Raw genomic sequence first — 70,285 nt, forward strand, 5'->3', positions numbered from 1 at the left:
ATTATCGTTTCAGGAAGCTGTACAAGAAGATTGTTGGAAATCAGCAATGGAAGAAGAAATCCATGCAATTCAGAAGAATGACACATGGAAACTAACAAATTTGCCACCACAACAGAAGGCTATTGGTGTCAAATGGGTGTACAAAATCAAGCGCACTGCAGATGGTAGTGTTAATCGGTACAAGGCAAGGCTTGTAGCTAAAGGCTACAAACAAAAATATGGAATAGACTATGAAGAAGTCTTTGCACCTGTTGCTCGACTTGATACCGTGAGGTTGTTAATCTCACTTGCAGCACATCACAATTGGAAGATTTACCAACTTGATGTCAAGTCAGCTTTTCTCAATGGTGTTCTTGATGAGGAAGTTTATGTTGAACAACCTGAAGGATTCAAAATAAAAGGTGAAGAACAGAAGGTGTATCGTTTGAAGAAGGCCTTGTACGGTCTAAAGCAAGCCCCAAGAGCTTGGAATTCACGTATCGACAGTTATCTTCAAGAAAATGGATTTGTTCAATGTCCATATGAACATTCTGTTTACATGAAGAATGGTGGTGAAGGTGAATTTCTTATCCTTTGTCTTTATGTGGATGATCTAATTTTTACTGGTGGTAGTGAAAGTATGTTTGCTGAGTTCAAACAGTCCATGTTCAAGGAGTTCGAGATGACAGACAATGGATTAATGTCCTTTTTTCTTGGGATAGAAGTCAAGCAAGAAAATGGTGGAATATTCATCTCTCAGAAAAAATACATGAGAGAGATCTTGGAGAAATTCCAGATGAACAGTTGTAATTCTGTCAACACTCCAGTTGCTACAAGTCTCAAGTTAACAAAAGAGGGAGAAGGGAAAATTGTTAACTCAACTTTATACAAAAGTCTAGTTGGAAGCTTGAGGTACTTAACAATGACGAGACCTGACATTGTTTATGGAGTTGGACTTATAAGTCGTTACATGGAGACACCAAGAGAATCTCACTGGTTAGTGTTCGGTTCATTTTTACACATGATTTTTCATGTTATTCACCTATTATTTTGAGTTAGTTCTTGACATTTTATAGCTTTTTACTTCCTTTTTGTGTTTTCTTAGATTTTACCTTGGTTAGAATGAAAATGAGCTAAAAGTGCATTATTGGTTATAAATTCTGATTTTGTTCATTTTCGTAGGTCAACTTCTTGGCCTGGGATCAACATGCTCTGGTGCTCGGATGGGGTGAAGATCTTCATGAAACTTGTTCCAATGGATGTTAACTACAACATATCCAAATTTGAGCTTCATTGGACAAGTATTGCCTATCCAACCAATCCAGCATGTTACCACAGCTCTGGAAATCCGAAGTGCTCCAGCTTTTACCTCCATATTGTTATCTTGATTCTTCTTGTTACCATAACACTTGGTAACAAGAAATTACCTTGGTTAAGAGATATTTTCAGAGGCAAAGAGCATATTTTCAATGACAAAGCTTCATCATGGCAAGGGGACAAAGTTTGAAGCTTTAGCAAAAGGTGGAGTTTTATATATTAAAAGTGAGCTGGAAATCATGGGCTAAAGGAAGATGAATGTGCAATCTGCAAAGCTGATGACAATTCCTTCATTCTACAATATAGAACGTGGGGGATTAATTTCATTGGACTATTCTACACATTGAGAGCAGATTTTGGAGAGCTTGGAGCTAGGAGAAAGCCAAGGTGCAGCCAAGCAAAGTGGAGAAGAAAGCTTCCACCATTGATGACCTTGAAGCTTTCATCATTTTCTCAAAATCTGTAAACTCTTTCTAATTTTATTTTGAGCTTGTATTTGGAATAAGTATGAGCAACTAAACTCCATAGCTAGGGCTTAGGTTGAAGCCCTAAACATGATTACCTTATTGTTTTGATGCTTGAGTGTATGAATTTCTAGATATTGTTGATGAATTCCAATTCACCAAATTAATCTATCCTTGATGTATGTTCTTCTTTGATTGATCACCTTTGAAAGCATGCTTCTTGAGATTGTTGGGATTATGTGTATCTTCATGTTATCCTAAGCAATAAATGGATGAAGTAAGAATCATCCATGTGAATTGGTTTCTTGAATACCTAATGTAAACACCATGCTATTAGGGTTCTTGTGATGTTCATATTCTCTTTGAACTTAATGGGTTTTTCTTGTAATTGAATCAAAGTACTAAGCACACCTAGATTCGATTATAGGGAAGGCACAAGTATTGTAGCACTCGTACTGCACTTTACGTACATTAGAGAGAATCAATGCGTCTTGAGCCACTCGTACTGGTCTTGATTGCGAACATCTTCAACAACACGTTTAGAGTTCATCACTTGAGTATCCATGAACATTGGTAGAATTGTTTAGGGTGGATTCCGAAACCCTAGTGTTTGTTACATCTTGATTCCACTCTTTGATATTTCATCTCTGCCTTTCTTATTCAATTTTAAAGTCCATTTACTTTCATGCAATAGAAATAGGTCACTTCAAACAAATCAAAACCCCCCCCCCAAATGTGTGTGTGAGTTGCGTGTTTGACACGTTACGTGTCTTTGTTACTGAATTTTATTTCTTTCTGTAATTGTTTTGGACTTTTGGTCCGTGATGTGTTCTTGTATTTTCTGTGCTGAATCCAACCGTATAAAGAACGTGAATTTTGGACAAACAGTTGGAAAGTTATAGGCAAAACACTGGACAGAGGTCGAAACTGAAAAGCAGAGAATTTCGACTCTGTGAAAAACGACCGGTCTCTTTCACCTAACGACCGGTCGCTCATCACGTCCAAATTTGAGTTTCGACTCTGCCAAAAACGACCGGTCATCACTGTTCATGCGACCGGTCGTCACTGTTCATTTTTCACTGTTCACGATACTATTCACAGCACTGTTCACAGGTGATAAATAGGTGATAAAATGGTGATAGAAAATGCTGTTTGTGTTTTTCTTTAGTTTTCTTGTGTTGTTTCATTTCTTTTACATTTCTTTACTTATTTTTAGTTTCCATTTTGCATTTGTGCATTTGTGGTGTGTCAATTAAGTGTTCTTTACGTACTCAAACTAGAACTTATAGGAAACTGACAAGTTCTTCGTGGGATCGACCCCGTACTTACATAATCTATACTTCGTTAAATTCGTGCACTTGCGGGTATTTTTAATTGGTTGTTTGCACATTAATTTGTGTCCTCTTAGGAATGCAACAGTTAGCTGCTAAAAGAATACTAAGGTATATTAAAGGTTCTCTTAATTTTGGCCTTTTTTATGCTTATGGAGAAGATGCAAATCTAGTTGGCTACTCAGATAGTGACTGGGGAGGTGATCGAGATGGAGGAAAAAGCACTACAGGGTATGTGTTCTATCTTGGTTCAACAGCTTTCTCTTGGACATCCAAGAAGCAGGCAATTGTAGTTTTGTCATCATGTGAAGCCGAGTACGTGGCACTTTCTTCAACTGTATGCGAGGGCATTTGGTTGAGAAATTTGTTGAAGTCTTTGAATCACTCACAAGAAGAATCTACTGTGATTCATGTGGACAACAAGTCTGCAATCAAGCTTGCAAAGAATCCAATACAGCATGGAAGGAGCAAGCATATTAATATAAGGTTCCATTTTCTAAGAGAGCACGTGAAGAAGAAGACAATTGAACTTGAATATTGTCACACCATGGAACAGGTGGCAGATATCTTCACGAAACCACTTCCATTTGATTCCTTCAGAGAGCTACGTGGAATGCTTGGGATGAAGGACTCTTGATTTGAGGAGGTGAATGTTGGAATAAACAAATCAAGTGCCTCATGCACTGTGATAGTGTCAGAGTAAATAAACCAAAGTGCTTATGGCACAATGATAGTGAGCAGCCCTTTCGTATTTTATTTTGGTTGCCTTCTATAGTGGTTTTAATTTAATAATAGTATGTGGTTCTTGCTGGACCACAATGTCTGTTTGTAAACTCTATAAAGAGAGTTGTCAGTGTGTTGTTTTCGACAGAGAAATGCTAAGGAATTATAAGAGAATAACAATCATTCTCAAAATACGCTTTCTTTATTCTTGTCTTTGAATGTGTGTGAGTGTGATATAGTTTGTAAACTAATCACCCAGTCAAAGAAGTTTGGTATCAAGTGTTTGTATACCAACATATCCAGCATTCCAGCTCTGCCTGCCTCATGTCCCCGGTGACGAGTTCTGTATCACTCTGCCCAGGAAATATTTTTGCATTAATTTATATTCATGTGGTACATTGTCTGTGTCAGAATCATTCATCACCTTCCATTTCCTACCAACTGGTTTTTTTAATATCATACACATGCATATGCTGCTAGTGTTCGAAAAATCGGCCTAGGCGGCCGCCTAGGCGCGGCCTGGGCGGGTCTGGGCGCCTGGGCGGATCCTTCATCTCCGAGAGCTTCGGCACCATGTGGTAAACTAAGCTAAGAAGATTTGGCTGGATCTGCTCCACGAGCTTGCGGCGGCAACACCGGGTGGTAAAGGCGAAGAAGATGACCTAATGGAATACGCTAAAAATAGAATTTTAAAAGTACAGCCGACCGGCTATACTCTTTAAATTGCACAATCTTGATTTCTATTTTTTAATTACTTTATTTAGTAGTTATGTTTGAATTATTATTTACTTAGTGAATAATTAGTATTTAAATATTTTATTAAATTAATTTTTTTTTAAAATAATTACCATTTATTAAGAAATATAATTTATGAAGTTAATTAAAATATTTATTTATTCACTAAAGAAATAATAATTAAAACATAATTACAGATGAAAGCAATTTACAATTTAGTACTTTCACGTTTAATAATGTATTATACACATACGTACGTATTTTTTTATTAATACATCTGTGTTCTGCACACGTACGTCTTAAAGACTCAGTAGAGTTCACTTTTTTTAGCAAACGTACAATACTCGTATTATACAAGTATGTACGTATTTTTCATGTTTAATACACATAATTTTGAAAATTTTCAATAAGATACACAAAATTCACGTATTATACACTCTCACATATTATTGAATAAAAATAATATAGTGGTCGAACATTTAAGTTGTAATTTGCAATAATTTTACCGAATGAAACACGTATGTATTTTATTAGTATTTTTTTATGTTTCATATTTTACTAACTATGAATGAATGTACAGCCACACGGCTATACCCCTTTTTTCAACTATACTTGGTTTTTTTCAAATAATACAGCCACGCGGCTATACCCGGTTTTTTATAATTAAAAAAAAAATAGTATAGCAGCGCGGCTATATTCGGGGTAGTCATTGCCCACTGATCACCCAACCTTGTTTTAAATCTAATATAAGATGAGCACCTTCAAAGGGGTAATTGTATCTGATAAACTACACAACAAACCATAGAATATATATAACAGTAAGGCAGTAACTCTTCTATCCAGCATTCAAGCTCTACTTGCCTGCCTCCATATGGAGACGAGTTCTCTATAACTCTGCCCCGAAAATATATAAATTCAATGGAAATGATCACCTAACACAATATTTTACATTAAGAAATCAATTAAAATCATGTGGTCACATATTGTCTGTGCTAGAGACTCACAACCTTGTTATGTGCATGCATTTGAATTTTCCTGTGCTCAAGGGCGGAACGAGTAATTTTTTAATGGTTGGGCTAGCTAAAGTTATTAGCTTAAAATTTAATGATTTTTTTTTTTTTGGTACTTACAATTTCTATAGTCTTTCTAGAAATAAAAGTAAACATTAAATCATATAAAACCAAGCTAGTTCATAGCTCCATAGACTAATTTTCAATAAGTTTTAACATAAATCAAATAGAGTTTAACACTATAGTGGATTGAACATCTAAGGCTTTTTACTTAGATTGACCTTAGGTTCCTTCATATCATACATGAAAAGTTGTTTTATGTAAAAATATTGACTAAGTATGAAAAATGGGTTTTCGGAATAATCATTTTCTCAAGATAATTTTTGGCGGCTTTTATTCCTCACACATCAAATATGAAAAACTTGATTTTTTAGGATTTTAGTATGAAGTATATATTGACTTAATGAGCCATCATTTTTAGCCTAAATCGTATTTTGCACTAAAACCGATTTTTCATATTTTGATTTGGTGGGAATTTGATTTTCTAGTATTTTTATTTGAACCCAAATGGGGGGTACTTCCTTATTTACATTGTAAACTTAAGTAAATGGAGTAATATAAAAATAAATAAAAGTAAAATGTAAATGCAGACACAGCAATTAATTCTATTGCTAATTCATTTATTTGTCAAATTGTGGTTGTTCACAGAGGAGGCAAGATCTGCATTTGCCACGTCTCTGTCTTTCTCAAGAAAATAATCGAGGCTAATAAGCAAAGAGGCTCATTATATGGGGCTGTTATTACCACAAAGAAAAGCAACTATGTGGAGATTCAAATCTGCAAAACTACCTTGTGAGTATTGATTATCTTTGATTTATTTGTGTTTAATCATCTCCTGGCTGTTGAGAGAATTGGAATCTTGCCAACTATAATGTCAATTAAATTGCACAAAATTCTTGAGACTGAATTTTTACACCCTCAAGTTGAAAAGCTATGTTGCTTGAGTAAAAATTGGTTCAAGTTATTCACCCTCAAGTTTTTCAACTTTTGCAAGAGATCATTCCATTAAATCACTGTATTGTTTATTTTGTTTGATGGGTTATTCATGCATGGGAAATTGAATTAACTTTTTGTTTAATCTGTCATCAGGAAATGTTGCACAATTGAAAAAGGACAAAGCAAGACATAGAACAGATATGTTTTGTGTCAAAGGAGTATATTTGTTTTGGATCTGATGAGAAAATACACATACGTCTCTTTCATATACAAGTATGTTTGTTCAATGTCTACAAAATTGGATGATTTTCATCCCTAATGGTTGAAATATAAGAGAGACTCTGGATTTGATCAAGCGCCTGAACAGGCACTCAAGTCCTTCTATATCTTGAATGTTTGTCTCCAAATCCTGGAGCCAAATTTGCACATTCTCAACTTGCATTGCCGTTGTGTATCACTCTGCCCAGGAAATATTTTTGCGTTAATTTATATTCATGTGGTACATTGCCTGTGTCAGAATCATTCATCACCTTCCATTTCCTACCAACTGGTTTTTTAATATCATACACATGCATATGCTGCTAGTGTTCGAAAAATCGGCCTAGGCGGCCGCCTAGGGGGGGTCCTTGGAGCGGCCTGGGCGGGTCTGGGAGGCTGGTCGCCAGGGCGGATCCTTCATCTCCAACAGCTTTAGGCGGCACCATGTGGTAAACTAAGCGAAGAAGATTTGGCTGGATCTGGTCGACGAGCTTGCGGTATCGGCCTAGGCGGCCGCCTAGGCGCTGCTTGGGTGGGTCTGGGCGCTTGGGCGGGTCTGGGCGCTTGGGCGGGTCTGAGCGCCTGGCCGGATCCTTCATCTCCGAGAGCTTTAGGCGGCACCATGTGGTAAACTAAGCAAAGAAGATTTGGCTGGATTTGGTCCATGAGATTGCGGTGGTAAACGCGAAGAAGATGACCTACGCTGTAAATAGAATTTTAAACGTATAGCCAACCGGCTATACTATTTAAATAGAATATTTAATAATTCTAGCCGCGCGGCTAGAATCATTAAATAGAATTTTTTTAGAGTATAGCCGCTTGGCTATCCCCTTTCTATTTCTCTTTTTTAATTACTTTATTTAGTAGTTATGTTTCAATTATTATTTACTTAGTGAATAATTAGTATTTTTTAAAAATTTTAAAATTTAAAATTTATTAAGTAATATAAATTTTAATTTATGAAGTTAACTAAAATATTTATTTATTCACTAAAGAAATAATACTTCAAACATAATTACAAATGAAAGTAATTAACAATTTAGCACTTTCATCTTTAATAATGTATTATACACATACGTACGTAATTTTCATTCATACATTCGTGTTCTGCACGTGTCTTAAAAACTTAGTAACGTTCACGTTTTTAAAAAAGCAAACGTACAGTAGTCGTATTATACATGTATGTACGTATTTGTCATGTTTAATACACGTATTTTTTGTACAAAAATTTCAATAAGACACACAAAATTCACGTATTATACACATAATTCTCACATATTATTGAATAAAAATAATATATATTAACAAAAATATAGGGGCCGAACATTTGAGTTGTAATTTACAAAAATTTTGCCAAATGAAACACGTACGTATTTTATTAGTATTTTTTACCGTTCCGTATTTTACTAACTATGAATGTATGTACAGCCAAATGGCTATACTCAATTTTTTTTAACCTGTATTTGGGTTTTTTAAATAGTACCGCCGCGCGGCTATACTCGTTATTCCCTAAATCTTTTTTAAAAATAGTACGGCCGAGCGGCTATACCTGGTTTTCTTTCTAATTAAAAAAATAGTATAGCCGCACACTGATACCAGGAGGTAGTCGTATCACACGCCGATCACCCAACCCTGTTTTAAATTTAATATAAGATGAGCATCTTCAAAGAGGTAACTGTATCTGATAAACTACACAACAAACCATAGAATGTATATAACAGTAGGGCAATAACTCTTCTATCCAGCATTCCATGGAATTTGATCACCAAACACAATATTTTACATTAAGAAATCAATTAAAATCATGTGGTCACATATTGTCTGTGACAGAGACTCACAACCTTGTTACGTGCATGCATTTGAATTTTCCCTGTGCTTTTCTTCATGAAATGCATTTATATATGCTATATTATGATATTGCAGGACCATCGCATAGCTCACATGTAAATGCAGACACAACAATTAATTATATCGCTAATTAATTTATTTATCAAATTGTGGGTGTTCACAGAGGAGGCAAGATCTGCATTTGCCACGTCTCTATCTTTCTCAAGAAAATAATCGAGGCTACTAAGCAAAGAGGCTCATTATATGGGGCTGTTACCACAAAGAAAAGCAACTATGTGGAGATTCAAATATGCAAACTACCATGTGAGTATTGATTATCTTTGATTTATTTGTGTTTAATCATCTCCTGGCTGTTGAGAGAACTGGAAGCCAACTATAATGTTTAATCACCCTCAAGTTTTTCAACTTTTGCAAGAGATCATTCCATTAAATCACTGTACTGTTTATTCTGTTTGATGGGTTATTCATGCATGGGAAATTGATTAACTTTTTGTTTAATCTGTCATCAGGATTGTGTTGGAAATCCCTCCTTAGTGGAGTCAAGGAGTGCAGCAACTCACGTGGGCATGTTGTTAAAGGGAGGAAACAAGGCATGTGAAGCAGCTGGAAAAGAGAAATTTGTGGGCTGCTGAAGGTGCATGGCTCGAGGCTTCTTTATGAGCCTTTGTGCATGTGGGCATGTGGCTGGTCCCTTTGTTGACATGTGTGTGTGGCTGATTTTGGAGAGAAAAATCAGCCTTACTTTATTGACTATTAAAAGAGCACCAAAGGAGAAAAGGTGCGGCTGCTTTCTTGGTGCTTGTCTGGGTGATTGAATAATGCTTTGTATTATTTGTCTTTGCTTTTCCTATTTAATAAGGAGGCTTGGCAAAGAGAAGTGTGAGTGTGCTTGTGTCGCACCAAAGAGCCAGAGAGAGAGAGCACGGCAGAGAGGAGAAATGGGAGGGAGTGGACTGCTTGTGAGATGCAAGCAAGCAGTCCCACGAACTCCAGGAGATGTTTCAGCTGGTATTTAGCTGGGTTCATCAAGGTTCAAGAGAGGATATATCTCTTTGAGAGAGAGTGTTTTTCATATTTATGAGAGAGGGTGTACAAGGGGTGTATCCTATTTGATACGGGACTCGGGTTGGGTATAGAACTCTTGAGTGGTTAATTCTTGTACTTGTATCTTTCGAAGGTGGTGACTCTCCGGGGATGTAGGCAGGTTTTTGCCGAACCCCGTAAATTCTTGGTGTGTTCTCTCATGTATTTACTCATTGTCATATTGAGCTTGTTGGTTAGTTTGTGTATTTCTTTCATCCGGTTATGCCGTGACGAGGGGGGAAACCAGTGTTTTCCCAACAGATTGCACAATTGAAAAAGGACAAAGCAAGACATAGAACAGATATGTTTTGTGTCAAAGGAGTATATTTGTTTTGGATCTGATGAGAAAATACACATACGTCTCTTTCATATACAAGTATGTTTGTTCAATGTCTACAAAATTGGATGATTTTCATCCCAAATGGTTGAAATAGAAGAGAGACTCTGGATTTGATCAAGCGCCTGAATAGGCACTCAAGTCCTTCTATATCTTGAATGTTTGTCTCCAAATCCTGGAGCCAAATTTGCACATTCTCAACATGCATTGCCGTTGTGTAACCAGATTTCATAGGCTCGTGAGTAATAAGGGCATTCAATGCAGCATCCACCTTTTCAAGTTCATTCATATCTACAGTTTCCTCACCCTCACAGGATACTCTTTTGGGCTGCACTAGCCTGGAAACTAATGACCAACTGCTTGACTTTGATTTTGAACCAGCTATATATGAAGGACAACAAGGATTCAAACACAGCAACAGTGACTGCATCTAACTCTTTCAACATGTTGATCACAGCTGGAGTTTCATGGTTTTTGTCGGTTCCCTAACTTTCCTTGACCTTGAAGGCCTTGTTCATTGCCTTCTTGACATCCTTCCTAGAGGCAAGGTTTTTTCTAACCTCACTCATGAAGCTCATGTCACCTCCTCGTCTTCTGAGCATAATGGATTTTAGTTCATGTGTGCACTCCTTTGTTTGCAAAAGGGAATCCTTAATGATGCCACACACATCCAGGAGCCTCAAAGATCCATAGTGGTTCATTGATCCATTTGTCTCCACACCCATGGGATAAGGTTTGCTGAGAGTGAGGCAATAGAAGAAACTTCTCAACACAATCATGCAAATCTTGGAAAAGAGAAAGGTCTTGTACTTTGCAGTTGAATGTTCAATTTGGTGTTTCAGTTTTCTTTCCTTCCCTTTGGCATCTACTCAATATATATCACACGGTTCAGGAGACAAGAGCAACTCATCCTCTTCACAGATGAATCAGTCACAATGTGATTCCGATCTGGATCCAAAAACTATATAAGCGATGTATATGTATTGTCTCCCCACCACCGGATCACAAACCCCATCAGCACCTATATTTTACTTATAATATATAGCATGAGTATCTTCAAATCGGTCACAATGTCATGGGATGCATTGCACAATCAACCATAAAATATGCAGAACACGAGTGGTATTGTACCGTCTCTCTCTCTCTCTCTCTCTCTCTCTCTCTCTCTCTCTCTCTCTCTCTCTCTCTATATATATATATATATATATATATATATATATATATTAATGAAAGGGAATAGCTAGCTCTTCTATATCCAGCATTCCAGCTCTGCCTGCCTCCCGTCCCCGGTGACGAGTTCTGTATCACTCTCCCCAGGAAATATTTTTGCATTAATTTATATTCATGTGGTACATTGTCTGTGTCAGAATCATTCATCACCTTCCATTTCCTACCAACTGGTTTTTTAATACCATACACATGCATATGCTGCTAGTGTTCGAAAAGTCGGCCTAGGCGGCCGCCTAGGCGGCGCCTAGGAGTGGCTTGGGCGGGTCTGGGCGCCTGGGCGGATCCTTCATCTCCAAGAGCTTTAGGCGGCACCATGTGGTAAACTAAGCTAAAATATTTGGCTGGATCTGCTCCACGAGCTTGCGGCGGCAGCACCAGGTGGTAAACGCGAAGAAGATGACCTAATGGAATACGCTAAAAATAGAATTTTAAAAGTACAGCCGTGCGGCTATACTTATTAAATAGAATACTTTCAAAGTATAGCCGCGCGGCTATCCTCTTTAAATAGCACAATCTTGATTTCTATTTTTTAATTACTTTATTTAGTAGTTATGTTTGAATTATTATTTACTTAGTGAATAATTAGTATTTAAATATTTTATTAAATAAATTTTTTTTTAAAATAATTACCATTTATTAAGTAATATAATTTATGAAGTTAATTAAAATATTTATTTATTCACTAAAGAAATAATAATTAAAACATAATTACAGATGAAAGCAATTAACAATTCAGCACTTTCACGTTTAATAATGTATTATACACGTACGTGCGTATTTTTTATTAATACATCTGTGTTCTGCACACGTACATCTTAAGACTCAGTAAAGTTCACGTTTTTTAACAAATGTACAATACTCGTATTATCTAGGTGTGTATGTATTTTTCATGTTTAATACACATAATTTTTACAAAAATTTTAATAAGATACACAAAATTCACGTATTATACACATAATTCTCACATATTATTGAATAAAAATAATATAGTGGCCGAACATTTAAGTTGTAATTTGCAATAATTTTACCGAATGAAACACGTACGTATTTTATTAGTATTTTTTTCCGTTTCATATTTTACTAACTATGAATGAATGTACAGCCATACGGCTATACCCCCTTTTTTCACCTTTTTAAATACTATAGCCGCGCGTCTATACACGGTTTTTTATAATTTTTTTTAAAAAAAAATAGTATAGCAATGCTGCTATACTCGGAGGTAGTCATTGCCCACTGATCACCCAACCTTGTTTTAAATCTAATATAAGATGAGCAACTTCAAAGGGGGTAACTGTATCTGATAAACTACACAACAAACCATAGAATATATATAACAGTAAGGCAGTAACTCTTCTATCCATCATTCAAGCTCTACTTGCCTGCCTCCATATGGAGACGAGTTCTCTATAACTCTATCCCGAAAATATATAAATTCAATGGAAATGATCACCTAACACAATATTTTAAGTTAAGAAATCAATTAAAATCATGTGGTCACATATTGTCTGTGCCAGAGATTCACAACCTTGTTTCATGCATGCATTTGAAGTTTCCTGTGCTTTTCTTCATGAAATGCATTTATATATGCTATATTATAATATTGCAGGTTCATTGCATAGCTCACATGTACATGCAGAGACAACAATTAATTATATTGCTAATTGATTTATTTATCAAATTGTGGGTGTTCACAGAGGAGTCAAGATCTGCATTTGCCACGTCTCTGTCTTTCTCAAGAAAGTAATCGAGGCTAATAAGTAAAGAGGCTCATTATATGGGGCTGTTACCACAAAGAAAAGCAACCATGTGGAGATTCAAATCTCCAAACTACCATGTGAGTATTGATTATCCTTGATTTATTTGTGTTTAATCATCTCCTGGCTGTTGAGAGAATTGGAATCTTGCCAACTATAATGTCAATTAAACTGCACGAAATTCTTAAGACTGAATTTTTACACCCTCAAGTTGAAAAGCTATGTTGCTTGAGTAAAAAATGGTTCAAGTTATTCACCCTCAAGTTTTTCAACTTTGGCAAGAGATCATTCCATTAAATCACTGTATTTTATATTCTGTTTGATGGGTTATTTATGCATGGGAAATTGAATTAACTTTTTGATTAATCTGTCATCAGGATTGCACAATTAAAAAAGAAGGACAAAGCAATACATAGAACAGATATGTTTTGTGTCAAAGGATATATTTGTTTTGGATCTGATGAGAAAATACACATACATCTCTTTCATATACAAGTATGTTTGTTTAATGTCTACAAAATTGGATGATTTTCATCCCAAATGGTTGAAATAGAAGAGAGACTCTGGATTTGATCAAGCGCCTGAACAGGCACTCAAGTCCTTCTATATCTTGAATGTTTGTCTCCAAATCCTGGAGCCAAATTTGCACATTCTCAACTTGCATCATTGCCGTTGTGTATCACTCTGCCCAGGAAATATTTTTGCGTTAATTTATATTCATGTGGTACATTGTCTGTGTCAGAATCATTCATCACCTTCCATTTCCTACCAACTAGTTTTTTAATATCATACACATGCATATGCTGCTAGTGTTCGAAAAATCGGCCTAGGCGGCGCCTAGGAGTGGCTTAGGCGGGTCTGGGCGCCTGGGCGTATCCTTCATTTCCGAGAGCTTTAGGTGGTACCATGTGGTAAACTAAGCGAAAAAGATTTGGCTAGATCTGCTCCACGAGCTTTCGGTGGCATCACCAGGTGGTAAACACGAAGAAGATGACCTAATGGAATACGCTGTACGCATCGTTTTGTTGGGTAGGAGTTATTAAGCTATACGTATCGTTTTGGTAGGTTGGAGTTATTAAGCTATGGGCCCAACAAACAAAATCCCTTTCGGTCTATACCCAAAAATTGCAATGTAATATTTTTAACTAATTAGAGTATTATTATATGCTTTATGCTCAACTTTTTCCCCATGTTTTATATCAATTATGGTACTTTTTAATTTAGGCCTCTAATTTATATATAATTTTATTTTGCATGCTTTTGGTATAAATTTATCATTTATAATAAAAAAAAATGATTATAAATAATAATAAAAAACGCCTAGGCCCCGATTGCTAAAATATGAAACCTAATATGAGAATATTTGTGTGTGGGAATTTTTTGTGTATTCTTCTCCTTGTATGAGGTCATATTTATAATACAACGAAACTTTAATGAGCAAGTAAATAATAAATTGATATTTCTATTTATAGTAGGAAATCATGAATTAAAGTAAATCAAATATAATTATAATGGGAATCCTTGGTGTGTAAGGAAAGAAAGTTAATGGTCCACAAGTGACGCCAACACTACCCCTCACGTTGGTGCATAGATGTCGCCAATGCCCAACTAGTCCAGTGAATTGTGGAACTGATGCACGGTAGCGGCTATAAGTTGTTGTCCAGCGACCCAAACGTACCCAAGATACAGAGAATAGAAGGATAAACCTGTAGAATCGAAGTGGAACGAAGAATTTTGAGTTCTAGGGCTAAATTCCCAAAGAAAACTCTTTAGACTAAGTCTGAAATTATATTGATTAAAAAACTGAATACAAAAGTCTCTTAATAGCCTATTTATACTAGAATACACCAGCCTAGAATTCCTAGTCCTAGTTTACTCAGAAAACCTAATTGATAAAGGAAATTAGAAACAAAACAAGAAACTTAAATCAAATCCTAATGAAGAGAGGAAAACATTTAATTTAATAATTTAAAATATCTAAAACTTAGGCCTTTTTGACTAGGATTGATGCTCCTGCATCAACTCCACCGGGTTGGAAAGAACTTGACTCTGGCGAGAAAGCTTTCACAACTTCAGCATATATCTCTGGATCAATCCTTTTTAATTCTTCTTTAGGAACCCATGCGCTCTTAGTAGCATTCTTACCCAACCATTTCACTAAGAACCGCCTATACTGGTTACCTCTCCTTGACTTTACCTCTTTGACATCCAACACATCTTCAACAATTTCAGGTTGAGCCTTTGGAAGTTGTTGGATTTGTGCCTCTATTGAAACTGGCTCGTCATCAAACCCTTCAAATGAATACAAGTCAGACACATTGAAAATTGGGCTAATTTGGAGATCAGATGGCAGCTCTAACATGTATGCGTTTGAACTAATTTTCTTCAACACCTTGCATGAACCAAACATTTTAGACTTCAATTTATGGTATGTGCCTTTCGGAAATCGGTCTCACCTCAGATGCACCAAAACCATATCACCTTCTTCAAAATCTTTGATTCTTCGGTGTTGATTTGCAGCGGCTGCATATGACTCATTAGTAGCCTTTATAGCTGCCTTTACTTCTTCATGTACTCTTTTCATGTGATCTGCAAAACCCTCTCCTTCATCACTCAACCTCATTTCTTGTGGAAGTGGAACTAGGTGCTATTGGCTGTTTTGTAATTCGGACATAAATAATGTGCATACATGTGCGGGTCAGATACGAGAATCACAGAGTAAGATGATGAGGTCTCGTGTGGTGTCCTATCTCTTTGTGCACAAAATTTCTTGCAAAACCAGAGCTGAAGCCAGTTGAGATTATACACGAGTTGAAAGACTATTATTGTATGGACATTTCATACTACCATGCATGGTTTGGCAAAGAGTTAGCTTCTTTTGCCTTTCATTGAGCTTGTCTTTAACGTCTATAATGATGCTGTTGAAAGCATTGGCGTTGCACCGAAACTGGACATAGTCCGGGTGCTTTGCTTTCCGATCATAAGTTGGCTTTGATTTTGTCTTTTGAGCCATCATTTTGATTCTTGTCTTTCGTTGGTTTTGAGCTTCCTTCTTTTGTGGTGTCATTTCTTGCGCCATTTGTGATTTTAAACAAGAAGGGATGAAAACACTATTAGGACAAGTAGAGATAAACTACAAGGAAGAAGTATAAATAGTTAAGGAGAAAATATAAAACAGAAATTGCAGTGCAGTTTGTGGTTCATGGAAACGGCAATGCAGTTTTTGTTAATGCAATGCAGTTTGTAGTTCATTGCATTGCATTAATGCAAACTGCATTGCATTAGTTTGCATTGCATTAATAGAAACTGCAATGCAATTTCCGTTAATGCAATGCAGTTTGTAGTTCATTGCATTGCATTAACGCAAATTGCACAGCATTGCAGTTCCCATCAATGCAATGCAGAAAACATAAATATTTGATGCTCTTCCTCTTTTAAAAGGAGCAATCCAAAAGGCAAAACATCAAACATAATAGACATATAATAGGAGCAATCTAAAACACAAAATATAACAGAATGCTTCCATCAACTTGACATGAAATGGAAATATCAGAATAGTCAAAACAAGAACTGCTAACTAAACCGGAAACTGCAGTGCAGTTTCAGTTTTCTTCAATGCAGAAAACAGATATATTCTCTTTTCTCTCACTACGAATGATGCCAAAAAGAGTTTCGCTCGCAAGCTCCGTCTCATTGCCAAATGGAAAAATCAGGAAAGTCTAAACCCTAAAGAACTACAAACTAAACCGTGCAGTTTCCATTTTCTGCGGTGCAGAAAAGAGTGCCGCTCGCAAACTCCGTCTCTTCCTCTTTCTATGGTGATGTTTTGGTTTTAGAGGTTTTGAAACCAAAACTAAACCCAAAACCTAAACTACATTGCAGAATGAAGAATGAACAGTAGGATAGAGCGTTGATTTTCTTACCATTTTTTGTTGAAAGAGAGAATGAAGAATCGTCTTCGATCGTTGGTTGTCTTCGTTAGTGGTGGTCGCCGTTGATGCGAACGATCGTCTAAGATTTTGGGAATTTTTGTGGAACTATTGAAGCAGTTTCTGGAGTTGAAGATGAAAGGTCGCGCTAAGGGGGTTAGGATTCAATTTGAGTGTCTATTGTTTCTGGTTAAGTTTTGGGTCTTTTGATGTCGTTTTGACAGCTGTAGGTTTTGGGTGAAAACCAAATATTGAAATTTGACAATAAAGGCATAATGGCATATGTTGTAATTTTGATTTTTTTAATGATATTTTTGTAAAATTAGGTACTACATTTTGGTCTTTGGCCTTATGCTAATTAGATGAAATTGTATTCCTATCTTCCAAATTAGTAAATTATATTGTGTTTTAAAACTAGAGCTCCCTTTCTATAATAACCTATGTGGTTATTTCTCGATTTTATTATAGAAAAGCAAAGGTGAGTAAACGGTACCCTGTCCTTCAAGGGATTAATCTAAAATGTTTCACTTACATGGAGCTAAAACAAGCTACCTATGGATTCAAGGAAGAACTAGGTCGTGGTGCTTTTGCAACTGTTTTCAAAGGAGTTTTAGCATCTGATAATGGGAGATGTGTTGCTGTTAAAAGATTGGACAGTCTGGTCAGAGAAAACGATTTGGAATTCAAAGCTGAAGTGAGCGCGATTGGCAGAACAAATCACAGGAATTTAGTCCAGCTACTAGGATTCTGCAACGAAGGGCAGCACCAAATTCTTGTATATGAGTTTATGACCAATGGCTCTCTAGCAAGCTTCCTCTTTGTGTATATATTTAGTTTAGATGATATTGTAAAATTGTTTGCGTATAACATTCCGTGTATGCCAAAATTTGAAAAAAAAAAAAAAAAAAAGATTTCAAATACATTCAATCTAATATAGTTCTTGTTTTTATAGCAAATTTAGCTTTGCGGTCAAATCCAAATCCTTCCATCGAAACGGATTAGATATATCTCCGCACCAAATTAGCCAAGAAAGCTTGATTTTCATTTCCTCGTACCATCTCCCAAGCAGAGGCGGATCGACGTTGGGACAAGAGGGGGCTGAAGCCCCCTTGGAATGCTGAAAAATTGGGAAGGGACTCCATGAAAGCCCCCTTGGACTGCTGCTGGAAGCCCCTGCACACCAACTGCTCGATGAAATTCCCAGCCGAACTCTTCCTCTGCTGCTGCGCATTGCGCACGCTGCGTGCTAATTTTTTTTCAAAACCTGCCTTGCCAAACGACGTCGTTTGGTCCAAGGCTCAGTCAATTTTGTTTTAATTGACCTGGCCTCAAAACGACGTCGTTTTGGGCCAGGTTTTAAAAAAAAAAAAAAAAAAACAGCATCACTTACACCCGATTCTGCACAGCAGCTTCAAACTCTTCATTCCCAATTTCACATCTTCATTCCCATATGTATGTGTTATTATTCTGGTCTAATTTGTGAAACAACCTGCAAATAAAATCAGGAAACGACTAAACTAAAGATAGAAACCTGGAACTTACCCTTGTATATAAGTCTGAAGTTGATTTGGAAATTTGACTTTTAGTGACGAAAAATCTAAAGAACACCATCGCAGAAAATTTTTAGCCACGAAAAATCTGATGAACATCTGTTGCTAAAAACTTTTGGTGACGAAAAAGCTTCAAATTTCTGGGCAAAACAGCAGCTGGGTTTTTATAGTTCAATTTGTTTATGTTATTCCCTTCCATTTTCAGTGCTCACCTTTATGTTATTCCCTTTCATTCATGCTTCCTCTTTTTCTAGCCTCCGCCATTCATGCTTCCTCTATTTAGAAAAATTTTGGAACTTTTACACTAAGCCCCCTTGGCCACATAATCCTGGATCCGCCACTGCTCCCAAGTAACCAAATAGATTTTCTTTTTTTCCTCATAGCCAAGAGGAACCTTTGTTCAGGCAATCCAAACTTTACAGACTGAAGAAGTTAAACTTGACCAATTGCCTAGAGCTGACTGGTTGAGTTACCTAGCTTAGAGATAGAGGCTTACTCATTGCCTTTTCGAAGAGGGAAGCCTCTGGTGGACTTTGCCAATCACCTTTTGGTAAGCTACGTACACTTTCTGCTTCATGTGTATCTATTGGTTGCACCACCAAATTTTATGGTGCGCTTTTATGCATTCTTGTTCTTACCAACATACTTGTATTTTTTCAAAATTTTAATTCCAACTATCTCCAATTATCTCGTAAATATTTCTCGAATTTAAAATTGAGAAAAATATTAGAGAATAAAGTGTATCATTGATAACTTCCCTAAAACTTTCCCCAAACCTAGTAGGAAGGATAGGACTCCCAAACACTTTCTTAAACCAAGCTTATTATTGGAGAGCTCCTCCCTAAACTTGACTACTTTCCCAAACTTCCCCTCAAATATAAGGAAATTATAGGGAAAGTGTTTGGACTAATAATGCGATAAGGTCACGAGAGAAATAGACTTATTGGTGTATCCCAAAAATCTAACCTTATTATGGTATATTATACAATCTTACATAGATCCGTAGCAAGGTATTAAATATCGATAATATCCCCGATATTATCCTGATAATATCTAATTTTTGGGGGTCCGATATTTTAACAACTAACCATAGTGTTATCATCAATATATCGATATTATCCTGATATTATCGGGAAGATATTTTCAACATTTTTATTAATGATTTGGGTAATATATCGAGATATTATCGGTAATATCCCGATAATATCCCGATACGAAACCCAAAAATATTTATATACATGGTATTTGTGAAAACCATTTTACTCCTTCAACACCTTAACCACCATATCACTTATGTTTTTGTGAAAATACTAAAATATTTATATATATACATGATTTTGTTTTGAATTCTTTTTGCAAGAAACAAATTTTCACATGAGATGAGTAGTAACTATGGTTATACTCATAACCAACCATTTCCCTACCCTTCATATCCCTTTCCTGTTGGGATGGAATCAAGCGACTCATGGAAAGAATCTGAGACTCAATCTTCAAATGATTTTGCTTATGGACAACGTCAACCAATCTCGGATCCATATGGGTGGCATGTTAACAATTACATGCAAAACTATTTTGGGGATTTATCATTTGATGACTACTCTTCAAAATATACTTACTCTACACATAGAGATGATGAAGATAGTGAAAATTTTGAACCTCATAGGAACTCTATGTGGTACTAAGTCACTCATGTATCTTACCATGCAATGTATAAAGTGTAAAATATTGTAGTAATTCATTATATATAAATGATTATGGTGTGTTTAATCTTCTTTCATTAATTACTACATATTTTCTACACTTACGGTGTTTGCCAACTCGCTATATAATCAACTTAAATCAGTTAAATCCATCATGCAATCATTTCCTTCCAATTTTTTGTGATAAACTAATAGATAATTGACTAAATATACATCCTGCAAAGTTTCAATAAAAATTTCCAAGTTTTTCTTACAATTTCCGTGGTTTTTATTCAATTTTTTCCGATATCAATATTTCCTGCGATATTTCCGTGTTTTTTGACTTCTGATATTTCCGATACCTCCAATATTTAAGACCTTGATCCGTAGTATGTTTATTAGTATTGAACTTTGGCGCCCATACAACAAAGAAGTTAAATGCCAAGCAAGTTTGTTTCCTTTTTGTGTTTTTTTCAAAAGGACGTTCTAACTGTTACCCAAAAAAGAAAAGGAAAAAAATAAATCTTTTCTTTTATTTATTTATTTTTATAAACCCTTTTTCATTTTTCAAACCCCAGCAAAACCGGGAGAGGCCAGTGGCAGTGACTATATACCGCCCAAAACCCACGAAGCTCAACAATGCCAAAACCAATAGAGAGATTGAAACAGTCTCTCTTGTTAATTCCGCTCTGTGTGAACTAACATATTCGAAGTTTCCCTCAGCACCTGGACCCGGACCCAAGCAACGACAAGCAGCATTGCTCCAGCCATGGAATCAAGAGACAAAGCCTCGCCTCCACCAAAGCCCGCCAAGTTCTCAGTGTACCAGAACCCATCCTTGTCCGCCGCCCTCACCGCCAATAGCCTCCGGCCTTCGATGCATGCACTCCTCTGCATCTTCTTTCTCTCCTCCGCCTCCGCCGTCGCCTTCATTGCCATGTTTTCCAGGTACCCAATTGCTCAATTTGAAAAGCTAGGGTTTTAAAAGGGTTTAAGCGAAGATTTTATTTATTGGGTTCTTTTGTGTGTGTTTAATATGAGAATTTCGCTCTGTTTGATTGTTGAGAAAAGGAAGAAAGAAAGAATGGGGATAGAAGATTGAGTTGAATTTATCAGTGTTTGGTTTCTGGGAAACAAAAACCCTTTATTACTTGCTATGAAAGTGTATAAAAGGAAGAAGGAAAAACAAAAACATAAAAAGACTTCAAATTTATAGTTTGGAGCTTATTTTTCGTTTGGTTTTTTTTTGGGTCCTTTTAAGACCTGAATGAACAAGCTAAATTTGCATAGCATGTTTGAGCTATTTATTGACCAACAGGAAATTCAAGGATTTAATTATTCATATTAAGTTTTTGTTATTTATTAAAGAACGAATTTAAATTAGAAGAATGTGTTTTTAGATCTTTGGTTATGGAAATTGGATTTGGCTATATATTATTACATGTGGCTAACGCAATAAACTGCCTTGAATTGTTGAAGGGAAAATGGGCTTGTTGACAATTTGAAGCTCAAAAATCTTTCCCAAGAGGCAGCCTGTAAGTTGTTAAATTCAATCCAGAAAACTTTGATTGGCTTGAACTTGATGCTTTGATTGATATAGTTTGTTTTGAACATCCTGTTTTGTCCTTCAGATTTGTTTTCCAAAGCGATACAGACCTTTGTGGGCTTAGTATTTTTGGGAACTCTATTTGCACTATTTAGAGCCATCTCACTGAGAAATGCCGCACCCTCAAAAGGAAATAGTGACAAACCACGCCTTACAAATCGTCAACTAGGACTTTTGGGAATTAAGCCAAAGGTTGAGCAAGTAGTATCTGAGTCTTCAAAGAAACCTCCCAAGTCTAAACCCCACATGTCTTCCCCTTCAGATGTACTTGTTCCACTTCATCAGCCAATCACCAGTTCAAATCGTTTGTCTCGAATCAGCGCGAATAAGTCAAACATCAGTGGAGGAACTAAGATGGGATCTATCAGTAGCCCTTCTAAATCACCCAGTTCTACATCTTCTTTGTATCTTGTGTCGGGAGGTGTTTCTCCACTGTCTTCTGTTCAGAATTCACCTGGAGTAGATTCAGTGGTCTCCACCCCTTGGTCAAGCAAGCGAGCATCTACAAGAGAGATAATGTCAGAAGAAAAGTTTGAAAGGTTCTTGGCAGAGGTTGATGAAAAAATCACAGAATCAGCGGGGAAACTGGCAACTCCACCACCCACCATTAGAGGCTTTAGTGCAGCCAGTCCAAGTTCAGCTAACACATCTGGAACTACTAGGAGTACACCATTGAGGCCTGTGAGGATGTCTCCAGGTTCTCAGAAGTTCACAACTCCCCCAAAGAAAGGAGAGGGCGAGCTTCCTCCACCTATGTCCATGGAAGAATCTATTCATGCATTTGAACGTTTGGGCATCTATCCTCAAATTGAGCAGTGGCGTGACAGCCTCAGGCAATGGTTTTCTTCGGTTTTGCTTAATCCTCTACTTGACAAGATTGAAACCAGTCATATTCAGGTTTGTCTGCACCACATCCACCTCCTAAGTCATCTTCTTTGTCTTCATATGTTTAACATGAGCTATGGCTGCTTTGTGGTTGGTAAAAGAGTGTTATGTTTCAACTGCAGAGCAAAAATCTGATGGCATGATATGTGTAGTAGTGCAAGTTTCTGTATATAGTGCATTCCATCAATACTAAGCCAGTATAAAATTATTAAATTTATAGGTAATCCAAGCAGCTGCCAAACTTGGGATGTCAATTTCAATTAGTCAAGTTGGAAGTGATTTACCAACTGCTAGAACTGCTACAGTGTCTTCAAATGATAGGACTAAGGAATGGCAGCCAACATTAACTCTTGATGAAGATGGACTTATGCATCAATTACGAGCTACTCTCGTCCAGGCTATTGATGCTTCGGCCTGTAAGTGCTCTTCACTTTTGAACATATTTCATTTAAAACTCTTTTTGGATTGTTTTAGCAAAAGATATGTGCTGATGTTTTAATGCAATGCTTCTCATCATATGCAGCCAAGCTGCCTCAAGCCAATCTGCAACAAACCCCACAGCAGAATCCATTGGTCCCTATTATGCAGGAGTGTGTGGATGCAATCACTGAACACCAGAGGCTTCAGGCATTGATGAAGGGAGAGTTAGTTAAAGGTCTTCTACCGCAAAGCAGCATTCGAGCAGAATATACAGTACAAAGGATTCAAGGTGCTTAAAATCTTGATTTTTCACTATGTATCACCTTATGCAGGCGTCTCATGTAGGATATCTAGGGGAATAGTTTTCAGATTGTGGGTATGTAGTGAGTTCTGAATAATGGGAGTTTTTGAAATTAGGATTTGACTATTTAAGAAAGATTGATTAACCTGAATTAACTCATCCCAGTAGATTTCTTGGATCACTCCTAAGATAGAAGACCACACTTTCTAGGGTTTGAGACAGCTCAAGTGGCTGCAAACCAAAATCAATCTTCATTTGGTGTACGCATTACAAAGCTTATATAGGTATCTGCCATGACTTGACCTTAATACAGTAATCTAAACCCCTGAAATAAAACAAATCTAATGGTTATATTTAATAAAACATAATCAAAAGACAATTTTTATTAAATGGGCCCACAATAAAATACCAAATTTTTGTTAAATGAACTATACATACTCAAATTAAAATACTATGAACAGTAGCTTGCAGTAAAAATAAAAAGTCCCATGTCAGGCCGATCAGAACTATCCACCAAATTTCAAGGGCTTATTTTTACCAGTCTATTCATGAGAGTAATTAGGTTATGTTAATGGGAAATATATATTATATGTATATCCTTTGCCTCTGTAATCTAAACTTGGTTTCTCCCTGGGGAGTTTAACAGAGCTTGCTGAAGGAACCTGTTTGAAGAATTATGAATATCTTGGAAGTGGAGAAGTATATGATAAAAAGCACAATAAGTGGACGCTTGAGCTGCCAACTGATTCTCACTTGCTCTTGTATTTGTTCTGTGCTTTCCTGGAGCATCCAAAGTGGATGTTGCATGTGGATCCTGCATCCTATGCTGAAGCTCGTTCTAGCAAAAATCCCCTATTCTTGGGAGTCCTACCTCCAAAAGAAAGGTTTCCTGAGAAGTACATAGCTGTCGTATCTGGTGTCCCTTCTGCTCTCCACCCTGGAGCGTCTGTACTTGTTGTTGGAAGGCAAAGCCCCCCAGTTTTTGCCTTGTATTGGGATAAGAAATTGCAGTTTTCTCTTCAGGTAAGTACTTACCACTTGCCACACTTATGCCAAATTAATTTTCTCTAGATTGCTGGTTGTCCAATCTTTATTGTGCCTGCAGTATTGTTTTTCACTCGCGTCTGTACATCTTAAAATATTGATTGTGGCAACAATTACAAAATCCCTGGAAATGGGATATGCTGTTGTATTGGTTAAATTGACAAAGAAGTTTCATCTTTAATTCAGGGAATGACGGCACTGTGGGATTCGATTTTGCTTCTGTGCCACAGGCTTAAGGTTGAATATGGGGGGATTGTTCGGGGAATGCATCTTAGTTCTTCAGCCCTGAGCATCCTCCCTGTTCTGGAATCAGAAGCTGAGGACTGACTGAACCAAAATATCCCCTTGCGATTGCCTTCTTATTGCATACATCATCAACAGGTCCCCTGAACCAGCATATCAACAGTTCATCAAGGAATTTGTTTCATTGCTGAACTTGCCAGATGGGGTAGGATCTTTTCTTCCTGATATGAGGACTGTTCAAAGGAAAGGTTCCATTTGACGGGTTAGGATTATTCTGGAGATGATTGACTTGGACTATCCTGAAGATTATTCTGCCTTTCTGCAGATCCAGTATCTCCCTAGTCTTAAGTTAAGGGTCCATTTGGATGGGATAATGTAGAAGAACGATTTGGATTTTGACAATATGAATAGGTTAGTTTTAAAAAAAGACACTGGAAACACTAATTTGTAACTTGAATTACTAGTACAACCTAATATTTTCGAGTTCGGACTAAACAAGTCATTTGTAATGCCATTTCTTCTTTTTCTTCGTATAAAATTGAATTGTTATTACCATTATATAGTTAAATTGCGTAATTGGACTATTACTGTCAATCCATATATTAACATGCAATTTCCTTCAACGGATATGCCAATAACAATTAGACGAAAAGAAAATAAAAAAAAGATATGCCGATAACAATCTTTCTTATAAAGAATGTCTTTAACAAGTTGCCCGCCTAGCTCAGTTGGTAGAGCGCGAGGCTCTTGACCTTGGTATTCAGAGTCCAAATCTAAAACCTCGACTCTAACTCGACAGTTTTTCCTTCATTTGAACATGGTGAGCAAGCCAAATACAACAGTCCATGGCGAGGCTGAGTTTCAAGGGACATCCCCTTCTCTACTTTGTAACTCAAATTCCAACTCAAGCCCTCTGCTTTTCTTCATCTTCTTCGTTGTCTTCAGCACCCACCCAGATCAAGCATCCAAGGCACTTGGCCTCTATCTTGCTCAAAAACCCAACAAGTCGCTCAGCCACCCAACAAATCCACGCTCACATTCTCACTTCTGGCTTTCTCCTCCATCACTCCATTTCCACTGCCCATCTTCTCCTCTTCAACACTTTGCTTCGTTGTTATTCCTTTGGCCCCTTCCCTCGTGAAGCTTTCACTTTCTATAAACACCAACATTTCTCCCTTTCCTTCGACTCCTTCACCTACTCCTTCCTTCTCCACGCCTCCATTGCCTTAAACTCCACCAACCCAGGTGCCCAAATCCATGCCCTCACTCACAAACTCGGTTTCCATTTCCATGTCTATGTTCAAACTGCCTTGCTTAATATGTATGCTGCATGTGGCTCTTTGCTCCTTGCTCTCCACGTGTTCTACGAAATGCCTGATAGGAATTATGTCACTTGGAATGTCATGATAACTGGTTTGGCGAAATGGGGTGAGCTTCAATTGGCTCGGTCTCTCTTTGATCAGATGCCAGCCCCTACTGTTGTGTCCTGTACTGCCATTATTGACGCGTACTCACGTAAAAATCAGCCCCGTGATGCTGTTGCTTTGTTTCGAAGAATGGTTGTTGAAGATCACGTTGAACCTACTGAGGTTACACTTTTGGCCATATTTCCAGCTGTTTCGGTTCTTGGAGCTCTTAAAATTTGTCAATCACTTCATGCTTACGGTGAGAAGAGAGGATTTAATGCATCTGACATACGTGTCACCAATTCCCTATTGGATTCTTATGCAAAATGTGGCTGCATAGATAGTGCATCGAGATTGTTTGAGGAGATACCTGTTGAGAGGAAGAATTTGGTGTCATGGACATCCATAATCTCTGGGTTTGCAATGCATGGAATGGGGAAAGAAGCAGTCGAGTATTTTAATAGTATGGAGAAAGTTGGTCTCAACCCGAATCGAGTGACATTCTTGAGTATTTTCAATGCTTGTAGTCATGGAGGATTAATTGATGAGGGGCTGAACTTCTTTGGGAATATGGTCGACGAGTATGAAATTGCACTGGATATCAAGCACTATGGATGCTTAATAGATATGCTAGGGAGGGCAGGGAGATTAGAAGAGGCAGAAAATATGGCTTTGGAGATTCCTTCCAATATCGTTAATGTTGTGATTTGGAGGACGCTGTTGGGTGCTTGTAGCTTTCATGGTAATGTGGAGATGGGTGAGAGGGTGACAAAGAAGATACTGGAGATGGAGAGAGGATATGGCGGTGACTACGTGCTTATGTCCAACATCTTTGCTGGGGTTGGAAGGTTTAGCGATGCCGAGAGAATGAGAAGCTTGCTGGATGAGAGGAATGCCTTCAAACTTCCAGGGCATAGTTTGGTCTAACTGGTGGTGAAGATGGGCAACTATGATGGTTGCCTGAGATTATGAATGCCTGATGATTTCTAGATAATCTTAAGTTTGAGAAAACAAGGCCAAGATCCTGTGAACAAGCCTCTGAGGTCAGCAGTAGCTATGTAATTAATGCTCATAGAACACATGGTGGTTAAAATTCAGTTTCTTCTTGAGCTCTGGCTGGTCCAGTAGGGAGTGAAAGACATTCCCATGGTGTTAGATGATATGATCTAGCATTTGAGATTGCAGAATTATGGGTTTGCAGTTGAAATGGACATTCAGAATACTCTTGACTGCAAGAATGCGGAAGATAGCTGGTGTCTGAGAGAGTGAATGAGTTAGTGTCTTTATACTGCACATGGAAAAATGTACAAGGAAAGATGACATTCATTTTTTCTTTCATCGATATTCTTCAGTGGAAATTAGAGCAAAATGAAACTTATATCCCAAGGCACTCATTGGTACATTCTCCTTTGAGTCTCTTGGTTATTCTAGTCTTTGATGCCTTGTTATCAGCCTGATCCTAACATTTCTGATGTCCTCAAATGGAGGCCTTCTTCTGCTGGTTCCAATTACCACTGCTTCCACTCGGAATAAAAAGTGCGTTGAATAAAAGCATGTTAATGGCTTCTGCAAGTGGATGCAGTTGAAGGGCCAATTTCCAAGTAGACCCTTCTCGCCTCATTTCAAGCTCAATCGCACAATCATCTTTTCTTCTTCTTCTTCACTCTTTCTCACATCAATTCAGAAACTTAAGAACTCGTTATAAGAAGCAACTACCGTTAGGAAATGTTAATAAAAAATGTAAAAGACCCCCTTTTCCCCAATTCTTGATCAGCCAAGGTACTGCTCTCTTAGGCTTAGGCTGTTTTCGGACTTTAGATGTAAACAATCTGTAACCAGAGTAGTAATAGGCACTAAGAAGAAGAAAAAAGTTTGAGAAAGGGTGTTAATGACAGCAGGTATGGAAAACATCAATGAAGAGAGAGAAAACATAAGGAGATTGTTAATTAAAATGTTATTTAATTATTTAATTATTTAATAAATGAGAATTAATCTCAACCATTCAATACATTCTAATCTAATGGTTAAAAAATTGTTTTAAAAATTGTGTAAAAAATGTAGTGCTACGGATCCGCCCCCTATATATATACACTGCACGCAGGCTCCTCTAATGCTTCACAAATTGTCGAATTTCATCTCTACCTTTTTGCATTCCATAAGGATTGCTCTCGCTGAATACATTTCGACTTCCTCCTACTTTGTGCATCTTCTTCTGGAACTTTGATGCACTGCTGTTTAAGTTCAAATTCACCTTGGGAAGACTTGAAAAGCAAAATGAAGCTGTGACCGCCTGTAGGTCCAAGTCCAACAGCACTTTGCAATTAATTGGCAGAATAAATGCTGATACATAACCATGCTACATTTCATATTTTGACATCCCAACAACAACAGCAGAGATTAAAAGAAATAATTTCCTTTACAATATCAAGAAAAAGTTTGGGTACCTGCAGATCGAGACAGTGAATGTTAAAGATATCCTTCATAGAGTTTGAATTATATGCTAATGGATAAGATTTATATGCTTCTTTTGCCGCTTGGCGCAGAAAGTAGTTGCCCTCAACCATCTTCTCCTGCATCAGTCACGGCAATACATAAGGTTCCTCGGAACCAGTTATTGTGTAGTAATAGGTAACAATTGAAGCCTGAAAACAGGAAATTACCAGTTGAGACTGCACATTTTTCAGCTTATTCTTATTAATTTGTTGCTCTTCACCGGGGACCTTTTCAGCCTGAAAACAGAATAAAATAAAGAATTGAAATGGAGAACAAGCACCGCATGTAGCAACCTAAAAAAAAGTGATTGGCACTTGCTCTAAATACAGACACCCTTCCGGAAAGCATGGCACTTTTGTTGTGTGTGTGTGGGGGTGCGGGTGCTGGGGTTTCGTTGCTCCTGTTTATTTTTTCTTCTTGACTAAATCATACCTTCAAATAGCGAATAAATTGCATCTCTTCGGGTATGAGGAAAAGAAATGCCTTTCCTTTTCCACCTTGCCCTCGAGCTGTTCGACCAACCCTGTGGATATATTCCTGCACGCAGATATCCCATTGTTGTGAAAGCGTTTAAGAATAGGAAAAAGAAACAGAACTCGGGAATGGATATATTCTTCATGCTACAAAATGGATATAGAAGAACTACTTGATACAAAAATTAGTTGAAATGTGTCAGTAAAGAGGGGAAATTAGACACCTTGGGATCATCTGGAGGATCAAACCGCTCAATCACGTCCTACAAGCTAAGAAAAAACAAGCATTAGATTTACCACGAGCATTCGCTTATTGTGATACTGCTATAATGTGACAAAGAAGTGTATTGGCATAACATGATGTTCAAAAAAAGGTTAGGGAAATTGCAAAATGAAAGAGGGAGCATACCACAGCAGGAATATCCAGGCCACGAGCAGCAACATCAGTACAGAGTAAGATTCCTTTCTCTGTTTTGCAGAAGTCAAAAAAAGTTTTTGTCCTCCTCTGCTGCTTTTGCTTTCCATGGATATCAAAGCAATCCACATTAACTTATCTAAGAAGGTCAGAGTGGAATTTGACTGAGTTACAAGAAGAGAAGAAGACCATCACTTTCTTAGACTGAGTCGCCAGCAGAAAAGAATATAGGAGAATAAATCTCTCCTCACTCGGCACAATAAAATAGCCTTGTTTCAGCCCTTCATTGGTGACCTGTATATATTGCACACAATGTCAGATTTTAGAGATTAGGGTTAAATCAAAACGAGAAGAAAAAACATATATTTATATAAGAATATGAAGTCGATTTAATTTCAAAATAGACATGATGAACACAAAATAAATGTAAAAGGAGGAATACATAAAACCAGATGGATTCCTACCTTAGTTCTCCCACCATCGACATCAATCAAGTGATGTTCTTTCAACAACAATCTAGCAAGATCTTGAACCTACAGGTTTAATGGGAAAAGTATTTTCAGAGCAAGGGAATCATGGGAACACACACAGACGCGTAGACTCAAGGCATTAAAAGTAAGTGAACTATTGAACTGTGCATAGCATATCAATTTATGCTAAAGAGATTTAAAAACAATGTAGAAAGCAAGAGACTGAGGCACAAACCTTCGTAGTTTGGGTTGCTGAAAATAAAGATGTTTGCCTTTTCTGCACATCCATCAGCAATTCAATCAGCCACAGGACATAACCGCATAAAATCCATATGAAATTGCAACTAAAACCTTAAAATTAATGCATCTAGGCCGAATGCCAAATATAATCACACAGTTAACAAAACTGCAAGCTGCTCCTATTAAAAGAAAATCACAAAGATATGTTGTGAGCTGGATGCTTCTACTGTCTGCAGCCTAGAGTCTTTGTAACACAACATAGATTATTAACTCAAATACTGTACCTTGGGTAGAAGCTTAATAATCTGTTTCATTTCTTCCTCAAAGTTTGCTTCCAAAATCCTATCAGCTTCATCAATTATGAGGCACTGCAAGTCCAAGAGAACAATCAAACTAAGGATCGTCAAATGATGTGATTGTTGTGATACAAGCTTTCATCTCAATCAAACATATGTAGCTCAACCACACAAACAAGATAAATTTCGTCTCTAACACAACAATCAAAATTGCAAAAGGACTCCAAACTACACTCCAGTATCTCAGCCAAAGGATTAATAACCACAAAGAATATTCAAAAGTCAGGGAAACATTACGGAGAATTTTCTTTCAATAAGAAAGCCATCTGAAGCAATATGCAACATTTCAGAAAATAACCAGTTGCAAATACTTTTGAAAAAACTACAACAAAATTGCCGAAGAATAGATGAGAATGACCTTCAAGTTCTTATATATGAATCCCTTGGTATTCTGGAGATGGTCAAGAAGTCGACCAGGGGTTGCAACCAATAGATTTACTCCTTTTACAAGACGTTCTGCTTCACCTCTCCTAGCTGCACCACTGATAACCAAGTCAACGGCATAGGTCTGAATTATTTGAAAGGAAAAGTAGTCAGGGTAGAAAGAAGGGAATCAACTGTAAATCTCAGAATAAAACAGCATAACAAGTAATAAAGCACAATTTCTTTCATCTTAAAAGGCATAAATTTTTACACACACATTTCCATTTTCGGCTTCATTATCTTTAGGCAAAAATTAAATCTTAACCTAGATACGTCAAATTTCTTGAGGCATCAAAAATATGTGTTCTTGAATTGGAGCGAGCTCAATATAAGAAGAATGTAACATTTCAAAACAAATAACGAGAATATGCCAGGGTTTCTCACCTGAATTGCAAGTTCCCGTGTTGGGCAAATGACAACAACAGCCGTTCCATTACGAGGAGTAAACTTTGTGTGATATATCAACTCCAAAGCTGGTATAAGAAAAGCTAGAGTCTTCCCGGATCCTGTCCTAGCAGCTCCGAGGACATCTTTTCCGATCAATAGTGATGGGATTGCTCTGGCTTGAATCAGCAGGTGTAAATCTTTTCCGAACAATACTATAAAAGGCCAAGGCCTTGATTATTAGAAACTTATAAACCCTGTAAATTAGGAGCTAATAAAATCAAGTTCAGCCAGAAAATGTACCTCAGTCATATACTGAAAGTTGAGTTCCTGAATGGCCTTTAAAGTGTTGGCAGACAAATTCACTGAACCAAAGGAGTCTGTGCTCATAATTCCAGACCCTCCACCACTTTTGACCTTCTTCTTCCTCTTATTCTCCTCCTCCACCCCCTCTCCCTTCATTTTCTTCGTCTTCTTCTCCTTCTTATTGTCATCATCACCTTCTCCTTTCTCCTCTTCTTCGTTTTGTTGGGCCTGATAAGGGTTTCGAGGCTCTGATTCTTCCGATGGTTTCTCCCCTCTCTTTCTCTTGTGCGTCGTCTTCTTAGTCTCGTCGTCCGGAGATGCGTAACGGATTGGGTCTGTCATGGCGACTAGTTCTCAGACGCTGAGGAATAAGATGAGCTCTCTCGCAGAAACTCTGAGAATGCAGCTGTGAATTGAGGGTTTAAGTTTTTTTATTTGGTCAATATGAAGGTTTAAGGTTTGACCGGTAATCCCTAAGCTAAGCCAACCGTGGTGGTGAATAGTCTGTTTGGGTTTGGGCCCACCCGAATTCCACTTAAAGGATCTATTTATCTCCGCCCAATTAGCAAAGGGCCGTTCCGTATCAGAAATACTTTTTCCCAGAATTCTCACCCTTCCGGTCCGCCGAAAGAAAGAGTTATACAGTGAGTCTAGAGACTCGAGACTCTCAAACAGGTACTGGGCGAACCAAGAAATTTTAGCTGCTACAGTCGGTATAGTGGCTGAGATGCAGCAGCAACAACGACAGTTGGGTTTTGAAGAATCATCAAATATTGGTAGCAATAGGGGGAGTCTATTGATTCGTCACCTTCCAGAAGCCATTCCTGAGGAGACCCTGTTTCGGCTATTGTCCCACTATGGTGCTTCTTCTGTGCGCTCTTGCTCTGCTACTGGCCGGTCAGTGCTCTCTTCTCTTCCTTTTCAATTGGTTGCCTCTCTCTGTTTCCTTTTGCCCTCCTCACTTTTGATCTGTGTATATGACTGTAGGTTGAGGAACTGCGCATTTGTGGATTTCCAAAATGAAGGCTTGGCTTACCAAGCACAGCGTCAGTTGAACGGGTAATGCCATATCTCTTTTACTTTCTTGATTCAAGCAAAAATGTCATATTCTAATGTTCTATTAATAAATGAGTTGGTGGCTGTGTTTTCTTTGTTGGGTAGGCTGAGGTTTCTTGGTAAGGTCTTAAAAGTGGAGAGGGCGACCGCTAATAATGATAAGCCATCGCAGGCTGCTAACAAGGATTCTCTTTCTCTAACCGCCACTTCCAAATCATCTTTGGTCCACAATCCTACCATCAATAGAGATATTCAAGAAACTGAAGTCTCAAGATCAGAGCCCATTGCCCCTAGGCTTGGTGTAGACTATCCCTTTCCTCCTCACCTTGAGTATGTTATACCTTTTCAATTTCTTTAAATTCGTGAGACATGTTTTATGAGTATTACATACACATGTTTTGTCTATTCTTCATGTGATTGTCTGATGTATATTTTCTTTTCTTTTCTTTCTTTTTCTTCTAGAGATTATAAACTATCATCAATACTTGTTACTATATTTTCAAGTATGTTCTGAATTCATATTACAAGAGTTCCCTTGATGATCCTATTGTCTTGGGCCCTTATTGGCCGGAAACGAGTCTCTCTATTTCAACCAAACTATAGCTATCTTAATACAACGCTTAGAAGATATGGTTTGATGAAATGAATGAGGCTACAGTGGCTTAAAGTTTCAGCTTCTTGTTACATAAGACAATAACCCAGTTACTTTTGGCCTCCCTTGACGTATTATCTCATATTGTGGTATGAATGGCATGCTATATCTCTGTTATGAATGTCTAATAGGTTGACATTGCTCTGTTATAAATGTCCAATCTGCTTTTACATAAGTAAATCTTTCATTACAGGTATGCTTACCCGCCACCGGATGGAAATATACTGACCAACATTGTAAATGCTCTTATTGCTGTTCCTCGATTTTATACACAGGTTCTCTCTAATCTCATGCTAAGCTAATGTTACTATATACTTCGGCTCCCTTAATTTGAATTTGTACTTCGTTTTGTCTAGTCAACTAAGCATATTTTTGCGGCCATATCAATTAAGACTTAGAATAATCAACTGTAGGTTTTGCACTTGATGAACAAAATGAATATACCAGCTCCATTTCGTATGGCTCTTCCCTCTCCACCACTACCACCTTCAGTACCCGTGCCACCACCACCTCCCCCTCCTCTAGCTGCAAAGCCTCCCTCGGCAGATTTATCAAGTGAAGAGTCAGAAATGGAGTCTTCAGACGAGGTAACTTCTTGCCTTTAGATTGCTAAACACTCATTAGATAACATTTGTATGTGAGAGAGAGGATAGAGACGAGGGAAAGATATGAAAGAGAAGAGGGGTAGTATGGTTTTATTTAATTATTTATTTAAAAAAACTGAGAACAATTTTAAAAAAACAAACAAACAAAAACCATTTTATTTGGAAACCATTGTTTCTATTCTTTCATTCATCTCCCTCTTTAAAGAACAAAAGAAAATACTGAAAATTTTACCAGACAAGCACCAATGCATCTGGACCACATTGATCATTTCTTTGTGCGTGTACTCTACAAATACCATGTGCAAAGAATACTTTATCCTCCCTAATTCGGGAGATTTAGAACCAGAGGCATGCCAGCTTTTGCTTGCCAGTCCTCAAAAAAGTTCAGTTGCAAATTTTTTCTTTTAAAATAAGTTTTCAAGAAGGATAATTTTAATTCATCTGCATATCTCTTGGGGAAATTATTTCGTGTTTCTCCAATTTGATGTGCGACAAGCAATTAGTTACACTGACTGTTTAATTATTCTAGTTGCTTTATACATTCTTTGAGACTTTGAATTGAATGTTATTAGGAGGTTGATGGAAAACCCTCGAGCGGAACTTCAAGAGGACGGAAGCGTGTCAAACGAGAAGCTATTGTTGGTCCTGCAGTTGATAAAGATGTAGCTCACGAAGATGTTGGATTGAAACCGGCTATTCTGGTCCCTAAAGAGAGGCCAATGATAAAAAAGAAGAACCCTATCGTACAGGTGATTTACTTTTCAAGATGAATGATCGTATTTGTAGTATGATCTCTTATGTTCAAGCAATTTTTGATATATTTTCTTGCTTTGTTGCAGATAAAAATTGCCCCCAAAGTTGTTAACAATGAACATAAAGATGATAGCATTACCAAAGACTCAGAGCATCCAAAAAATGAGAGTTCGGATATTAACTCTTTTGCAACTCCAGAAGAACTAGAAAGAGGAAAGTTGCCTCCAGAAGAAATATTATCGCTGCCGATGTTTAAGGTATCAATATCGAAAATTTTGCTTTATTTTGGTAAAATGAGCATGCGGCACAATCAAATTTACTAATTTCTCTGTGGAAGGATCAGACATGTATTAACCCAAATTCATCGTGTAGTTATCATGATAATATGACAGTCTTAAGATATAATTCAATAAAATTTTAAGTTATTTTTCTTAGTTGTTTTCATAGTATGTTTCCTCGTTTTAGTCACTAGTTTTAATTTTTAAATTTTGTTTTTGTTTTCTGGTATTAAAAACAATAAAAAACATGACTTTATTGTAAAGTTTGTTGCCATTGATTAGCATGAAACCAGAGTTAACTTTTAAAAGTCCATGGCAACAGAAAAGAGGATTTTTGTGTCTGCGGTTAACTTTTTGCAAGCAAACTTGTTTACTATTCTAATTTTGCTTAGTCTGTATTTTGTACCGGGTTGTTTGTGGAATTCAATTGCTTTGTGCCTATTACATATTCTACAAGGTTGGTAGGTGGGGGCTGGCATTCAGAGTCTGAGGAGGTGCCTAGTAGCCAGCAAAAATATATATGAATTTTGAGGAACACTTTTCTTAATAAATATAGCTGACAAAATTAAGATTTAGCTGACTTCCGAAAAAATAGTTTGAAAATCTCATTTGGAGTCTTCAGAACTATGCAGCTGGGAATCCTGCCTCTGTGTTGTATATAAAGAACCTGGCAAAGGACATCGTTGCTGATGACTTCTACTACATATTTGGTGAGCTCACAATCCTGATGAATTTTATATCATTCATTTAATCTTCTTTTACAGCAGGTTTGGAGTCTTAGGGCCTGTTTGGTATTCAACTTGAATCCAACTTTTTAAACTCAAAAACGGAATTTGAGTCCAAAACAAAGAAAACCTGTTTGGTAGCCCTACTTTTAAAAACTCAAACTCAAAAACAACTAAAAAACACCCCAATTATTAAAAACAAAAAATATCTGTTTTTTCAGTTTTTTTTCTAACAACCCGCAAGTTCTCAAATTTTTAAGATTTGAAAACAGTTTTCAAGTTGCATACCAAACAAGTTTTTGAATCTTAAAAATAGATTTAAGAACTCCTTGTTTTTAAGAAAAATCAAAGTTTTTAAGTTCCCTATTTGAATACAATACCAAACGCCCCCTTAGTTTCTTCTACATGTTTTTTGTTTTGAGATTTCTAAGAGTAGACTGTTGAGCAAGCGATTTCTTTACACTTCATTTCTCTTCATATCTCTCTTGTTTTTGGTGTCCAGTCAGGAGATATGGCTCCAATTCTCCTTGTCCAAGAACTGTCAAACTGGTGAACCTTTCTACCTACAGTAATGTTTATATTGTGCTTGTAGGGTCATTATTTGGAAGCGTTGATGCAGCCAAATCTGGTCTCAGTCTAAAGCTTATGCAGGTAAGGTCTCTTGATCAACCTCTATGCTTCCAAGTGAAGCTGTGCATATTTGATTCAGTTTGATGTCTTAAGTTGTTTTTTAGATGCACCACTTTTGAGATAGTCTTTTAAAGTACAATAGCAAACAACATTTTGTTGTCTTTTGTAATTAAGTATGTTGGCGGAGCCTTGCTACTCTTAGTAAAAGGATGCGCAACACAACTGTCAAATGAAGTAACAGAAAATTGTGAGAACCTCTCTTTGTCCATCGACTTCTGACGGACCAGACAAAAAGAGGTGGAAAAAGAGAAGATTATGAGATGTTATGAGCCCAATTTGAGAGGAATATGGGGGACTATAAGGTTGAATGAGACTTTTACCTTGCCTTATGAAGAAAGGATCTCAGAGTCCATTTATAAATTTGAATGCCTTGATGAAGACTACTTGTTGTGAAGATTTCATTCTTTATATATATATTGTCTCTGGCATGATATATATAGTACTGAAAGCCAATTGCAATTTTTTACTGATCTTTGCATCCACATCAAGTGACAGTTTCCTACTTGCATAAGCTGATAGTAATATTTTCATGTCAGGAAGGAAGAATGAGGGGCCAAGCTTTCGTGACATTTCCATCAGTTGAACTAGCCCATTATGCTTTGGTACGTATCTTGCCAATTTCATATAATAATTGTTCTATAATTTAGTACCATGGTGGTCTTGGAGGCTTGCCTGCTAGTTTTATGGTCGTATGGGGCAGGGGGAAGTGTGCTTCAACCTTATGGGGCTGCTTGGTGCAGTCTGTATTTTGGAACATATTGCTGGAGCGTAACGGGAGGATTTTTTATGAGTATGAGGGAGTGGGTGTTGGTGAATTATGGGATAGAGTTAAATTTTGGGCAGCTTTATGGGCTTCTGTCACTTCAGATTTCAAAGACTGTTCTTACTCCACTATATTGAGGGATATGGCTGCTGCTGTGATGTGAAGTGTTTGTTTGCGTCTGTTTACTTTTTAGCTTTTTGCTGGATCTTGTTCGATTCTTTCTGGCTCGCTTCCTTTGGTCCTTTTGGTGTTGTGGACTCTATGTAGTTTGGCTGGTGCCTTTGTTTTAGTGTGTCTGTTTCTGGTTCTGGTTTCGTCTGTTATTATGTTGTTGCTCGTTTGTCTTGTGGATGCCTTATCCACTTGTTGTTCCTTTTCGGTTCTTTCAATAAATTTTGTTTCTATTCAAACATAAATATATATATATATATATATATATATATATATATATATATATATACAGTTATTCTCTTATCCGGATGTCCGCACGTTATTATCGTGCGGATCCTATTGTAAACAGGCAGGAAAACAGAGAGGGGTAGTACAAAATACACTGCGTCCGCACGATAATAACGTCCGGATGTCCGCATAAGAGAATTTCTGTATATATATATATATATATATAGGTTTTTCCGATTACATATTGGATTATACAGTTTTGCTTATCATTCAAGAAGATCTCTCTAGTTCTTGTGTTATCTTGCTTTTGAGTTGGAGGAGGTATAAAAGTTCTCACTTGTTGTGCATTATAAATCTTGGTTGCAGAATCTAGTGAATGGGTATGTATTCAAAGGCAAACCAATGATCATCCAGTTTGGCCGGAATCCTGCAGCGGGCAAAGCAAATTAAGGTCGACTATCAGCGGAAAGTTCTAGAGGTTAGATTTTATTTCTTTCTCTTGCCATGTATTTATAAGCAAGCTGCTAATACTCTCACTTTTTTGTTTTTTAGTATTACCATTTTTGCATGGTGTTGTGCCATCGGCTTGAATTTCTAATGACATATTGCTCCTCAGTCAACCATTTATCAGTTTTCTAACATCAATAGACGTTCTGTGGTGCAATCCAATCATGTTGTTTTCTTTTTTAATAAATGGCTAGGGATGGGGTTTTCTCCAGAACTCATAAAGCTTGAATGCCACACTTTTATATAGTGCTACCACACATGGAGCAAAAAGTGGACTGAGAGCTGGTGCTAAAAAGGTTGAAGATACATACCCAGATGATCTCAACAAGGCAATTCCTGCATCAATTCAAAAGTTTTAAAAGTACTGCATCAGAAAGCATAGTGTTTTACATTGATCCATGCTGTCGCCAAGACCTGGCCAATTAATTGACTGTACGATTCGACTTGTGGAGTCGCTGATGCAGGGTACCAATTGTGGCATTCCTCTTCCCATTGTCCATATTGTCTTTTTTTCCTTTTTATATGGAAATGAAATTTTTTTGGGGGTTATATTTTTCAGTTGTAGGCTTAAAAGATACAAATATGAGAAGCTTGTAAAGGCGGAAATAAACAAGTAAATTGACTTTTAATTTCATGATTTAAAGGGTGAATTCGGATGAAAGGATTTAGATTTGAGTTTCATATGTAAATTGCTTAATTGAACCGATGCTTTTCTCTTGTAAAGTAACAAAAAAAGCTTTTTTAAAAAACAAGTAATCATTTTTAGGATTTTGGGGACTAATTTGGAAATCTTAACAAACCAGAGAGACCAAAAAGTGTATTTTAGCCCAAAATGAATGAGACCACCAATTCAAGGTCCAAGGAGAAAAGCCCATTTAGCTAAGAGATGAAATATGTTAACCTCAGGAAAAATGTCCGAATTGAATATGAATTATTGAGTTATTGTTTGCAAGATACCAAATTTTAAAATAAATTTTTTAAGCTCTAAGGGATTTTAGATAACGAGAAATTTTTGTATGCACAAAAATAAAATATTTTCATTTTTCCTATGTATATTGAATGATAGACATACAAAAATTACTCCGTCTCGACATAACATAAATCTTCGTCTGCAAAAATGCTAGCAGAAGTTGTAAAGCCTTGTTCAACGTTAATTGATGAGCAAAGCACTAAAGAACTGAAGAAGACAACCCATTATAATGTATAAGGAATTTTATTTTATTTTTTTGGTCTGAAATGTATAAGGAATTGTTTCATCAAAGTTTGAGTTTTTTTTTTCCCCAACTTACATATTGCAATTTTGTTGTTCATATGATCATATCATTCTTCCCATGTCTTGCCCAAGACCAAGAAGTAGAGAAAGTTGGTTTTAAAAATTAAAAGAAAAAAGGATTGCTTTCTTTTTTTAATGAATCAGAAAATAGTTATCCTTTTTTTCTGTCTCATAAAATAGGATAATTATTTTCTTTTTCTTTCTTTTTGGGTTTCAGAAAATTGTTATCTGTGCTATATCATTAAAGAGAACCCTCTTTTCTTAATGATAGCATTCGAAACCCGTTGAAAGGACTTTGTGGCCAGGGGCAAGCCAAACTCCGAGTGTGATTAATCTCATCCTTCGGGTGTGGTGACACCTCATGGTATTTACCACACAAAAAAAAAAAAAACAAAAAGGAGAACTCTCTTTGTTAATTTCACCCAAAAAAAAGATGATAAAAAACAAAAACAAAAACAAAAACAACAATTTTAACCTTTTTATATTAAATAATTTTAATAATTAAAGGTAATAATGTAATTTTAACTTTCTAATCTTCCATTTAAAAAAACTAAAAGAAATAACTTTGTATTTAATTTGTTTGGAGAGAGAATATTTAGTTAAAAGAAAAAAAGAAAAGAAAAAGAAAAACCTAGGAAAATCTCGGTCCATTATGAACTGGTCTGTGGCTCTGTGCTCTGGGTCTCGTCACTCCAAGAGCCACAGCAATCCTGGTCAATCGAAACATGAACAACGGCGAGCAAAGACGCTTAAATGGAGAGGCAGAGGAAGACGAAGACGAAGACGATGCAAACAATGGAGGCCTCGCTGCTTGGGAACGAGCCTACGCTGATGAGAGGTCATGGGAGTCACTGCAAGAGGACGAGTCTGGGCTTCTTCAGCCCATTGACAACCAGACCCTTAAACATGCACAGTACCGTCGTCGCCTTCGTGCTGCCTCCACTGCTCGAATTCAAAAGGGTCTTATTCGTTATCTTTACATTGTTATCGACCTCTCTAAGGTATTTGATTCCCATTTGCTTAATACCCTTTTTAGCTCTAAGGAAATTTTGTTCAATTTTGGTTATGGGTCTGTCTGTTTTTGTTTAGAGAGAGAGAGAGTTTAGCTTATTTTTCTTTGGTTTGATCTGATGGAATTGGTTTTTCTGGAACCTTTTGTTTAGTAAAGTTTGGAACTTCAAATTGATTTGAAGTACATTGACTTTATTCTGGGTTGAAGAATGGTTAGAGCTGAGTGAGGACAACCAAGGACATTGGTTTATATCATCTTCAATCAATAATGAAAATGATACATTAAGATACATGGATGCAGAAGTTCTTTGATAGTTCTGAGTGATATGTATCTACTTAATTGATTTCAAATTGTTGCCTTTGGTTTCTTTTAATATTTGTAGGCTGCTGCGGAAATGGATTTTCGACCAAGCCGAATGGGCGTGGTTGCAAAACATGTTGAGGCTTTCATTAGAGAGTTTTTTTACCAGAATCCGCTTAGTCAAGTTGGCCTGGTGACTATAAAAGACGGTGTTGCCCATTGCTTAACGGATCTTGGTGGCAGTCCCAATTCTCATGTTCAAGCTTTGATGGGTAAGCTGGAATGCTCAGGTGACTCGTCCCTACAGAACGCATTGGATCTTGTACATGGGTATCTGGAACAGATTCCATCATATGGTCATAGAGAAGTTCTAATCTTGTATTCAGCTCTCAGTACCTGTGATCCAGGAGATATAATGGAAACTATCCAGAAATGTAAGAAATCCAAAATTAGGTGCTCAGTTATTGGTCTCTCAGCAGAAATTTTCATATGCAAACATCTATGCCAGGAAACTGGTGGCTTGTACTATATTGCATTGGATGAGGTGAGTTCAACTAAGTAACCCTACACTACTCAAATAACATGAATTCTGGTTTTTCAAGGCATTTGAGCACAAATTCTATCATCTGGATGAAACGTTTCTCAAGAATGACCTTGATGATAACCCAAAATAAGAAACAGTGTTGTCATAGAGACTGGAAAGTGGTCTTTAGTCTCACACTAAGATTTAACATTTAATTTTTTTTGAGTCTGATGTTCATCCAGAGTTATTTATTAGATTTAACCGACAAGTTTGTTTTTAAAACATTCATTCTGATATGTATCTCCTTGCATAGCCACACTTAAGAGAGTTAATCATGGAACATGCACCTCCACCACCAGCAATAGCAGAATTTGCAATTGCTAATTTGATAAAGATGGGCTTCCCACAAAGAGCAGCAGAGGGCTCTGTGGCAATTTGTTCATGTCACAAGGAGGCAAAGGTCGGAGGTGGATACACTTGTCCAAGGTGCAAGGCACGTGTATGTGACCTACCTACTGAATGTCGCATTTGTGGGTTGACGCTCATTTCTTCTCCTCATTTGGCAAGGTCTTATCATCATCTTTTCCCCATTGTGCCATTTGATGAGGTCTCTCTGTCACTACTAATTGATCAACAAAACAAGTTTCCTAGAGCTTGTTTTGGCTGCCAACAGAGTCTTCTCAATCCCGGTAAGTATTTATGTACATAAAATAGATCATTTGGAGCTTTTGCAATAAATTTGATCATACATGCATTTGAATGGCATTGCTACTGGTCATCTGTGTTTTTGTTTGGTTGTGAAATGTTGTAGATGTAGATCAGTCATGTTTTCTATGATTGTGTTGCTGTCAACATTGAAACTTCTGCAGGTCCAATAAGGAAGCTGGGGAGCTTAGTGATTCTTTGCCATAATGCAATTGTTCCCCAACATGTTAGCAGATGCTCCCTTAGGAAGCAGCATCTAGCTGCTTTTGAATGTAATAATGATAAGACTACTTAAGAGGAGAAGAGTCTAAATTGGAGTAGGTTGGATGATGAGAGAATGAGAGGCATCTTATCCCCTCCAAAAAGAGGCAGTAATAGAAAAGTGAAGGAAGAGAAAAGGCAATTAAAGTGAAAAGGTGAACTGGAAATTTGGCTCAACCCTTGATTATAAAAATCACAGGGAAAGAGTAGGAGCACCTCCCAAATAAAACTAAGTTATTCATTGATGTCATATATAAACCTTGCCTATGTTTTCAGCTTTTTACCGGTTGCATATGTGGAATGTCTTTGCCTATGTAACAGGCGGCATTACTTCCATGGCTTACTTCCTTTTCACTGATTATGACACAGGAAACAAACCCAGCCTTCGTGTTGCTTGTCCAAAATGCAAACATCACTTCTGCCTTGATTGTGACATTTATATTCATGAAAGCTTGCATAACTGCCCAGGTTGTGAGGGCGCTAGGCATTCCAAGATACCAAATTCTAACAAAGGATGAAGTACTGCTGCCTCCACATATGTGGTTGTCTCTCATGATTGTTTGTGCTACCCAAACTTATGACCTGGCTACTGTCACACGTGGCAGTGTTCAATCGGAGCTGCTGGGTGTCTCTGATGTTCTTCATCAAGCCTTACAAAAGAAAACACAGTAATTGACGGTACATTGATGAATCCGAGTTTCCATATTGCCATGAACAATAGTTTAAGAAACAGGAATTTTTTTCCTTGTTTGTTGCCGATACCGTTGCAGCTGAGGATTTGTTAGTCATAACTTCATAGAGGAGGGATTCGCATTTGAAAATGCAGATAAAGTACTGTGAATTTGGATAGAGCTGTTGTCTTTATACAAGTTTTGCTCCTGTTTGCTTTGGTTTTGCTTGGAATTGAATGACATTTTTTGCTCTCTGTTTGTTGATGGCTTCACATATGATGCAAGATTTATCTTTCATCTCGAGTAATCAAATTTGCTAATGTAAATTATGTAAACGAAAGACAGATTAAAAAGTTTTATTTATAGAATCATGCATTAATGTCTTCATATGGGTGTCCAAGTAATGGGAAATTTTCAGACCAAAAATAATTTTATAAGAAAATTAGCTTTAACCATTGAATCTACATCCAATGCATCACACCACATCAATGGTTGGGTGTTTGGAATATTGTGGGGGTTTGAATTTTTCCACGATATTTTACTGTCCTTCATTTGACGGAAAATCGATAACAGGCTCGTGCTAAAAATACCTCTGCTTGAAATTTGAAACATTTTCTTTGGCTGAGGAGCATGTTCATAGACTCAAAAGTCAGAATAACAAGAATTTCATCTATATATTTAAAAATTCTATAATTTCTATGTTGCCCCGCCATCGGAGGTGCAATGGCCTTGCTCTGTCCTTCAAATGGATCTCTATACGTTACTACAAATATCATGCCCGAGTAATGGGCACAAAAAATTCATTAAAACCATGCGAGACCATAAAGAGAAAAAAATCCATTTTGACAAAAAATGATTTCTCTATAAACAACGGAATCTGAGTGAATATTTACAGGCTATTGCTTCTCACTATAAAACCGAGACAAGGCAGCTATCTTGTATTTCTGTGATGGGGTTCCCCCAACTACATCCAAATATTTGAATTGATGGATTCAAATCACATATCTCCTGTACAATACCAGCACTGGACCTGCAGATCATTAAAGAGGACTTGAACAAGCCTCTGTTTCTGTTAAGTCAAACAGGCATCACGAACACAGCTGAAACGTGAACAGGATACTGAAAAACGATAAATGGCCTCAAGCTTACAAACCAAGGGAAAATTTTTGCAGGCGCTAGCAAAAGTTTTGCAATCATGCAGTCTATTTGGATGCCTTGTGTATTAAATCGCTTTGTTCTACCCCGGGTGCCTTGTGCCGCATCTAACACTTTGTTCTCCCCCAGGTGCCTTGTGCCGCATCTAACACTTCATCTCTTGTCAGGGACCAAATGTCTGTCAGCATTCTTCAAATTATAAACCCAAAACTAGATTCTCTGAGTCAATAATAAGATTACTCCAGGATATGCTTTCTATCCCAGGGAAATAAAATTAAAAAAAAGCCCAAAAGATAGTTCTCATAAAGAAAAAGTTCCAGTTCCTCTATTCAGAGTCCGAGTCAATAGAAAGATACAACCGCGGCCTGACAGAACGTTTTTGGCGAGGAAATGAGAAAGGACTATTTGATCTCTGCCTACTTGTCTTGTCAGATCTGCTACCGTCATTCATACCGAGAAGCAAAGAAGCTGCAGAAGGTACAACAGTGATGAGCCTAATGATCATTAAACTGCAAAGATTTCCAAAAAGGGAATGACAACAATACAATGGCTGGGACAATTTCCACACCCTTATATTGCTATAGCCAGTCTCTTTGATAAGGTTATTGTCTTTTCAACTCTTTCTATGCAGATTTCCTAAAAGAGAGAAATATTTTATAGATGAAGGCACAGAAGCATTCCTTTAGTTCTCTGTTAACCTCTATATTCTGGTCTCTGAAGAGGCTCACAAAGAATCTGCCTCTCTTCATCGTGCCTCGGTGAACATGGTTCAATTCCTGTTTTGCAAAGAAGCTAGAGTAAACTAGGATGTACATGAGGCACAAATGAGAAGAGCTTTAAAAGGTTGCACTCGGAGTACAGCAACAAGCTTGGAAGAGTTACAGGTTGGGCAGTGTCCTACTTGAATTGCATATTTTAGTCCCATGAGTTCATGAACTTGAATATGCGAGTCCACATGAGTTTGAGCTTGAAGAAGCTCAGTAACACTCACTTCATTACTCAATCTCACGAGATAGTGCTCACTTGTATAAGTGAAACTTACCGCCAAAAAGGAGATATCACTCGCTCATAAAACATAAGTTGTTCAAAGAAGAAAAAAAAAATTGACTATGTCTCACATTTTAAGCATGTTTATAATCTATTCTCTTTTAGTTCCTTCTACCTTTTTCCATGGTCATGAATCAAAAATTTGTGACATCATCAAACCGATCTAATAATTAAGTAAAAGCAAAAAACAATTTCTAATTGTGCTCAACGACAGAGCTAAGGCGTGCGATACAGTTTTGCTGGGTTGAACTCAACTGGTTACCCGATTCAATTACACGACTGAATTATGAAAAGGAAGATGTCAACCAGACTTCTAACCACTAGAATATGGTGAGAACTCTAGAACTCAGTTTTACTTAAAACCTTCAACCATTAGCATGGCACTCTAGAAGCATTAAGCTTTATAGAAAGACTTAAACTAGATTAAACAATTTAAGCTTGGCCACCTAATTGAAATAAATCAAAATATACACAAAACTATCATCACTAGCTTGCAAATATTCTGGAACTTGATGTGTTTTATTGTTTGTTTAATATTAAAAATAACCAAATTGGTTTTTTTCCTCTCTAATCTATTTCTTTGGTTTAAAGACTTTAAGCTTCAAAAGCTTGAAATAAGAAAATAACATATTTACTCTTTTTTTTATAGAGGCTCGGCCACGGAATTCAACAATATTTGAGAAAAAACTAATGATACTAATTAAACAGGCAGAAGCTTAGCCATGTAAGGGTTAAGAGACAATTGGGTGCAAATGTCATATGCTACCAACTTTTGTTTCTCAATAGTAGAATTAAAGTTATAAATATTACTATCTTTCTTATAAGAAACTTGCGAAATAGTTGAAAAGTCAATAACCTGGTTAAAGATGTTGTGGCTATAGCAATATAAGGATGTGGAAATAGCACCTGCCTGAACTATGTATACCGAAGGTGTTGCAACTGGAGAAAAGGAAAAATAAACACAACCCATTTCCTCCCACCCTCAAACCTTTTTTCATATCCAGTACAAGTTAAAAGGTAAAAATTTTGATCACCAATAGAGTAAAACCAGTTCTCAAACAAAACCTTCACAATGAAATCAGAGGTGATGTATATTAAACCATTAGCATAAATAACCAACAAGCTACCTTTAATGCCAATCATGAACCGATCTAAAACTCATTGTAGCAATTCTGTCGAGAGAGAACGAACCTGTGTCAGCCAAAGAATCCATGGCACCATCTCTGGATGGCATTTGCATTCTCGAATTTAATCCATTTGGAGTTGCAGGCGCACCATTAATGCCACTGGCATCACCCCCAAGCCTCAGAGAAATCCAATCATCAGTAGGGACACCATTTGACATATCAGCCTGATCTCTCAAATCAGAATGCACTGATGCATCTGATGGTCTCGTGGGAAGAAATATTTGAAGAGAGGGATCATCACCAGCAAAAGCCAATGGATTATCAACTAAGCCATCATTCATGTCAGCATCTGAACGACCAACAGAAGAATCAGGTACTAGTGTAGCAGATCCCATGGCAGTTTCTGAAGCCAAGGTGTATCCATTCATAGATGTGGAACAATTGATGGAACCATGAGGCAGACCAACTAGGGTATCTGGTACATCTGCCTCAGAACTAAATAATTGAAACCCAGGGCCTGATTGAGTTCCGGGAGCTAATGGTGGCCAGAGCGGAATAAAATCCTCCTCGTTGCCATTAAAAAGACCCAAGCATGGATTCCCACCAGTCCCGAGTGTGGGATCTTCACCATATGAATCAGCAATTCCAGAAGGGGCCACAGGAAAATTCATCCCGCCAGTATCATTTCTCTCACTCCTGTACATGGTTCCAGAGGGCATTATGTCGTCATCGGAATCACTTAGGACAATAACTTCTGCATCTCCTACAGTTGCAGAAGGATTTTGTCCAGAAAATCCATACGCAGAATCAACATTTAGAGAAAAGGAATCCATCTCAATTCCATTGTTAGTAGAGAAATCAAAGTTCCCACCACCATCCTGATTTACACTTGCATCTTCACCATCCCTACCACTTCCGGTGGCACTGCTACTCATTGGGATAACTTTTACTTCATGGTCTCCAAATGGCACTTGTAATCTATTATCAGAAGAGGTGTTCATATCTTCAGGTTTGCTGAATTCCCAAACACCATTGCGATTCTTCCTGATTCCTAGTTTCAAACCAGTATGACCTTCTGAAACACCTTCCTGTTTGACCTGCTTCAAAATTTCAGTTTTTGGGATAATTTCTTCATCTGTTGGGGCGAGTGTACTATCAGGAAGGTACCACCGCCCAAGTTCCCCAAGATCCCTACGCTCACTTTCACTCTTAGTCTTCACTCGCCAAGAACCATCAGGCTTCACCTCAATCTCTGCTACATCTTCTCCACAATACCTCATCTGTAACAACCCATGGCCGGAAAAAAAAACAGAAAAGAAGAAGAAAAAAAATGGATCAATAAAATGATACTTTAGAAACACAATTTTTTGTAGTGCATAAGAAGGCATTACCTTTGACGTGATACGATTAAAATATGGATCAATAATGACATTCTCCAGTGCATAGTTCTTAAGACAAATGGGGCATTGCCACTGCAATCATAAAGCAAAGCATGCTTTAAAACTAATAAATAAATAAATAAGGACAAAACAACCACATCTTTCATTTTGTGTAGAAGCTTGCCTTCCTTGACCGTTGATTCATTTCCACAAACACTTCAAGATCAAAACAGCCCATGTGAAGGCAGGGCTTGAATCTCCCAGCAACCTTCATTCTTGAACCACTCATCTATCAAATACATGCATAAACATACCCAATTCAGTCCCAGAAACAAATAGCACATATGAACGAAAGCATGAAAGGTGTTCCTCGACATAAGAAAACCTCTCTACACAATTGATATCCTGTACTACAGAATTACTACATTGAAAGTAAAATATAAACCACATTGATAGTATTGTTTGTGTTAGAACAATTAGAGTCAGCATCAGCTAATATTGGACTGTGCCATCAGTAGAGGGATGTTTATCTTTGGTACAACCCTAGGGAGAGGCACTCACAACATTGGAACTTGATGAAGCACTCTAAACAATTAGCCTAACAAGCACTATCGAGACAGACTCCTGATAATCGATATAAAAATTTGAAAGATAAGTTATAAGAGAACCCCTTGGTTATTCGTATGGTTGGCAATTCAAACATTCTTGAATCCAAGAGTTGAGATTAATTGCAATGCATATAATTCAGCTCATACACAAAAGTAAAATTCATAAAAAATATGACATTCCACAATGCATTATATAATTGTGTTAAATTTACTGGCTTCATAAACTCCTATAACGAAGTGCACAATTTTTGTCTCACAAAAGTTTATCAGAAAAATGATTTACCGGACAACGCAGATTGACAGTAAAAGAATCTGCAACAACTTCCAAATCACTGTCACTATCATCATTATCCATTGCAGTCCCGCCACCAACGCAACGACACACACGAGCAAGAGCATCTTCAAAACACTCACCATCAGACTCCTTGGGAATCACATTGAGAACCTAGAAAAATAAAATTCAAAATATTTTACTAATATAATAAATACTAAGGAAATACAATAACAAATAACTATTATCTGTTGGCGTAGACAAACTTGAACCTGTACAAGGACTGGCAGCAATATAAAACAAATACACCAGTCCTGTATATTTGCAAGCCATGTATAATTTTGAAATACATCTTTATTCCATTGATAAGTACGATCTTAAAGCTTCGACGCTAAGGTGACAAAACATCTTCATTCCATTGAATTCTCCCATCTTAAACAACATTTTACATACTGAAAAGTCCAAAACAGGCATACAAGCCTGAAACACTTTACATCAATAAAAGAGTTCCTAGGGAGTTCAACGACACCAGCTAGATCCCATGTTGATTCAAACATCTTTGCCAGCGCTGAGCATGCCAGAAATATGCATCTTTATGTTCCCACTGTCTCTCCTCCCATCAGCCACAATTTCCGGCTACCTCTCTTCCCACTTTTTGGTTTAAAATTAGTCCTAAAATGTCCCCCTGGATCGACACACCAATTTCAAACCCTCCATGCTCAAAAGAACATGTTTTGTATTTGGGTGAGAAAGAGCCAAAACAATGTAATCCATACACATTGCAAAATTTAATTTTTCTGCCCATCACTCCCGTTTAAAGCTCATTCTTTGCTGCACTAAAACACATTCCCAACATTTCCAAAGATCCCTGGAAAATATGGGGTACATCTCTAAAAGAAATTGACTTACAACAGACACACACACACACCCCCTTTTTCTTTCTCCATACTCATACTGGAATCACCAAAACATTGACATATTTGCAGGACTTCAAACGTCTCTTTTTCAGGTTACAACTTTTACAAGCATATACTAAAGAAACTACAAGATGCGTAAATACAAGCTCAACTATCCAAAAAAAATCATATTCAAAAAATCAGCACTACCTGTTGCAAAGTGCGTCTCTTCACAATACGAACCCCTAAGCAGAATATACGGGCATCACATCCTGTTAAGGAAATCTTATTAATTCCGTCTCTTGTGTATGGTGTGATCTGACAAAACAACATGAAGTACACTAAGATACTAAACACAGAAACAACTTGTTAAGTGTTTTGATTCACAGAGCAATCAGAAAATGCCCTGCAGTCACAAAGAAGTAATCTCATCGAAAATAGCAAGGTGATATGGGTTAAAAGCATGGAAAGAATACTGACAACTAAAAGCAAATAAATGTACAGGTGGAACTCACAATTGGACCATCATCACGACCATTAGCTCCGAGAAGTTGCGAGCCAGGTCTATTAATTGCACGAACAGGCATACCTGCGTATAATCCAGAGAAATCTCCAATGAAACACAGAGAGTACATTCAAGTAAATGCATTTACATATTCCAAATACATAACCAAAGTGACCTCTCTAAGACCACATTTTAGATTAAGCGCAAAATTCATCAATAAATGTCAAACAATCAGAATTACCATACCATTGACCTGTAGATCTGCATATTGCGGCCATTGCATCCTGAATGCAACTTTGTCATTTAGAAGCATACACCAAGCCTGCAAAATAATGCCAGAATGACAAATCAATGTATTTAGTGCCATGTACAAGGCCAATGATTCACCAATCAGCATTCAATACATTAACCAACCTGGACATCATATTCTTGTTTAGACAATAAGTCTTTGTCTGCCCTGGTGAGGTGAAATGGTTTCTCCACAGTTTGGACTGGGTTTGAACTGGACAATTTGCAAGGTCAATGAGGAACAATATCAGATGTAAAGTACAGCGTTCAAAACATGGATTGTGAAGTAAATACTATTAAGAAAATGCGCACAGATTATCAAAAAGGGGATTTTTCTTCTCTGTATGTGAGTGTACATAGATCTTTGTCAAGTAGTTCATAAGAATAATTCTACTTGTTGTAGAGTAAATCAAAAGAGGATAACATGGAGTTTTTGGCAACAAGACATTTAGTCATTTAAAAATATACTGGCTCATAAACAGTATTATGAATTGTGAAGTAAATACAAGCTACTCCCAAAATTATATCCTATGTATCATATTTTGGGCTAAGTCTCATACGCAAAGTAATGGCATCTTCGGGATGAAACTAATTGTTGCTTGGAATTAGAAAATTATTACAGGGCATGTGCATACTAAATACACATAAAACACATATAAGAAATTACTATAAAAAATGAATTCTGGATACAAAAGTAACTAGCTCCTAGAAAATCTTTTTTTCTCTTTTTGTAAGCAGATTTTCCAAAATTCCTGTCTACCAAACACAAAAATTTAGCTCAACTTTCCTCCTCTTGTCATCAATAACTAAATAGCTTAAAGACAAACAGGGAAAACAAACTACTATGAACTTCAAATATCCTAAGCTTAAAGTCCATGCAAAGACTGATCCACTCACCCATCAGTTGGACTATTTGTAACATTCAACTTAACAGGATGTAAAGGATGTTGAATAGTTACCCAAAACCTGAATAAGAAGAATCAAATGGTTAAGCCAAAGAAAAGCCATAGTTTAAAAATGACAAAGAATTTGCACTGTTAAGTTTAAGCAAAGTGAGGCAATAGCCATTACATCAATAAGGTCAAGGTAAAATGCCGAAAGCCACATGGTAAAATCAGGCATAATCATTATGTTGGGGCGAATTTTTGCCACTTAGATCCAGCTAATGTCATACCAACCACTAAATTATACCCCATAATGATCTAAACAAATCCTCTCCTCCTTGCCAAAATGGCACCTTCAACTACACTCGTTAATCATTGTAGCTAGTTCATTTCTCAAGTGATGCTCAAAAAAGCAAGCAAACAATCAAGAAGAAAGACACTCTAAGCCCAAAGTGAGACCTAGTTGACACCTGAAAGACATGTCTGCTCAATGTCGATTCTTTAATTTTGGTTTCTTCTGACTAGTAGAATAGCTTTATTCAAATTTGGACAGTGAAAAATTTTAGCTTCTTTTAAAATGATTTGAATGGTCAATTTCGGATGATTCAAAAGATGACATACTATCCAATGATTATACCAGAAAATAAATGTCATATGAAATAAGACCAGCCTGTAAGCTGTGTAACTCAGAATCTAAAGTTATCATCTTCATGACATACAATTTTCTCAAATATTATGACATTTAAGAGAAGCTAACCATGGTATTGTAAGCTCACGACTAGGAGAGATTAGCAACCCAAAGGGAAAAAATGTTCAAATGTTCCAATGGTACATAAATGGAGTATAGGAGGTTATAGAGGTCATAACACCAAAATGACATATTGCATTGATGCACAGATGCAGTGATATGAAATATGCTAACATCATAATATGGAAGATTTAGCCCAACTTAGAAATGAGAAGAAGTTGGGAGAGAGGCTCAGCACGTATGAGTTAAACAAACCCCAAAACCCAAAAAAAAAAAAAAAAAAATTGGCTTTGTGGAAAAATTAATTATAAAGAGTTTTTATAACAAGAGAATACTGGTGCCACATACGGATCAGCCCGACTTAGTCGACACATTTCACAATAAAATAATTCGGGAACTGGTAGATTGCCTTCCACAGGTTTCTCTGGAATAATAACACAACTCATGTGTTGCCACACTTGGCATCTTGGATCTTCACACTGCCATTAAAGCAACCAGAAAAGGGAAAACCATAAGAAAGGTGCAGTAAAGGTGTTCAAATGAGAAAAAGTTTCATGTAGAAATAGTAGGTCAAATGACAAAAGGACTGGGCATATAGAAGGCTAGTGTTTGTTAATCAAACACTTGTTTGTGTGTTTACTAATACAAAGAACCATGCTACATCTAAGGAGACTCAAGAAAATATGAAAATTTGAAGCATACCTTGATCATTGACTCTGTTTCTAATAAACGCCCACAGAGACAGCGAACCTTTATTTCTGACTGAAAGGGATCCTCAATTTCACCTTTTATTTTCACATTACTGCTGTCAGAGATGCATTGTCCCTTTGATGCTAAATCAGGGGCCCCAGGAATCTGCATTTTTCTGGAAAAAAGAAAACAAGAGAAAGTCAGAGGAAAGAGAAGTAAACACACACATCTGATTACATAGATTATGAAACATATAGGAGAACTGCAGCTCTACATGATATCATTACAAGGGATAGGTCAGTAACTAAGGAGTTAACTAAAACAAAAGGCAAAGGAAGAGAATATTCCAGCCCCTTAATAAAATCATGCAACAAATATATGACAAATATGAGAACATACCTATAGGTGTCATCTACAAGTTCTGCCACCTGTTCCTTTCTAACTGTATTCTTCTTTGGCCACATTTTAGAAACTGTACATAAATAGAAATAAATACAGTAAAAAAATCAGACATGGAACATATCCAAAGAATTAAAATCATGTGATGTTACAAAATCACAAAAACAATTATTCAACCCACCCCATCCCCCAAAACCAAACCAAAAAAGAAGATTAAATAACACAACCCAATCATAAAAAATTAAAATTAATACAGTTCAGCTCATAGAAGTTAAAGCCAAGGACAGTTCAAGAAACTTATTTGGGTAGACAAGAAAAAGGAAACAATCATTAGGATCGAAGATTTTAACAATCAACAAACTATCCAGCTGTAGAATCACTTGATTCTATATCGTTATTTGTGTCTCAACAATTGAATGATTGGATGACAACCCTTTATTCTATGCAAAAAGATTTAACAGAAGTGTCGATAGCACCAATTTACTTCCACTGGATTTACAACTAAAATGTCCTCACTGGTTTCCTGAAATATAAAATGTTCTTCAAGAAAAAAGAGTCATAATTCTAAGATTCTCAAACATCAGATACAAGAGCCCCACTCGTTTTTAGGTCAGTACAATACAAGACAAATAGCAAGTGAAAGCCACTTCATACAAAATACCATTAGTGTTAAACATATGTACCATGCTGACAAAGATTACATGTCATACGAAGTACAACAAATTATGACACGAGGATTCACAGCATCGAAGAATTTATTATAAAAAATAATTGAGAACAAAATAGTCATAATTTCTTATATGTACTACATGATGGATGATGAAAAGGAATTATCCATGTTTACCCCAACAGATTAGCTACATTTATAAAAACAAGCAGTATACCCAATCAGGACTGTTATTGGAACAATTAAAGCATCTGAACCAGAAAGAAAACAATTCGTAAAGAACCATTTACCTTGATCTTCAGAAAGAAGTGCTAATATCCGGTCAACAAGATCCTGCATAATAGACATTGGTGAATCAGACAACGGTCTTCCCTTACAACATTCATTTTAAAAACCAGGTAAAATGGCTTCAGAAGATACCATCGTAAAAAGTAGGCTACTTTTTATGGCAATGAACAGGCCACATTTGGGCCTAAGTTTACTTATTTTATACAAGAACAGAAAATTCCAGCAAAAAATATATCCAAATAATTTGACAGATCCATGCACTCAAATGCCGTCACGGAAAGGAATAACAATAATAAATCCATCTTGACTGTTGCAATATTTTCATTGGATTGACAGTTGCAAACTTAAGTGATCGGAGGATTTTATTTTTTATTTTTTGGGGTTTGGGGAGAAACAGAGAGACTTGAATTAACCAGGCAACTCGGATAGTCATCAAGACTGATAGCACAGAACACAATATGCAATAATTTCTTTCTAAAACACAACAATAATTACATATCAAGGAAGATTTCAATCCAACCAGAACAAATTGCACCTAAAGTCAAATATAGAATATATTAATAGAGCCTAAATTCTTTCATAGGAGTACTAACAAGAACCATAAGAGCCACAAAACGTGACTTCCTGTGAACTCAAAAAAATTTCGCCACTGTGGCACAAAATGCAGTGGCAAGGTGAGTACATGGATAATATCCACAATCTATGAGAAACCAACATCGCAGCACAAAAGCGGTCTTTCTGGCATCTCACCTGCTTCTTCCCCTGCTTTGAAAGGCTTAATTGGGTGAGAACATCCTTGAGCTCTTTTATTCGAAAATATGCCAATTTTTCCTGCAGTAGTAAACCAAAATTCTAATAAGTTCACCGCAGCAATAAGTAACATTCCACCAGTGGGGACACCAAAACAATTCACTACAATAGTAAGCAAATATGGAGGTATGAATAACAACTCTGATAACTAACTGCAAAAGTACGAACAAACACCGATATAATTAACAACCGCAACATCATACACTCTCTACCTAATCAATTTTTGACTTCCTACAGTGAAATAAATAGCTAAATCACCCTTTTCTCAAAAAATTCATCGCATCTGCACTACTACCTACTGTTGTGATTCTGAAAGAAATAAGTCACTAACTCCTTTGACAAACCAAACCACGCTAACAGATAGATGATGCTTTAAACAAACGAAATTAGACATACTGTACAAGTGACCATATACAACCCAATCTCTCTCTCTTTCCTTCAAATGATAGAGCCAGTAAACCCAACCATACTCATCCAAGGAAAACTGTAGATAGATATTATGAATTTCAGAAGCTCAATTTAACATGAAAACTGTCTGCTTCAATGAAATTAAAAGTTGCATGAGATACTTTAACATAAAAATATAAAATATGGGGCATGGAAAAAAAAAAAACTTGCAGCCAAGTATGTAACTAGATTTACTACACTTTCTTAAAAGCTAATTCCCCATCAACACTACTTGCCCGACTATTCGTGATCAACTGTTTTCAAGTAAAATGTCTTTGCCTGCTTCCTCACATTTCTCTATAGTTAAATCTTTCTTCTTGTGTCATCCATTCACACCTTATGCAAATCACACAGGCAACAATAAGGGAAAAATTAAAAATAAGCAAAAAGATATCATACCCAACTACATTATGTCATATACTAATTGGATAAAAGACAAACCAATTGACAAACATAAAGCTGTTAATTAAGCTTATTTCGAAATGCTTACAATCATGCCAGTTGCATACTGGTTGACTAAATTCACTAAAGTAAAACAAGACCACAATTGACTAAATTAACAATAGCAAAGTAAAATTTCTGAAGCAAATGTTTTACCAAATGCCAAAACCACATCCACTACAATACAACTACAAAATTGCATCCATCAAATTGCATAAGAATCAACACAAACTTAATATCCCAGCAAATTTCAGAACAATAATCATCAAGAAAAAAAAATGTAATCAAATTGCAACAAATCAACTAAATACCTTGCAACTAGCTACCAAATCCATTTTCACCACCAAAAATTAATGCCCAAGAAGTGCAAAATCTTCACCGGACCAATTATTTAATCAACCACCAAACCAAACAAACCAGCACATAGCCTCCACGAGGATCGATCTAACCAAAAAGAAAATCCAAAAACAGATTAATCAGAACCAGAAAAACAAAAACAAAAACATTTCAACTGAAAGTCCTGGATTGAATAGCAACAACAGCATGCACACAAAAAATCCATAGAAACCGATTGAAATCTTACTTGGGTGAACGAATTGGGGGACGAAGTTGAGGGTTTTTGCTAACGCCGACTCTACTCCTCTTCGTCCCTGTTGTTATTGTTTCGCGTTTTGCGTTTCTTTTTGACCGAGACCCAACCAGAACCAATCCCCCAATTACAAAGTTCGGACGTATCGCCGATTATCCAATCCGGTTTTTTCACGGGGACAGGTCCGGGTTCGGTTTCGGTGCGCTCACGTGTATGTTGTATGCCACGCCCTCCCAGCTCTGGCTTCTTTTTAGCCTTAGGTACGGCTACGGTGCGGCTCTTCGGTCTGATAGAATAGTGCTGTACCCCGCTAAGATCTCGCCACGTCAGTAATCACTAAATAAATTAAAATAATCGCTTTTCATTTTTTATTAATAACCGTACAATTAGGTGTTCGATCATAGTGGACTGGAAAAAAGCATGCACGAGAGAATCAGGAAAGATGGAGGAAGGAGCACGGAACGATCGCTTGTGGGTCCCGCAGGAGTACCAATTTTTCTTTTTTTTGGCACATGCATGAATTATTCATATAGAGAAATTACTACATTTCTTTTTTCTTATATGTTTTTTTTTTTTTTGAGGAGAAATTATCAAAAGGCAGATGGGAAAACTCCGAGCGCCGCGTTAAAAAAGATGGACAAAGCGAGAGGGGGGGCCCACAGAACGAAAAAGTGGAAAAAGTCATTCCAACAAATTGAACAACTTGAATTTGAGATTCTCTACAAATCGCTTGGTAAAAAATTGGATTTGGTTTCAATCGCACTTCCGATTGCATTAAGTTCAATGAGTTTTTGTAACTATTTCAATCGGACTGTAATATCTTGAGTGATATTGGGAGGTTGACGAGGGTCCTTGCGAAACGTGAAAGTTTCCAATTGGCCTCTTCCCCTCCATCATCAAAGTTTCCAATTGGCCTCTTCCCCTTCATCATTCAACTATGCTTGGAATGTCTAAGGGCTAATTTGGTAATATTGTGCTTTAAAAAAAAACTGTTTCTCTTGTGCTGCGAAAATAAATAGCTGTAAATAAAATCAGTTAGGCGTTTGGTAAACTGTATTAGAAAATAAATTTTTATCAAAAGTGCTTTTAGTGTATATAATGACCAGAAAGAACATGATGATGAAATTGTCCTTTTTTTATTTTATTTTAATAACAAAAGGAAACCAACGTCACTACATATAATTTTTTTTTCTTTTTTAACACTTAACACACATATTTTACCATAAATTCTAAATTATTATTGTAATGAAATTTAATAATTAATAATAAGGGTTAAGTAAACAAAATAAAATTAAAAAGTAACCTAAAACATAAAAAAGAAACAAACCCATCCCACCGCACCCCCATCCCAGGTCTCCCAGTCCCTACTCTCATCATCAAGCAAACCCCTCTCTCTCTCTCTCTCTCTCTCTCTCTCTCTCTCTCTCAACACCAAACCCAACCGCAAAATAAAAAAGTAAAAATGACCGTATGAACCTACTACCTTTCTTGGCGACTATGGCTATGGCGCGAGCGGCGTTCTTGACAAAGAGGCTATTGGCTTCGGAGGAAGAGAAGGTGGACTAGAGAATTTGGACTCGGCGACGAACCAATTCGAACGAGATTTTATTCTTTCCTAAGGATATGTATTGTCATTTTAGAAAGTTATTAGGGGCCTTGTGGGGAATATGAAATATTCATTAAAGGACCGGTTTTTTTTTTTTTTCAAAGCAGCTTTGAGAAGCAGGTTTTGGGCTGCTTTGAGAATCTGCTGCCACTGACCTGAGCTTTTAAAATAATTCAACCTTTCTTGGTTTTACCAAACGGGTTGGAAAACAAAAATTTTATTAAAATCTATTTTTTTATTATTACAAAGTTATAAATAAACTCAATCCTAGATATGTATTTATAGAAAAAACCCAAACACTATTTAAACATAGAAATACACCCAAAATCAATTCCAAAATCAACAATTGTATATTTTTTGGGTGTGTTTATAAATGGGTTTTGAGTGTGTAATGATGGATTTTGGGTGTGTTTATAAAGTGTTTTGGGTGTTGGGTTTTTTTATAATTTCAGCCCCCATTTTGGGTGTTTTAGTGAAACTCCCTTTTATTAATCACAGCAACCCCAAACGCTACCTAACAAGACCATTAGCTCTCGTTGGCCTATGACGTTTTGGTGTTTAGTTAATGCTGTTTTTAATTTAGGTCATGTTGTAATTGTTTTTTTCGGATGTTGTGTTACGCATTTATTTTTTTACTGTTGTACTTATTTTCATTTAAAATAAAATAAAATAATATTTTTGGAATTTAAATATAAAAAAGGTATGTGTGTAACAAATAAAAGTTAATTGATGATGTTAATAAAGTTATTGACTTAAATTTGATTATGGGGTTGGGCTAAAAAACTATTTGAGGTTGTTGTATACATGACTAGTTGTAGGAGTCCATGACATGGTATGACACAATTGTAGTCAAATATCTTATTTTTAAAATTCATGTACCGACAATTTGATTTGACTTGGCTAAATTATTCTTTATTTTATTGTAAACTTTTCCGGTCTAATTCGAACCAAAAATATATAGTAAAAGATAGGATTATTGTAAATCACCAAAGATTAATATGGATGCCCACTATTACCATCATTCCTACCATAATATCCTTACCCCACGATTCCTACCATTGTGATTGAAACCTACCGTATGACTCACCACCATATTGTATTTGTAAATTGTAGTGAATAGTATATTACATATGCCTATAAATAGGCACCAATATTAATGAGAAAGATGAAGCAGAAGAACAAGCCTAGATAATTTCTATGGCTCTATATCTATATTCTCTTAAATCCTCTCTCAATACCCCTAGTTTTATAACACGTTATCAACACGACTTGCTCACCAATCGATGTTCTTGGCGAGTTCAATCTTGGTATACCTCTTCCTTTATAAATCTTATTGAATTTCAATTCATTTGTTTCACCAACATCCATATATGCTATTTTATGAAGTTTATGGCTAATGGTTTCTTTGCACAAGGTTCTTTCTAGAATAGCTTGGCACAATTATAGGTAATCTCTTGTATAAAGTTACGCTCTCTGTTTCAATGAATTTCATTCTGGCAAATTATATTTTCTAGCCTATTTTACATGGTATCACAGTAGGGAAAACCCTAGCTTTTTCTTCTCCATTGCACACAACCAAGTAGCCTTTTTTTTTTCTCCCTTTGCCATCCACTTCCATCATGGTCAACGAGCAGACTTCTTTCGATTGAAGCAAGCTAGATACTTCCAATCCTTTCTTCATCCATCATTCTGATTACCTAAGAATGATGTTGGTTTCGAAGCCCCTTTATGGGGATAATTACGCGATGTGGCGTTGCTCCATGACCGTTTCCTTGAGTGCCCAAAACAAGTTGGGTTTTGTTGATGGCATTGTCCAAGCTCATTCCGCCTAAACTAAGCCAGACGACTATGCATCACAGAGATGATGCAACGAAATGATTCTTTCATGGCTCATCAATTCACTTGAACCTGATATTGCTAAGATCATAATTTATTTCACCACCGCTCACGAAATTTGGGAGGATCTCCGTGAGCATTTTTCTCAAAGCAATGCTCCTTGTATTTTCCAGATCCATAGGGATATTGGTTCTCTTACTTAGGACCAATTGTCTGTGGCAGCATACTATATCAAACTGAAAAGTTTCTAGGATGAGTTGGCTTCGTATAACGACTCCACTTCTTGTACCTATGGCGCTCAGAATGAGGGAAATAAACTGATGCAGTTTCTTATGGGGCACAACGAGTCATACAGTGCGATCCAAAGCCAGATATTGTTGATCGATTTGTTGCCCATAGTTCGACAAGCTTATGCCTCCATCTCTCAAGAAGAAAAACAATGCTCCTTCAGTGTTGGGCGTGGCATTCCTGAGGCAGCTGCTATGGATGTCCCCAGCTGCTATGGATGTCCGTCATGATCAGAAACCAAGGACTTCCAATCGTTTGCCACTTCATTGCTCCTATTGTGATCAAAACCATCACACCCGAGACACTTGCTATAAATTAAACGGCTATCCACCAGGCCATTGTCTCCACAAATCCCACACTCGTGATGGCAGCCAAAATTGTTGTGGCAATCGCTCCAAACGTGATGGGGGCTCTTCCTCTTCGATAAACCTCGTTTCTGATGGTCCATCCCTTCACGACCTCGTTTCTGGAGTTGTGTTTCTGATGGTTTGCCTTGCCCGACCTTTCTGATACACAACTCCAGCAGATTTATTCCGTTGTGCATGACAATTGTGCTGAACCATCTACTTCTGCTCCACAAGCCAATGTCGCTGGTAGTGTTCAAGGTTTGTTTATGGCTCCATTGCGCCTCCATCGATGGATCATTGACAGCGATGCTATAGACCACATTACTTATTCATCCGATTTGCTTACTAATGGTGTCAAAAATCATACCTTATAGCTGGTCCTCGTGCCTAGTGGGGAACACTCCCATATTGCCTCAATTGATTTAATTGATGTGGCATATGATATGGACATGCCACATCATGTGGTATAGAAATGTGGGTTTAAAATGTGTTTAGTGTAGCATTACTCGTCCCTTATAGCTTTCTCTCACAGCAATTTTTAACAATAAGTGATTTTATCATTATTTATCAAACGAGTTGGGCTTCCCAATTTTTTTTTAAAAGTCACTTATTACCTCAAATAATCAATATCAAATAGGCACTTAGAATCTTTTATTCTCATTCTCTAGAAATCGGGACTCATTTCTAAGTAAATCATTTCATGAACCAAATGGACCATTAACGAGGTTGCCAACTAAACTCACTGTTACCTTTCGGTCATAATTTCTTTTGGCATCATCACCATCTGGGTTGTTAAAAACATACTTACTAGACTTGACTTAACATACAAATTGGGCTTGGTTTAGACCCAAATGCATGAAGCAAATCTTATTGCTTTGTATCTCAATTCCTAGAAGAGATCGTTGTCTCTAACCATAACACCGTCGCCTCACCAACCACTACTACAATTTTGTTAAACTACGACACCCAATAGACGACCCTTTATATAAAAACTGTCGTGGTATTTTAAAAGACGACGAAAGTTATAAAAACGTCGTGGTAAGGTACCTAATACATAGATGTGTTGGGTTGATTTTTAAAATGACGACGATACCTTATTAGAACCGTCGTCTTTTTAGGAGGTTGCTGAACAAAAATTCACTTTTAAGTTCGCGAGCGCGGAGCTTTTCAGAAAACCCATGCTCACTCAAAACACTGTAATATCTCAAATTCTCTCATGAACCTTGCAGAAGACCCTCTCTCTCACATCGATGAAGCACATCTCCCTCTCGCCGTCCACCGAACTAGCCGAGATCGCCATCTCCGTCACGCCGTTTAGGACAACGAGTTCGCCGAGATCGCTATCTCCATCGTGTCGTTCAGTCCACCGAGCTAGCCGCGTTCGCCATCTCCCTCACGCTTCCCATGGCAGTTACCCTTCCTCATCTCGACCATTTTTAAGCCCCCAAATGGATTCCCATCTTCCGTTTTAAGAGCTTTAGATTAGATCTTCTTCCTCGTAGACCAGAAAGGTACGAACCTACTTTTCTAGGGTTAGCTTAGGATTCTTCTGACTTGATTTCAATTTTTATTTTTTCTTGTTTATTTGTTTGTCTGACATATAGGGTTACGATTTGTTTGTTCTTTAATTTCGGTGCTTATTGATGTATGTTTTTGTGGTTGGATCTGACTTGATTTAATCTGTATATAGTTTAGTGGTTGAATTTTTTAACCTTTTTGCTTTTATTTTGTTCAGAAATTCTAGTTCATATGTTTTTTGTTTGTACCTTTAGTGTTTTGTTGTTGAGTTGCAGTGGCCCTGGTTTTAAGATTATGCAATTAGATGAGTTTCTTGATTTGAAAAGAATTGTCCACTTCTTTGGATGTTTTATGAGTTTGGAAATAGTGATGATCAATTATATTTTATTGAGTACAGAGACACATGCTGGCATTGCATTTCTAATTTCTTTCATTATAAGATTCCCAAATCATCTATATGACAATACGTTCCTTTTAAAGAATCAGTCTTTGATGGTTGTTCAGTTTGGGTTTTATTTCATATCTTGATGTGTATTGAGTGTAATTTGTTTGCAAGCGTATATTCTGGAATCAGCCTTCTGTGGTAGTTTGGTTTGGTGTATTGAGTGTGATTATGACTTCACTGTATAAGTTGTTAGATACGGAACAAAGAATTCTTTTGGACTTCATTATGGGTTCATAATTGTGCTCATCGTTGAAGCACACTCTGTTATAGATTTGAACTAGAGTCTATTATCGATTTTTGGGGTACGTGGTTTGTGATGCAACTCCCCAAACTCTGTTGAAATCTAAATGCAGGCAGATACGGTTTCCTAGCTGTGAGGCCTTGGGAAAGTTAAACTGCTGAAAAACTCTTTTATCATGCAACTGCAAGAACTAACTGTTTGATTTGATAAATTGACTAAAGAACTGTCAGTTTCTTTATTCATTTGAAATGATTCAAATTTCTGTCCTAAATTTTGTTGACTTCTGTAGACATAATTAACAGAAACTGAGGGGCCAATTGTATCTATTGTGGTTTTGCCTAATTCTGGAATTGTAGCTTGCAGATTGGTTTCTTGCCTTAATGTTGCAGTTGGTCCATTATTTTTCCATTGGTGGCTTAATGTTTCACTTGTATATGTTTAGCTAGTACTGGAATAGTTTTATGTGAGGTGGATGGGGTAAGAATTATGGTCTCAGCTTTAGATAAGCTAACTTTTCTAGCTGCTGCTTTTTCTCTAGTTATGATTGTGTAGGCTACTTTTTGCCCAGTTAGGCCAAGTCATTGCCTTGTCTGTTGTAACGATCTGCTAAAGTGATGTAACTTTGGAAGTTATGGTCAGATTTTCTTCAATTCTGTTGACATAGGAGTTGTTTATTTCAGGTCTTGGCTCTTAAATGATCTTATCATAGTGATACTTTGGGTGCTATGGAAGCACAAGCACCATCATCTTATACAGGCTTCCTCCAACAACCATGGTATGAATTTTCTGTCACAAGATATACTTGAAATATTCCAAATCTTTGTACTTATATCTCAACTTTTGGAGTTAGTCAGCATCCAATAGAGAATATAGTACTCTTACTCCAGGTTGGCATTATTCTATTGATCTATGATTCTAATTGTTTCAAGTTAAGTAATTATATTATGTAGCCCTATATTAATAATCCTTTCATTATTGGTAATGCTATTTGGATTGTATATCTCACTATTACATTATTTTGGCTTGTTAAGCAGTTTCCTAGGCCATGGAAGTGGTTCTAACGAAGCTACTCCTAGTGGTAAAAGTTGAAGAAATGCAGAGGAAAATTGGTGATGATGAATGTATGGCTGTGTATACATATGGAGAACTTGACTTGAAGGATAATTAGGTATAGGAATTTGGGTGTATTATTGTAATCAGGCTTGCAGCTTGTAGCTAGCGGCCTAAGAGTACTTTCATTTTTTAGATTTTATTTTGTTTTAGGGTACTCTTGATATTCTATTTATAAAAGAAACAATTTTTGAGTATATATATGTATGGCGTAGGTAATATCATATTTGAGTATATATTTCTGATACCATTGGAAACAAGAAAAAAAAAACTAAAATGAAGAATTACGTCAGTTTTATAGTTAATAATCGTCGTCTTAGAGTTAATAGACGACAGTATTTCATGAAACCGTCATCTTTACAATTAATAGATGACAGTTTTTTAAACAAACCTGATGTCTATGAATATAATAGACGACGGTTTTTCTGAAAAACCGTCGTCTATTATAGGTAAAGACGACGGTTTTTCAAAAAACCGTCGTCTATTATATCTAATAGACGACGGTTCTTTTAAAAACTGTCGTCTTTACCTGTAATAGACGACGGTTAATTACCGTCGTAGTTTGACATTCAAAAAGACGACTGTCGATTTAACGACGGTTTGAAAAAGAAAAAGACGACGGTGTTTCCCCGTCGTCTATTTCAATTTTTGTAGTAGTGAACTTAGTAATTGCTTCGATTTACCGATCGATAATCTTCAATGATTGAGAAGTGAGATTCTCAATCACCGAAACATTGGGGATTGAGATGCCTACTCACCTGCGACGACCTCGTTTAGGTTTCTCTATTTCGAAGGCCACTTGTTTTACGAGTTTGATTGCGGGCATCTACACTCTTTGATGGTCTACTTCGCATGAAAGAAGCGGCACGCGTTGATCTTGTCGTTGAAGGCTCAGATCGATTATTTCGATTATTTCGATTATTTCGATTATTCATATGTAGGAAGGTTGGGTTCGCGTCGTCGCACAATTTCGAAGTCACTTAAGTTTCAATCCGTTAGGATTGGGTGCTGTCGATTATGGCCAGTCGTCTTCGTCTGTGAGGAGTTATGAGCTTTTAGGTTACAATATTTTTGACAAATGAAAACAATATTTTCTTTCATGTGGTTTTTTGGTATTTGGGTTGTCAGATTTGGGGGCTTGTATTTTCTCCCCAGCCGTTGAGATCACTTAAATGGTTGAGATGGAGCCTCAAATAGGGGTTCACAAAAAGGAGTTTCCAACTTCCCACATAAGCTGCACGCTAAACTCAAAATCTTCAAACTGGGCTATACCTAAATTATAGTTGGGTGTGAACTGTTTGTCCAATTCCACTAAATGGGCCTAATCTAAATCCTTAGCCCACTCATTTCCACATGGACTACCCAAATCCAGTAAATCGAACCGGGTTTTCAATTTCTTAAACGAAAGGAAAAGGAAAATAAAAAAGATCCAATAGCCTAAGATCGAACAGCGCTCGCTCTCCTCTATATTGCTCTTCAGACTCAAGTCGGCTGCGAGAGAGATCCCTCTTTGTATTCTTCACTTTTAGTTTCATGAGGTTTGTATCTCTATCCACATGCTCTTGCTTTAAGCTTTTGTACCTGTTAAAATGTTTGTGGCTTTAAAGTTTTTAAGAAATCTTCATGTTTGTTTTTGTTATTTGTTTGATTAAAGTTAATTGATGAATTGAGTTTTATTCAAAGATGGGTTTTAGATTTGGGGTTCTGGTAGAAATTGCATGTGGATTTTAGGTGTTCTGTTTTTCTAACGATGTTTGATAATTGATGAAATGGGTTCTCAAATTTACTTGCTAGTCTTTTCAAAGTTTTATGAAAGATAATCTATTCGTTTGATTTATATTATTGTTTGGTGATCGAGTACAATATTGTATATGCTACATGAAGATCTAATCTGGTTGGTGCTTGACATTTGTTTATGGTGTTTTTCTCAAATGTTTGTGTTATATGTTATTAGGCTTCATTACCTAGATTGTGGATTTTATCAGTTCCATGTGACTTGTTCCCTTCAAGCAAAATTACTAGGTGTTACTTTCCATAATTGTTACCTCAACATTTAGATTCGTTAGGATTGGGCGCTGTCGATTGTGGTCGGTCGTCTTCGTCTGTGAGGAGTTATGAGCTTTTGGGTTACAAGATTTTCGACAAATGAAAACAATATTTTCTTTAATGTGGTTTTTTGGTATTTGGGTTGTCAGATTTTGGGGCTTGTATTTTCTCCCTAGCCGTTGAGATCACTTAAATGGTTGAGATGGAGCCCCAAATAGGGGTTCGCAAAAAGGAGTTCCCAACTTCCCACCTGAGCTGCGAGCTAAACTCAAAATCTTCAAACTGGGCTAAACCTAAATTATAGTTGGGCGTGACTAATCTAAATCCTTAGCCCACCCATTTCCACATGGACCCAAATCTAGAAAATCAAACCAGGTTTTCAATTTCTTGAAAGAAAGGAAAAGGAAAATAAAAAAGATCCAACAGCCCAAGATCGAATAGCACTCGCTCTCCTCTATATTGCTCTTCAGACTCAAGTCGGCTGCAAGAGAGATCCCTCTCTGTATTCTTCACTTTTAGTTTCTTGAGGTTCGTATCTCTATCCATGTACCATCTCACATCGACCAACGGAGAGGGAGTGATGTACCTTATATGTACGTGCCCACCTCCATCTAGCACGAGGCCTTTTGGGAGCTCACTGACTTCGAATTCCATAAGAACTCCGAAGTTAAGCGAGTTTGGGCTAGAGCAATCCCAGGATTGATGACCCACTGGGAAGTTGCTCGTGAGTTCCCAGAAACAAACCGTGAGGGCAGAACCCAAAGCGGACAATATCATGCTACGATGGAGCCGATCTAGGATGTGACAAAATTGTATTAAAGTCACTCTGCCGTGTGGTGCAAGTGTGCCGACGAGGATGTCGGGCCCCTAAGGGTGATGGATTGTAACATCCCACATCGACCAACTGAGAGGGGGTGATGTGCCTTATATGTACATGCCCACCTCTATCTAGCACGAGGCCTTTTGTAACAATATCAAATAATGCATTGACAAGTGTCCTTGCCAAACATGAAAGTTTCCAATTGGTCTCTTCCCCTCCATCATCATTCAACTATGCTTGGAATGTCTAACAGAACCATTAGCTCTCGTTGGTCTAGGGTGTTTTGGTGTTTAGTTAATGTTGTTAATTTAGCTCAAGTTGTAATTGTTTTTATTTTATTTTATGTTGTGGTAAACATTTATATTTTTACAGTTATACTTATTTTCATTTAAAATGAAATAAAATAATGTTTTCTGAATTTAACTATATAAAAAATATGAGTGTGACAAACAAAACTTGATTGATGATGTTAATAAAGTTATTGACATAAATTTTGATTATGGGGTTGGGTGAAAAAACTATTTAAGGTTGTTGTATATATGACTAGTTGTATGAGTCCATCCACATAATGCATGACATGGTATGACATAATTTTAGTCAAATATCTTATTTGAAAAATTCATGTACCGACAATTTGATTTGACTTGGCTAAATTATTATTTAATGTATTGTAACCTTTTCCTGTCTAATTTGAACAAAAAATATTGAGTAAAAGATAAGATGACAATATCTCTAAACCGATGAAAAGTTGTACCAAATCGATATTTAAAATTAATCCATTATTTAGTTACTAATATATGTGTCAACATATTAGTGTCTGGATAAAAATAAACATTACTTATGTATAGATTGGAAGGTTTGCTTTAACATTCAATTGAAGAATAAGGCTTCAAAATCTAGTGGTTGTGATGTTTAGGAAGTCTAAACTTACATACCTATTAATATTTAGTACAAACGATTGAGGGAGGGAGTTTTCATAAATACTCATTGGGTGTCTGGGATTTCAAACCTCTGCGTACATAAGTGGAGGGAGAAGAGCTCAACCTCTAAGTTATACATCATTGACTACACATCTAATTTAAGTTATGAGTAATGGATTGTTGCATTATAGAATATGCTGCTTTTATTTATTTATTTATTAGAATTTGTTGTATTATTGTTACAATGAATGTTTATTTCTCCATCTTCCATTAACTTTCTCATGACTTTGAGTTCTAAATAATTGTGTATGTTTGAACATCAATTATAAATTTTTGGTTTCCACATAAGACAACAAGGGTGGATACTATCTCGATTGGATTGATTTTACCTCACAACCGTGGCTGAATCAATTACAATATAACATTTTGGTTCGAATTGATTTCGACAAATATTACGGAGGAAACCCAACCAATTTAAGATGGGTTGGTTCAGCTGGTTTGGGTCTAAGCCCAATTCTATTTCATTTTGCATTTTTTCAACATTATTAGTCCAATTACATCTGAAAAATTTACAACTTACTACATGCTTTTTTCATTTTATAGAGTATAAAACCATCCTAAAACTCAACATGAAATAAAACTTTAAATTTCATTAACTAATATAGCTACAATTCAAAAATAAATAACTCCAAGGGTCCATCAAACTTGAAATTCAACATCCATATATAGTTATTATATGATTAGAGTATTACACATGTAAAATAAAATATAAATAAATAAATATACAAGTAGACATTTCAGTTCGGTTTATGCCAATTTACAAAAGCTCAAAATCAAACCAAACCAAAGTGTATGTTGTCCGATTCGGTTTCTAGATCGTTTGACTTTTTCAAAATCAAACTAAACCGATAATTACACTTTGAATCGGCCGGTTTCATCAGTTCCACTTGATGCCCACCTTAAAGTCAATGTGAATTATTAAATTAATACACCCAAATGAGGGTTGCTATTCACAGTTGCCCAGGCAACTGAGAAATCAAACTCTCCCTTCGTTCTCCTACACATGGCTTTGTAGTTTCAATGCAACATTGAAATATTATAATTTCTTTAATTTCCGGGTTTGCCATTAAGCACCATTAAATATCTGTTTTTTTTTCTTTTTTCTCGCTCTTCTTTCTCTATCATCAACAACCAAGCGTCTTTCGTCTTCTCCCTCCCTCCTTTCCTCTCTCTATCTCTCTCTCTCTCTCTCTCTCTCTCTCTCTCTCTCTCTCTCTCTCTCTCTCTCTCTCTCTCTCTCTCGCCTAAAGGACTCAACATATTCATTGTAAACTTTTGCAATCTGAAAAGTAGAGTTCGGTGCAAATCGTTTACCCGAGATTAATGGGTTAATGATGAATTCCGGGTCCGGATTTTTACTTTCTAGGTTTTCGGAAAGAATAAGAGTTGTGCACGGTTGTTTGTAAGAGGGAAGAGAGAGAGAAAATAGAGAGGGAAGGAAAAAGGGCATTTAATGATAAAGAGGGGTAAAACAATAAAGTAACAAATTAAAATATTTCGAAGTTGCATTCAAAGTGTGAAGCCATGTTTAGGGCTACAAATGGAGAGTTTGATTTCTCAGTCACCCAAAGCAACTGTGAATAGCAAATAAGGATGAGAATGGGTCGAATCGGGGTTGGGTTTGTCATTCCCATTCCCATCCCCATCCCCGTTAAGCAATTTTTTCCCCATCCCCACCTTCATACCCACGATATTCATTTCAGGGATTCCTCATCCCCGTCTTCGTTGGGGACGGGTTCCCCGACCTTCCCCATTACAAATAAAAAAACTACTTTGTTGAACAAGAAAAAAACACTATGAGCACAACATATGTATCATTTCAATTTTATTAACTAAAAATCTAGACTATGAAAAAAAAAATGAATACATGTCCAAGGTACATGATCATCATTATAGAGGTGGCACCACCATCACACATTTCAATAATATATTTATAAGAAAAATAAATTATATATATTGTAAACGGGAAGGGTTTGGGTCGAAGATTAGAATATCATCCATGTCCCTCCCCAAACCCATCCCCATAATCATTTTTTATCCATCATACCCAACCCATTAGGGTCGAAGTCGTGTGAAAACCCTTATCCTTGGGGAAAATTGCTATCTAGCAAACCTCATACCCAAATTATTTGTACCCTAAACTCAAAATCTTCAAATTGGGCTGGACCTAAGTTATAGTTGGGAGTGAACTTTTTGCCCAATTCTACTGAGTGGGTTTAATCTAGTTGGCCTGGACCTAAGTTATAGTTGGAATATGAAGAAGTATCTGATACACTGATTGGGTTTCACTATTGCTCAGTGGTGGAAGTATTAACACACTGAACTATTAATAGGGATGCATTCATTGATATATTCACAGGTTTATGGAAATGGAATGATGGAGTCTCATTCCGCAAAAATGGTGAAAGGCGCTACCTAGCTAGATTTGTGGGGCTGAGAGATTTGAGGCAAGTTATGGACATGGAACCTTGGACATTCAACAATTCCTTGGTGCTCATAGCAAAGGAAGTTAGGAGCAAACCCCACTATGCTACCCACCTGTCAAATGGTGTTTGTTTGGTTCAAATCCATGGAATACCCCCGCTTAGTATGACAGTTTCGATAGCCACCAAGATTGACCGGCTTATTAGGGAAGTACTTAATGTGGATGAAGCAAACGGGTGCAAATGCATTGGACGTTTCAAGTGGCATTAATAAGGGGGGTTTGTGTGTTGTTTTTAGATGAGGGAGAAAGGTGGGTATTATTTAAGTATGAATTCCTCTCATAATACGGATATATGTGTGGCTGCCTTGGCCATCCTACCTGGACATGCACTGGGAGATTTGTGGTTGACGAAAAATCGTTGGGATAGGAAAACAATTTATCGTTTGGCGGTTTGGAGGCAGAGGAAGATCTTAGGGGAAGGAATCTCAAGACTACACCAAGAAGAAAGACCTTGAGCTTTGAC

At 36.9% G+C, this 70,285-nt stretch overlaps 5 protein-coding genes and 3 pseudogenes across 12 annotated transcripts; 4 read left to right on the forward strand and 4 right to left on the reverse strand.

The window, feature by feature from the left end:
- Nucleotides 1-10,389: 10,389 nt before the first annotated feature.
- Nucleotides 10,390-13,732, reverse strand: LOC110770829 (uncharacterized; annotated as a pseudogene).
- Nucleotides 13,733-15,049: 1,317 nt separating this feature from the next.
- LOC148294048 (uncharacterized) lies at nt 15,050-15,688 on the reverse strand (annotated as a pseudogene).
- A 5,093-nt stretch (nt 15,689-20,781) lies between these two features.
- Nucleotides 20,782-25,284, forward strand: LOC110771286 (cytochrome B561, amino-terminal protein). The gene is made up of 7 exons (XM_021975564.2): nt 20,782-21,171; nt 21,703-21,758; nt 21,855-22,726; nt 22,935-23,130; nt 23,238-23,423; nt 24,082-24,458; nt 24,666-25,284. The coding sequence occupies exons 1-7, from the start codon at nt 20,993-20,995 to the stop codon at nt 24,804-24,806; spliced, it is 2,007 nt and encodes a 668-aa protein (XP_021831256.1). The 5' UTR covers nt 20,782-20,992; the 3' UTR covers nt 24,807-25,284.
- A 95-nt stretch (nt 25,285-25,379) lies between these two features.
- On the forward strand, nt 25,380-27,558 carry LOC110770675 (Pentatricopeptide repeat (PPR) superfamily protein). The gene has a single exon (XM_021974879.2). It carries the CDS (start codon nt 25,568-25,570, stop codon nt 27,053-27,055), a length of 1,488 nt encoding a protein of 495 aa, XP_021830571.1. The 5' UTR covers nt 25,380-25,567; the 3' UTR covers nt 27,056-27,558.
- A 509-nt stretch (nt 27,559-28,067) lies between these two features.
- LOC110771126 (DEAD-box ATP-dependent RNA helicase 27-like) lies at nt 28,068-32,030 on the reverse strand (annotated as a pseudogene). Its single transcript, XR_015836644.1, has 12 exons — nt 31,687-32,030; nt 31,383-31,569; nt 30,934-31,083; nt 30,504-30,587; nt 30,215-30,256; nt 29,974-30,042; nt 29,504-29,803; nt 29,319-29,357; nt 29,054-29,158; nt 28,789-28,857; nt 28,573-28,698; nt 28,068-28,418 (listed from the first exon to the last, which is right to left on the reverse strand). The product of XR_015836644.1 is annotated as a DEAD-box ATP-dependent RNA helicase 27-like (transcript).
- Nucleotides 32,031-32,415: 385 nt separating this feature from the next.
- Nucleotides 32,416-38,777, forward strand: LOC110771104 (RNA-binding (RRM/RBD/RNP motifs) family protein). Of its 5 annotated transcripts, none has more exons than XM_021975355.2 (12): nt 32,416-32,585; nt 32,676-32,747; nt 32,850-33,074; nt 33,590-33,671; nt 33,810-33,983; nt 34,574-34,750; nt 34,841-35,011; nt 35,655-35,742; nt 36,350-36,408; nt 36,984-37,049; nt 37,976-38,087; nt 38,311-38,777. In XM_021975355.2, exons 1-11 carry the CDS (start codon nt 32,416-32,418, stop codon nt 38,057-38,059), a joined length of 1,368 nt encoding a protein of 455 aa, XP_021831047.1. In that variant the 3' UTR covers nt 38,060-38,087; nt 38,311-38,777. The 5 variants fall into 5 exon arrangements, 2 of the variants coding, with proteins under 2 accessions (XP_021831047.1, XP_021831052.1); XM_021975360.2 differs by having other exon boundaries at nt 38,364-38,777; XR_002528839.2 differs by lacking the exon at nt 38,311-38,777 and having other exon boundaries at nt 36,988-37,049; nt 37,976-38,063.
- Nucleotides 38,778-40,015: 1,238 nt separating this feature from the next.
- GTF2H2 (general transcription factor II H2) lies at nt 40,016-43,079 on the forward strand. Its single transcript, XM_021975541.2, has 4 exons — nt 40,016-40,390; nt 40,784-41,245; nt 41,538-41,913; nt 42,560-43,079. Exons 1-4 carry the CDS (start codon nt 40,115-40,117, stop codon nt 42,706-42,708), a joined length of 1,263 nt encoding a protein of 420 aa, XP_021831233.2. The 5' UTR covers nt 40,016-40,114; the 3' UTR covers nt 42,709-43,079.
- A 622-nt stretch (nt 43,080-43,701) lies between these two features.
- On the reverse strand, nt 43,702-56,322 carry SIZ1 (DNA-binding protein with MIZ/SP-RING zinc finger, PHD-finger and SAP domain-containing protein). 3 transcript variants are annotated; one of them, XR_015836750.1, is made up of 18 exons: nt 56,095-56,322; nt 55,823-55,955; nt 54,564-54,644; nt 53,816-53,858; nt 52,859-52,931; nt 52,472-52,634; nt 52,118-52,248; nt 51,035-51,103; nt 50,264-50,351; nt 50,096-50,171; nt 49,860-49,933; nt 49,555-49,662; nt 48,461-48,622; nt 47,754-47,858; nt 47,582-47,662; nt 46,255-47,470; nt 44,585-44,792; nt 44,346-44,484 (listed from the first exon to the last, which is right to left on the reverse strand). XR_015836750.1 is itself a non-coding variant. In XM_021975650.2 (17 exons), exons 2-17 carry the CDS (start codon nt 55,844-55,846, stop codon nt 44,342-44,344), a joined length of 2,637 nt encoding a protein of 878 aa, XP_021831342.1. In that variant the 5' UTR covers nt 55,847-55,955; nt 56,095-56,321; the 3' UTR covers nt 43,702-44,341. The 3 variants fall into 3 exon arrangements, 2 of the variants coding, with proteins under 2 accessions (XP_021831342.1, XP_021831354.1); XM_021975650.2 differs by lacking the exon at nt 44,585-44,792 and having other exon boundaries at nt 43,702-44,484; nt 56,095-56,321; XM_021975662.2 differs by lacking the exon at nt 44,585-44,792 and having other exon boundaries at nt 44,347-44,484; nt 46,191-47,470.
- Nucleotides 56,323-70,285: the final 13,963 nt, after the last annotated feature.

Source organism: Prunus avium, chromosome 6 (genome assembly GCF_965620075.1).
Source record: "Prunus avium chromosome 6, drPruAviu1.hap1.1, whole genome shotgun sequence".
Classification (NCBI taxonomy): domain Eukaryota; kingdom Viridiplantae; phylum Streptophyta; class Magnoliopsida; order Rosales; family Rosaceae; genus Prunus; species Prunus avium.

What these genes read in the sequence shown, in the direction of transcription:
- LOC110771286 (XM_021975564.2), top strand. Translation starts at nt 20,993, where the DNA reads ATGGAATCAAGAGACAAAGCCTCGCCTCCACCAAAGCCCGCCAAGTTC. An exon ending in TACAGTACAAAGGATTCAAG is followed by an intron (nt 23,424 to 24,081) that starts GTGCTTAAAATC and finishes GGAGTTTAACAG; the next exon opens with AGCTTGCTGAAGGAACCTGT. An exon ending in AATTGCAGTTTTCTCTTCAG is followed by an intron (nt 24,459 to 24,665) that starts GTAAGTACTTAC and finishes TCTTTAATTCAG; the next exon opens with GGAATGACGGCACTGTGGGA.
- LOC110770675 (XM_021974879.2), top strand. Translation starts at nt 25,568, where the DNA reads ATGGCGAGGCTGAGTTTCAAGGGACATCCCCTTCTCTACTTTGTAACT.
- LOC110771104 (XM_021975355.2), top strand. Translation starts at nt 32,416, where the DNA reads ATGCAGCAGCAACAACGACAGTTGGGTTTTGAAGAATCATCAAATATT. An exon ending in GCACAGCGTCAGTTGAACGG is followed by an intron (nt 32,748 to 32,849) that starts GTAATGCCATAT and finishes TTTGTTGGGTAG; the next exon opens with GCTGAGGTTTCTTGGTAAGG. An exon ending in TCAGTCTAAAGCTTATGCAG is followed by an intron (nt 36,409 to 36,983) that starts GTAAGGTCTCTT and finishes TTTTCATGTCAG; the next exon opens with GAAGGAAGAATGAGGGGCCA.
- GTF2H2 (XM_021975541.2), top strand. Translation starts at nt 40,115, where the DNA reads ATGAACAACGGCGAGCAAAGACGCTTAAATGGAGAGGCAGAGGAAGAC. An exon ending in ACTATATTGCATTGGATGAG is followed by an intron (nt 41,246 to 41,537) that starts GTGAGTTCAACT and finishes CTCCTTGCATAG; the next exon opens with CCACACTTAAGAGAGTTAAT. An exon ending in ACAGAGTCTTCTCAATCCCG is followed by an intron (nt 41,914 to 42,559) that starts GTAAGTATTTAT and finishes ATTATGACACAG; the next exon opens with GAAACAAACCCAGCCTTCGT.
- SIZ1 (XM_021975650.2), bottom strand. Translation starts at nt 55,846, where the DNA reads ATGGATTTGGTAGCTAGTTGCAAG. An exon ending in AACAAGAATATGATGTCCAG is followed by an intron (nt 50,172 to 50,263) that starts GTTGGTTAATGT and finishes ATTATTTTGCAG; the next exon opens with GCTTGGTGTATGCTTCTAAA. An exon ending in GTCGTGATGATGGTCCAATT is followed by an intron (nt 49,663 to 49,859) that starts GTGAGTTCCACC and finishes TTGTTTTGTCAG; the next exon opens with ATCACACCATACACAAGAGA.